We start from the raw sequence: 72089 nt of genomic DNA on the forward strand, positions 1-72089 counted from the left end.
CTTTGTGACCTCAGGGTTTTGACCTTGTTCTCCACTTGGTTTTTGACTGGCGGGAACCTCATACGATGGAGAGAATGGAACAGTAGTTTTAAGGGTTTCTGAATTAGGAAGAGACTAGGAAACTAAGTGAGGTGTGACTGTAGCAGTAGGAGTAATAGTGGGTGAGGAAGGCTCCATAGATTGATCAGTAGTAGTTACGATTGAGGCAGGGAGATCGGAAGTTATCCCAACCATTGAAAGAAGTGGTATGATGATCCTTTTTTGGGAAATTATAGTGTAAGACTTATGGTTAGGAAGAGCAAAAAAGAGGGTTTTTAAGAGGAGAGGATAATTATGAAGAGAGAGGAATAGGCACCGGTTCTGAATTGGCGGTTGGGCATGGTGCATTGCAATGTTTCAGAGGGAGATGGAACAATTTGAAGTGAAGAGACGTGACAGGAGGATCTAAAAAGTTGATGACATGGCAGTTGTGTTTTGTACCCTTTTTAAGATGTGTATTAAAGGATGCACAGAACTACTAACCTTTGGTACAAGAACCAAGTTCTTAACCTTTTTATTTGAAAGAATCAATCCTCTTTTATCATTCATGCACTGCATCTACAGCTTCTATACTCATCATGCGTGTTTACCTGCAATGGTATTGAAGTGAGTTAGACATGGCCAGAAAATACTTTTAGCCAGTTATTTCTTGAAGGTAAAAGCCAGATAAAGAGTAAATAGGTTCTCAATTTGGATTTAAAAGCCCCAGATTTACTCTATTTCTTTCATACTATTCCTTACTTAGCGCCTTGGTGAAAATGTCTGCAATTTGATCTTCTGTGCTGCAGAACTTCATACATATCAGCCCTTTCTCCACATTGTCCTTCAAAAAATGATGCCTCACATCAATATGTTTTGTCCTTTTTTGTTGAACTGGATTCTTGGCTATGTTGAGTGCACTGGTGTTGTCACATAGAAGGGGAACACTCTCAGTGAGTATCCCAAAGTCCTCCAGTTGCTGCTTGGTCCATAAGAGCTGAGCATAGCAGGACGTTGCAGCTACATATTCAGCTTCAGCTGTTGAAAGAGCCACTGAATTTTGCTTCGTTGTGCCTTAAGAGATAATACATGAACCTAATAAGTGATCCATTCCATAAGTGCTTTTCCGATCAACAAGATAACCTGCATAATCTGCATCATCATACCCAATCAGATTAAAACTGTCACCTGACTTATAATATAACACCAGGTCCTATTATCCTTTGAGATATCTTAGTATTGTTTTGGCAACCTTCAAGTGATATTACTTGGGATTTGATTGAAACCTTGCACACAGCCCCACACTAAAAATAATATCAGGTCTGCTAGCAGTGAGATAGATGAGAGAACCAATAATGCCTCTATACATGGTTTGATTCACAGGTCTATCACCTTAGATGCTTCCATGTCAAACCTCTTCAAGAGCTCCCTGATGTATTTTTGATGACAAATGGATATACCCTTTGGGGACTGTTTTACTTGAAGACCCGACAACAAGTTCAGTTCCCCCATCATGCTCATTTCAAATTAACTTCCCATGAATTTTGCAAATTCTTTACACAGAGAATCAACTGTTGCTCCAAAAATGATATCATCAACATAGACCTGAATAATAAGCAGGTTCCTTCCTCATTTCTTTAATAAAAGAGTGTTGTCAATTTTCCTTCTTATAAAGCCATTTTCCAAGAGGAACTTTGACAACCTTTCATACCAAGCTCGAGGAGCCTGCTTTCGACCGTATAGAGCTTTGTCCAGTTTAAACACATATTCAGGGTGATCATGACATTCAAACCCTGGGGGTTGCTTCACATAGACTTATTCCTTAAGGACTCCATTCAAAAATGCACTCTTGACATCCATTTGGAGCAAGGTGAATAATTCCATATTCATCGAGCTTGTTTCTGAATACCCACCTAGTTCCTATAATGGTTCGATCTGGGGGTCTAAGTACCAGGTGCCACAGATTGTTTCTCTCAAACTGATGTAGCTCGTCTTGCATGGCTGTAATCCAATCTGCATCTTTCAAGGTGTCGCGCCCCCTTTTTCTCGCGAAATCGGGGTTATGACATTTGGGAGGACAACTCATTACCTTTTGGGAATTTGGGTTTGTATTTGAAGAGTCGTCACCTAATGATTAAGGTGCATTAGGACAACAAGAAGGTTTGATTTGAGTAACCAGAGATTGGGTAAGGGCTTGAAATTATTCCAAGGGGAAGGTGTTAGGCACCCCTAAGAATCCACTAGTGTGGTTCCTGGCCAGACTATTGTTGTGAATTTAGGTGCAAATAACATTTAGGCAAATAAAACTTCAAATAAGAGGGGATTTACACATAATGGCTTCAAACAAAATTGGAAAGAATTAAAAGGAAGCCGATTTTCTTAAAAGAAATAGTTTGAAATCTTTAGAAGAAACAGAGAAACAAAAGGGAAAAGGGGGGTCCTAGGTTTATTAATAATATGGATCACCCGACACAACATCTGGTAATCACTCCTCAGTGAGGGGCTACACGCGACGTTATCGTGTGGTCATCATATCTATATCTACCCTTTCCCACCCCGTTGAGGTATTAAAGCGCTAAATGGTCTCGATTACTTATTACATGCTATTACCCGTCCCAATCCTATCAGTCCGGAAGCATTTAGGACTACTAATTCTAAGGGGGGGATATTAGGCTTATTTGTAGTTTTAAAGGTAAAATTCTAAGGCGACATACAAAAACATGTATAGTAAGTTGGGGAAAGCACATAACAAGTAAAAGGTTCAGATATACCCCCTTGAACAAAGAAAGCACATAATTATCATGACTTTCACATACTGTTTATGGTGTGAGAAAGAACTTAAAGGTTGAGGTAGACTAATTTATTACATAATTCAGATAAGAAGCTCGAGTCAGGCCTGCCTGCTAGTTGTAGTTAATAACATAGATTCAGTTTATAACTTTTATCTTAAGGCTTGCTTAAGTGTCGGACAAGGATCCTATAGGCATGGTATCTATTGAATTCGGGAAAGCCATGAAATAATAAGGTCTAAAAATAAACTGAGTGCATGCTGGAAAAAAGGGGAAGTCAGAGAAAGCGCACTTTAACGAAAGTTATAGGCTCTGAAACTGATGATACTCATTATTACTAACTATATATCTAACATTAAGTGAGGCAAATCAGATTCAATTAGAAACTCCTATATACATGCTTTCTAGGCGTTACTGATTTTAAAACCTTGAAGACATTGTATAAAATATAGAAGACTCGTTCTAAACCTATGAACATGATATCTAGATGTTGAATTCTATTTAACACATGATGCCCAAGTTCAATTGAATGTTTAAGTCCTATGAGCATGGTATCTAGGTGCAAAAATTTGTTTAAGACCTATGAACATGATTTCTATATGAGAAAATGGATATACAGGATTCAGAAAGACCTATAGGCATATTTTCTATATACATATGCAGAATGTAGATTAACTTATAGGCATGATTTCTAGACGAGAGTAGCAGACCTATGATCATGATTTCTATATGAAAAATGGACATTCAGAATTCCCTATAGACATGATTTCTATATGCATTTGAATGTGTAGAATTCGAAAACATATAGACGTGGTATCTATGTGAGAATACGAAATTCAGAAATACCTATAGGCATGACATCTACGTGAGAGTGCATAATTCAGAAATACCTATAGGCATGACATCTACCCTTTGCATACATAGCTACCCGCTCTTTGACTAACCAGCCCCAAATGTTTATTACAAAATTATTACAGCCCAGAATAAAGTAAAATACATCAGAAAAAATAAAAGTACAACCAAAGGAGAGCCTGATTCAGACTTCATGTCTGAAATATGAGGTAAACCAACTCTATAAGATCAGGATCCAAAGCCTTTCTCCCATTCGAGTGTGTCAAAGTTCCCTAAGAGCCTCAAAAGGACTCCGGGTAATGCTCACACCCAAATGTATTATTAGATTATGACAAATGCAGTGTGGAAGGGCCAGCTCTCAAGTGTCCAAGTTCAAAGGGAACTCAAGGTCCCAAGGCAAGGCTCACAAGAGGGAGGCAAAACTTAAAGACTAAGAGGGAGTGCAAGTGCAGAAAAGAATTCTGAGAGAGGGAAAGGGGAAGTGAAACAATTACAAATAAATACATATAAGGGTATAGGGGAACGGGGAGGTGTAAAGAGCCAAGGGCATGCTGTGGGCATACCCAGCAATGGTGAATGCTAGCACACTCATAAGCCTATTAGAATACACTATTAGAGGTTAGGATCCCAAGGGATCAAGCTTAATTTATGGACAATAATTTTCATATTGCCATGCCTTAAGCCACAACTCAAACACATATGGGGCAGGGGTTTGGGATTCATAATAGAAATAGCCATAAAGAAACCAGCATGCTAATTTAAGTGTTGAGCTATACAGAAACAGTAAGTAGGCATGGATACAAAAGTAGTAAATAAACACATTGTCGTGGTGCTAAAGCTTAAATAAAAACATACCAGTTTCAAAGAAACAAATAAAGAAAAGCAGTAGGTCTTGTAAACAGGCCACGATACAAGCAAATAAGAGAGAATACTATTTGTGTGTAAGTGTAGTTTTAGAAGAAAACTATGAGTGAGGGATGGATTCCTTGTGCTAATGAAAGAGTAGTGTATTTATAGTGTGAAAAATAGGCAGAAATAGGGTAAGAAAACAATTAAGGGACTGGGGTATCAATTAAAAAAATCAATCAATACAAGATTTCCCTTAATTAAGGAACTCATATTCAAACGGGAAAACTATTTAAGGGAAGAAATCAAATAAACATCTTGTGCAAAGCATGCAATTAGGGGTAAATACATAAGAAGTTACTTAAGGGCAGAATTTTGAAATACACGGTTACATAAATAAGGTAAGAAAAATCAATTAGTATCCAGTAAATCAAGGATCAGAGATTTTGTAATCACTGGTCCATGAATGAACTAAGTCAAAAAAGCTGAGAAAAGTTTTAACTTAAGTTGAGTCACAGGGAAATCAACAAATAAGGAAAGAAATCAATCAAACCTATACAGAGGGAAGTCTGAACTAATCACAAATTTGAAAGCCATTTTAGAGGGAAGTTCAGCACATATAAAGAGCATACAAACATGCTAAGCTGAAAGAAAAAGACGTGTCATTGCAAAATCAGCAGATAGTAGACTACAGGAGCATGATAGTCACATAGGTTAGCAATGTAGAATAGAAGTAGCATCAAATAGCATACAAAAGGTTCACTGTAAAAGACCTTAGAAGAGTTTAGTGGAAAATCAGAATTGCTTAAAGAGACAGAGGTTGAAATAAAGATTTCGAGACATAGTTGAGAAACAAATTCAGAAACTCGAAATAGTTAGGGTTTCTGAAATTAGACGGTTTTAAAGATGAAGAACAAATATATTAAATAGCCAATGTTCTCAAACTCGGATGAACCCCAAATTCTAGGGTTTTACCATCAATCGAGTGTCGAGATGAGAGGATAAGTAATGAAGAAGAAGATACTAGTCGAAAACAAGTGCAAAGATCTCAGAAGGGAACTGGGGCCTTCGGCATGCTTTTTCAGTAACGGAAACTCATGAGAAACATAGTAAAAGAGTAACATGTGAATCACAGTAGAAGAGCTCAAAGAAACATAGTAGAAAAAGCTAATAAGAAACATAGCAGAAGAAGACTAATCAGAACATAGTAGGAGAAACATATAAAGAACATGGTAGAAGAAACTAATTAAGAACACAGTGGAAGCAACTTAATAAGAAACTGACATAGAACACAATAGAAGAAACGTAGTAAAAAACATACAAAAGAAAAAGAAAATCAGAGAAGCCTCTAAACAACTCAAAAACCCTAGGTCGGAAAAAAATAAGGGGTTTTAAAAACATAGCTTTGAAACAAATATCAAGAAATCATTTAAAAACATAGGGAAAACATGGATCTGGAACAGATCTAAAGAGATCAGAAAAACCTCAAAAGCTAGGGTTTTAGAGGAACCCAAACGGTAAGAAAGGCCTGGATCAAAGAAGGAGGAATCAAAGCCAGGCTCGAAACAGATAAAGCTTGTCGGAGCAAGGCCGGAGATGGCCATAAAACTTGAATCAACGAGGAATGGACGAAGCTTCTTCGTGGTCAAGCCATGAAACCTCAGCAAACGAGCGTGTATGCACCATGGAAGGTTGGTAGGTGGTGAGACCACCATAGATTCAGTCTAGGAGATGGCCGGAGAAGATGGATGAGACTCATCGAAGAGGAGGGGGAAGGGGAAGGTTCTAGAGAGAATCAGATATAGAGAGATAGAGAGAGAAAGTCGGTTGAGTGAGGGAAATGAGAGGGGTTTGGGGGGGTCATTTGGTTTAATTTAGGAAGGGTAAATGGTGGTCGTTAATCATTTTGATCAACGACCTGGATTAAATGGGGATCCGGGCGGGTTATTCAAACGGGTTGTGGGTCGGGTAGAATTAGGATTTGGACTGGGTAATTGGGCTTGAGATTGGATTTAAATAGGGGTTCAAATCTGGCCAAAATTGAAATACAAATGGACTATCATTTAAATAACTATTTTTCCCTTATTTATTTTTAAAAAAATAGTAAAATGATTTATAGAAATAAATTAAAAGCAATAAAATGATTAATAATACATAATTATCCAATTAAAAATACTGAAGCTATTTTTATAAATATAAACACCAATAAATCTTAAAAAATGCTAATATCGTAATTACGTGCAATTTAGCTTTAAAAATACTAAATAAATTTATAAAAAATATGCAAAAATTATGTTAGCTAGATTTAATCCAAATATGAGAATCCAATAGATGAATCACCAAAATGATAATTTTGGGAACAATTATTGGGTTTTTCTTGCTAAAATAAGGCAATAAATTGATTTAAAAATCCTTAAAATTAAGAGAAAAAAATATTAAAATCTTGGTACATACTTATATATGCGTATTCATGCTATTTTGAAAGTATTTTGCATATTAAAAATATACAGGGAAAAATTGGGTATCAACAGCTGCCCCTCTTTATCCGGGAAGGATGAAAGAGTTGTCAGGTAAGATATGATGGCCAATTTTGACCGAACGAAAGGGTTTGAGGAGACTTAGGCCATACTCTGATTTTTGATCTGCCTGCATATCCCTGATTTTACAGGAATCATGGCATATATAGTTCAGGATTCGTCGGCGGAGTAGGCCTGATGGAGACTTTCAAGAACAGACGCAATATTCAGGTTGGGGTGGATGGCTGAAATCTGATAGGGATGTGGGAACTGGAGTGGGATCGCTCCTGCTGAGATGGTCGTTGCTCGCTGATTTACATGCAAATAAACAATACAAGCATATATTGTGCGTAAAATTAAACATGATACAAATTCCTGTCGGACCATGAATGTTTGTCCTCGAACGGTTAGGATGACGTCCTCAGACAATGGTGTCATGGGCCATGAAGCGTATAATAAAGGATTCGTAGGCCATGAAATGATGCTCTCAGGCTATTAGAATGATTCCTTCGAACCATGATGCCTTTAAATAATGATATGCAAGAGATTAAAAAGGAAAATGAGGGGGGAGGGGGGTTCCTCAATCCATGGCGTGGTTTTCTCGGGCTATGAAAATTGTACCTCCGAACAATGACGCCTTTGGAAAATTTGGCGATCTTTCAGCCCATGAAATGAAACAGGTGGCGATCTTTCAGCCCATGAGATGCAAATGTAGAGGTGGCGATCTTTCAGCAATGCAAATGTAGAGGTGACGATCTTTCAGCCATGCAAACATAAATAAGATGGCGATCTTTCAGCAAATGCAAATGTAAATAAGGTGGCGATCTTTCAGCCAATGCAAACATAAATAAGGTGGAAATATTTCAGCCAACGAAAATGTAAATAAGGTGGAGATCTTTCAGCCATGCAAATGTAGAGGTGGCAATCTTTCAGCCAATACAAATGTAAATAAGGTGGCGATCTTTCAGCCATGCAAATGTAGAGGTGGCGATCTTTCAGCCAATGCAAATGTAAATAAGGTGGCGATCTTTCAGCCAGTGCAAATGTAAATAAGGTGGCGATCTTTCAGCCAATGTAAATGTAAATAAGGTGGAGATATTTCAGCCATGTAAATGTGGAGGTGGCGATCTTTCGGCCATGCAGATGGAGGTAGAGATTAACCTCAGAAGGCAGAATAGTATGCAATACAGAAATGTAGATCGAGGTAGAGCTTAACCTTAGAAGGTAGAATAGTAGCCTTATGTAATGCAGAAATGCAGATGGAGGTAGAGCTCAACCTCGGAAAGCAGAATGGTAACCTTAGGCAATGCATAAATGCAGATAGAGACAGGGCTTAGTCTCGGAAGGCAGAATGGTAGCCTTATTCAATGGAGAAATGCAGATGGAGACAGAGCTTAGTCTCGGAAGGCACAATGGTAGCCTTATGCAGGAAGTAAAGGCAAATAATAATAGAATTTTCTTAGCTGATAGCGGATTGCGATATTACGACTGCTGGGGATACTATATCTGCTGGGGACACTGCGTGCAGATAGTAGTTGTGAGTAAGTGCAACAGTTTTGAGAGTCATATTTCTAAGCAATGTGAGTCTCGTGAGTGTATAGTATATTTGATGATTTTGCAACTCAAGTGCCTGCATCCAACGAAAAATCGTGAGTTTTGTAAAAGGGGGAGGTTAGTTCGTATCCTCGTTGGCTCTGGTTGACTTGCTCGGCTTGGATTTAGTGATACTGTACATATCATTGGGGTAGCGTTTCTAAACAAAGAGATTTTAGAAATAAACATGCATGATTTTGTAAAAAATATGACATAAGTGTATAATCAAGAACAACTTTTAGATGAACCGACGACTGTGACGTGGTCCAAGACATTGCAACCTTCCTTATTACAGAATTTTGAGGGTCCTCCTCAAAATTCTGCCCTAGTTTATGGGTTGCTGCTTCTGACTGCTACTAGTGATGATTGGCTGAAATTAACTTCGGAATTTTGAGGGTCCTCCTCAAAATTCTACCCCAGTTTCCAATTGAGGGGGGAAATGAAAGTTTTGATAAATTGTGACCGAACCTACACGGCTGCCTACGTATCCCCTCTTAAACAGGAATTAGGTCAGGCGTAGTTCAAATTACATCACAAAGGAAAGCATAAAGATTACATATAGTAGCACTTTACTGCATCAAAATTGATCGGCTTTGTCCAGAATTTTCCGTCCATTTCCGCAAGTATGAGGGCTCCTCCTGTTAGAACCCGGTGAACCATGTATGGACCCTGCTAGTTGGGATAGAATTTTCTTTTGGCTTCATCTTGATGCGGGAAAATTTTCTTTAACACCAACTGCCCCGGTGTGAATTGTCTTGGCTTGACTCTTTTGTTGAAGGCTCTGGACATCCTGTTCTGATAAAACTGACCATGGCAAACTGCATTCATTCTCTTTCCATCTATAAGAGCTAGCTGCTCATAACGATTCTTTACCCATTCTGCATCGTCTAGCTTTGCTTCATGTATGATTCTTAATGAGGGAATTTCCATCTCGGCGGGAATGACGGCTTTTGTACCATAAACCAGTATATAGGGGGTTGCCCCGGTTGATGTGCGGACTGTGGTGCGGTATCCCAATAAAGCAAATGATAGCTTCTCGTGCCACTGCTTATGCTTCTCTATCATTTTCCTTAGTATATTCTTGATATTCTTATTGGCGGCTTCTACTGCTCTGTTCATCTGAGGTCTGTAGGCTGTAAAATTCTTGTGTTTGATCTTGAAGGTTTCACACATGGCTTTCATCAGGTCACTGTTGAGATTAGAACCATTATCAGTGATGATTGATTCCAAAATCCCGAACTGACAAATGATACGTTTGCGGATGAAGTCTGCCACGACTTTCTTAGTCACTACTTTGTAAGATGCTGCTTCGACCCATTTGGTGAAATAGTCAATTGCTACTAGGATAAACCTTTTCCCGTTGGAGGAGGCATGCTCGATTGGTCAAATTACATCCATTCCCCAGGCAGTGAACGACCACGGTGAGCTTGTTGTAGTAAGCTGGCTTAGAGGTAGCTTTATCATGTCTGCATGTATCTGACAGTGGTGGCATTTCCAGACATACTGGATGCAGTCCATCTCCATAGTCATCCAAAAGTAACCAGCACTAAGTATCTTCTTTGCTAAGAAAAATCCGTTCATATGTGGTTTGCAGGTCCCCGCATGGATTTCTTCTAGTAGTTTAAATGCTTTCTTCGCGTCGACACACCTTAGTAATCCCAAATCATGAGTCCACCTATATAGGATTCCTCTGCTGTGAAAGAAATTGTTGGACAACCTTCGAAGTGTGCACTTTTGAGTAGCGTTCGCAAGTTCTGGGTATTCTCATTTTTGCCAAATATTCCTTGATATCATGAAACCAAGGCTTTCAATCTACTTCTTCTTCGACATGAGCACAATAAGCTGGATGATCATAGATCTTTACCAGAATGGGATCAATGAAGTTCTTGTCTGGATGTTGTATCATGGATGAAGGGTGGCCAACGCATCGATTCCTGTGAACCTCTTTCTCAATTCTTGTACATGATGCAGATAAGGGAGTATCTTGGAGTTCTTGGTCGCCCATTCTTCTTGGAACTGATGTATAAGCAAGTCTGAATACCCCATTACTAGCAACTCTTGAATGTTCATGTCGATGGCCATTTTCAGGCCTAAGATGCAGTCTTCATACTCAGTCATATTGTTGGTGCACGGGAATCTGAGTTTGGCAGACACCGGATAATGCTGACCGGTTTTCGATACGAGGACTGCTACTATGCCAACTCCTTTGAAGTTTGCTGCTCCATCAAAAAACATTCTCCAACCGACATAGGATTCTGCAATATCTTCTCCTATGAATGATACCTCTTCGTCAGGAAAATACATTTTTAGGGGTTCATATTCTTCATCCACGGGGTTTTCAGCAAGGTGATATGCTAGTGGCTGTCCCTTGATTGCCTTCTGAGTTACGTAGACAATGTCAAATTCACTCAACAAGATTTTCCACTTGGCTAGCTTTCCAGTGGGCATGGGCTTCTGGAAGATGTACTTCAAAGGATCCATCCTTGATATGAGATATGTAGTATAGGCATAGAAGTAGTACCTCAACTTCTGAGTTACCCAAGTTAAAGCACAACAGGTGTGCTTTAACAGAGAATACCGGGCCTCGTACGGGGTGAACTTCTTACTGAACACAACTGAACACAACTGAATGCTCCATCCAATACTACGAGGTAGAGTAATAGAGGTCTACCTGGCTCGGGCGGGACCAAGACTGGTGGTGTTGACAGGTACTCCTTGATTCTGTCGAAGACTTTTGGCAGTCATCAGTCCATTTGGTAGCGGCCTCCTTCTTCAACATCTTAAATATTGGCTCACAGATAACTATAGATTGTGCTATGAACCGGCTGATATAGTTAAGTCTCCCCAAGAAACTCATCATGTCCTTCTTGTTCTTTGGCGGTGGAAACTCTTGAATAGCTTTGACCTTTGATGGATCCAGTTCTATTCCTTTGCAACTTACAATGAACACAAGTATTTTTCCGGCAAGAACACCAAATGCACATTTTGCGGGATTTAGTTTTAGGTTGTATCTTCTTAGTCTATTGAGGAACTTCCTCAAATCTTCCATGTGATCAGTGACTTTCTTTGACTTGATGATAACATCGTCTACATATACTTCGATCTCCTTGTGTATCATATCGTGGAAAATGGTGGCCATGGCCCTCATATAGGTGGTCCCAGCATTTTTAATCCAAACGGAATCATCTTGTAACAGTACATCTCCTATGGTATAATGAAAGCCCTTTTCTCAGCATCTTATTCATCCATCCATAAGTGATGATACCCCGCAAAACAATCTACAAATGACTGCAACTCATGCCTGGCGTAATTGTCGATCATGATGTGTATGTTTGGCAAGGGGAAGTTGTCTTTTGGACTGGCCCGGTTAAGATCCCGGTAGTCGACACAAACTCTGACCTTCCCGTCCTTCTTTGGTACCGGCACGATGTTGGCTAACCACGTCGGATATTCTACTACCCTGAGAACCTTGGCTTTGAGCTGCTTAGTGACTTCTTCTTTAATTTTCAAGCTCATATCAGGCTTGAAATTTCTGAGTTTTTGCTTTACTAGCGGACATGTTGGATCACTTGGCAGTTTGTGTGCCACAATAGATGTACTCAGACCAGTCATTTCATCATACGACCAAGCGAATATGTCTTCATATTCCCTTAGAAATTTTGTGTATTCCTTCTTTTCTGATGGCGATAAGTGGACACTGATTCTCATTTCTTTGACGTTCTCTTCATCTCCCAGGTTAACAATCTCGGTCTCGTCCAGGTTGGACATAGGTCTGTTCTAAAAATTCTCAACTTCCTTGACAATATCTTTGGGTATTTCATATTCCTTTGAATCTGTGTCCGTTTGTTGCGTTGTCTCGTTGCATGTCACAGTCATTGGTTCATCAAGATAAGTGATAGTAATGCTGTATAAGCAAAGTAATGAGAGAGAATAATAAGAGTAAGATTTATAGGGAAAATCGAAATGCTTTGAAAAATTCCATAACTGTTTTGAACATTGAAGATTTTATTGTGAAATTTTGAAATGCGAAAAGAAAGTCAACTAGTAAAAATTAAAGATAGTGCATGATGCTTGTTTAGCCTTGCTACCACGAGTCTTTCCAGGCTCTAGTGGTTCTGATGGTCTAGTTATTGAGGCATTCTCCTCTGCTCAATGCCTGTATGGAAGGGCCTTCCTTCCCCTCCGCCTCGAAAACAATACAACAATCCATATCATTGTCTTCCAGGTACAAATTCCTTACTGTTGCAAGTGCTTCCTCTTCTTCTGACCCATAGATAACATCGGGTAGCTGGGAAGTCTGCTCCAAATGTGGTATTGGTTGCTCCAGCGGATAGTTAGGACCGCGCCATGGTGGCGACCAGTTGTTGAATTCCTCCCAAGTGTACTCATATCCCATACCGAAGGTGGTGCCATGATTCTTTAGTTTGATAGGCTTAGAGATTCCTTGGAGGTTTTTGCCAAGTCCCTTGACAGGTTCGTATCCGCTCTAGTTCAATGCTTTCAATTTTATTGTCCCACCATTTGTCCTTATCGACGGCGTTGGCTCGCTTGATGTGGTGATAGGTCTCCCTGCCTATCTTTCTTCTGCCTTCGATTGCTGGGATGGTCTGGAAACTGTATATGGGATTGCTACCGTCACCGTAAATGATCACTTCTTGGTGGTTCCACTCAAATTTCACCGCCTGATGTAGTGTTGACGCTACGGCCCCAGCGGCATAAATCCACGATTGTCCCAACAATAAATTTTAATATGTCGGAACGTCTATTACTTGAAAATCAACATTGAACCAAGTAGGACCCATTTGCAAACAAAGGCTGATTTCGCCAATGGTGGACCTTTAGGAACCGTCGAAAGCTTTGACGTTGATGGACCCGTCCTTGATCTCATGCAGCCTCTTTCCCAATGTCCTGAGAGTTACCAATGGACAAATGTTAAGGGTGGACCCTCCATCAATCGGGATTCTGGTGATAAAATAATCTTCGCATTGCACGGTGATGTGCAACGCCTTGTTATGACTCAACCCTTGTGGTGGCAACTCATCTTCATGAAACGTGATCTTGTGACTTTCCAATACCTACCTTACTATGTTTTCCATCTCTCCTCCGGTGATGTTGCTTGGTATATATGCCTCACTTAGAATAGAGCATCCTTGTGTGCCTTAGAATTTTGTAGCAAAGCAAGTATGGAGATTTGCGCCGGTGTTTTGTTTAGCTGGTCGATGACCGAGTATCCTTGGCTTGTATCTTTCTCCAAAGATCGTCTGGACCCGTCTCAATAATGGGCGAGCGAATGGAGGCCTACTTGCTTGACTCAGCTAGGTGTTCCGGAGTATAGACCCTAATAGTTCTTGTCATACCCTGTGCGGCAATAGTTTCCTCGAACCTAACCTTGTCATTCCTCTTTGCCTCAGCTGTATAGTCCCATGGTATAGCCTTTGTGTGGTATGGCGTCACGACTGACATTTCTACTGGGATCGGCGTGGCTATCTTCACCCCGAACAGAGCATGTTCCTTGAGTGGTAAAATTGCAACTTCGAATGGTGTAGCTGCATTTGTTGGTGAAATAAATTCGACCTTAATAGGTGTTGGCGTCTTTGCAGAGGATGGTGCTTCAAACTCAAGTGGCATGGACATATTTACCTCGGTGTCCCCATAAGGCTGAATCTGGACTACAATCGGATTAAGGGTGACTATTGGCTCCTTTGGATTGTTGCCTTCTATGATCAAACCGATCGATCCCTTGGGATGCCAATCATAGTCTATTTCAATCATGTGAATGTCTCTACCCTCATGGTTTGGAACATGGTTAATGCGGACATTTGGAGCAGGTTCCTTTGCCACAATAATTTTGTTGTCAATTAGAGCCTGGATCTTGTCTTTCAGGGAGCGACATTCGTCGATGGTGTGTCCTTTCATGCTGGAATGGTATGCACAAGATTTGGTTGGATTAACCCACTGAGAAGGATTCTTGGGGGTTATAGCAGGGATAAGGGTGACATAACCAACAGCTTTGAGCCTCTCGTACAACTAGTCAATGGGTTCGACAATTACTGTATAGTGTTTAGGAAGTCTGCGGTCAAAATTTTGTCGAGATCTAGGGAAGTTTTGGCGTGTAGGAGGTGATTGATGGTGGGATGGTTGAGCATTGTAAGTTTGATAAACATGTGCGGGTTGGGAATATCTGGGTGAAGTAGGTTGATATGTGAGAGGTGGAGGTGATTAATAAGTGGGCGGTGAAGTTTGGTAAGAGGGCGAGTGTGCCTGGTAGTTCGGAGTAGGCTGATATGTGAGTGGAGGCATTGGATAGGTTTGGTATTTGATAGGGGATTTGGTTCTCTGTGCCACCATTATGGAACCTACGTCCCTTTTCTTGAACGTACCACCAGACTGTAAAGCCTTATTGGTAGCTTGCAAGGCTTTAAAGTTTGTAACCAAACCACTTTTGATGCCTTCTTCGATCGTTTCTCCCAGCTTGATAATGTCGGAAAATTTGTGGCTCTCAATCATCATCAGCCTTTCATAATACTGCGGGTCCTGATCCCAAACAAAGAATTTGTTCAGCTGTTCCTCTTCTAAGGCAGGTCTGACCTTAGCAGCTTCGGACCTCTAGCGAGTAGCATACTCGCGAAACGTTTTTGTAGGCTTCTTCTTTAGATTCTGAATGTAGAACACATCCGGCGCATTCTCCGTGTTTAACCTGAACCTGTCCATAAAGTAGGACGCCATGCTTACCTAGTTTGACCATTTCTTTAGATCCTAGCTGATGTACCAAGACAAAGCATCTCCTTTCAAGCTTCTCATGAATAACTTCATGTGGATTCTCTCGTCTTTCCCTACTCCAACCAGCTTGTCACAGTACGTTTTTTGATGGACCCTTGGATCTCCTGCACCATCAAACATTTCGAACTTCAGAGGTTTGTACCCCTCGGGCAATTCAACACCGGGCTGTATGCAGAGATCTTCATAGTTCAACCCTTCAATCCCCTTACTTCTTTCGACGCCCTGGATCCTGCTAGTCAATTTCTAAGTTCGTCAACCAGATTCCTGATGAGTGAGTCTTTATCATCAGACTCGGGTGTGCTTGATATGGGTTAGGTGGAGTCTGGCACGGTATCCACGTAGATGGAGGTGTTATGATGGGTGTGAAAGTGGTCATTTGTGGAGTTCAAATGTTCTGGGATGAGTAGTGGAGTATTGTTGGAGGTGTGGCAAGTGTTGCAGTGGTGGTGAGAAGCGGGATGGTTTCGTGGCTTTGGGATATTTTGTGGAGGTGTAGGGTTCTGTGCATTTGGGAAATTAATGTCGGGAGTGGTGAGGAAAATGATAGATTTGCCAGATTCCAAACCTGATCAAGTTCTTCTTGGAATTTCAGCAACTTTACCTGGGATGCACTTTCCTTGGAAACTTGAGTACCATAAGTGACCTCGACCCGTTCAGTTGAGTTCTCCTTTCTGGTGTTGTTGAAATCTTCCATCTTCCCTTTGTCCTTGTTTCTGATAGGACTAAGAGGAGGAGTGGGTGGAGGGTCCCTAGATCTCGTTAAATAAGATGATGTTTCCAGAGTGCACGAACTAACCTTTGGGGAGGGGAATAAATAAACAAAAAGTAAAAACAAAAAGGTAACAAGTCAGTGAGGATTATAAGAAAATGTTGTGATATTTAAACACATAGTGTAAGAATGTAAATCGTGTCCTATTTGGGAGCCTCTTTGTGCCCGAGGTAAGCCTAGCGACAAGTTGATTTGGAGAACTTAGAATGCTAAATGCCTCATTTTATTGATAAAAAGTAGACGAATCCCAAATCTACCCTAAATAGAAGGAAAAAAAATATCACTAGTGGTTGTTGGCCTTATTACATTTCTTAAAGCAAAAGAAAAACTCCTATCTATTTGGTCCCGGATGGACCTTCCCCAGACTCGGCATCTTTGACTCTGTCGAACAGCTTTCCCAGCTCGCGAAGTCCTAGCAATAGGTAGGATCTTGCTAGATGCCCGCCCTCATTTCCCTTAGTATTTGGGCAATCCTCGATCCTTTTGAGGAACTTCCTTTCTAGTTCCACTATGCCTCGCTCCAAGTATCCCAGACGCTTGTTGGCACTGACAGCCATGTCTTTCCACTCCTTGATAAGCTTTGGTTGGCTTCTTGTATCTCACGGTGCTCGCTTTCACATTCCCGTATCCTCTTACGCAGTTGATTGTATCTGAACTGTGCCTCGGCCCTCTTATCTATGATCCTGTGGCCCCCAGCAAGTCCTAGCTTACCTAGACCATCGGGATTAGATTCCAACCAGCCTTAATAGTATGGATTACAACCAGCATGGTATCTGTCTGGTTTGATAGTATCTCTTCCCATGATGATCTTGCAATGCCACATATGCTGAGCTTGGCACTTATAAGGACTGTCTTCAGCTTGGAAGTCAGCCTGGAAGTGACTCATCTTGTCTACCCTTGGTATAACCTGCTTCCTACCAGCCTGTCTCATAACTCGAAGAGGGACATAAGGGTAGGTTCCTCTCAAACCGATTAATATCAGAAACAGCGCATCCCTAGATCAAACAATGAACTCCTCAGTAGGGAGCCACTCGAACATCTATTGTACTTGATCCTGAATTAGATTTTCAAACAGCTCTAACCATCCCTTGGCATCTTCTGGCTGGGCGAACATGTTGGGCATGTAGTTCATTCGTTTCGGATGATGGAAAGCGATATGATCATCCCAGTCTCTTTGCTGAATTTCCTGTCAGTATTCATCCCATTAGAGATGCTCCATGAGCCAAAGCTGAAGTAGCAAATTGCATCCCTCGAAGCGTTCGGATCCTTGTTGACACTTACTAAAAGGCTCGGTATATCTCCGCAATAATCATGAGAACAATGCTAAATGGTTGCCCACCAATTCCCTCCATTAGAGTTTTGGTTACCATAGCTAGCCTAGTGTGGATTCTGGCTTTCTAATTTGGAAACACTATCATCCCCAGGAAACAAAACATGAAGACAAAGACCCTTCAGTGAATATGCCACAATGATGTGAGGGCAAACTCGTCAGGATAAGTACGGTAAGATTTGTTGTAACCGTACCTCTCGTACAAATAATAAAAGGGAATATATGACTCTTTCAAGCATGTCAAGTCGGGATTCTTCTTTAGACCCATTATTTTGAGGAAACCTCTACCCTTGCGATTTTCTAGCATTAACAAACCCGGAGTTTCCCATGGTATACCAGCTAATCCTCATATTTATTCCAGCAAGGGCGTCATCTCAATATCCCTGAAGCGGAACACACACCTATCACAATCCCAGAACAGAGTAGCAGCTTCTATGATCTTGTTGTTAGGTCGGACTTCCAGAAGAGAAAGTAGATTGCCTAGGTATTTTCGGACAAGAGTCTGATCATTGGAATGAATATCCTCCCACCAGCTTAACAATTTTGGGTGGATGTTGGTGACCATGTCGAATCTGGGGACTTCATGCCTCATATTTCTGCAAGACAAAAGGGTTAGGACCTTCCCCCCCACCAGACCCGACTATTAAATATCACTAATTGGCATAAAAGCATTTAGTTCTCCAAATAAATGCACAGAACGTGGTGGTGTCAGTGAGCACGTGATTTTTGCCCTACATGAAATACTACCATAAATTCAAAGCAAAGTAATTTCGTTTCATTATTTGCAATTTTGTGGATGTTGTAGCATTTGCTGTTAATTATTCGCATTTTTGTCTGTGCATTTCGTTTGTTAATTAATGAAAAGTACAAAATATGCTGCATTTGCATTTTGGATTTAATTTTTTGCATGTTTGAAATAATTAGTAACTTAGTGTCTTATAAAAATGGAAAAAAAATGGTTAGTTTTTGCATTTTAATTTTAACTTCTCGAATTTTGATTAGCTTTCTTTAAATTGGTATTTAATTAGTTATGGTAATTACTTTTAGAGTTTAATTAGTTTAATTTGATAGGATAGTATTAGTTTTAACAATTAATTTAGGATTTATTTCTAATTTTGAAAAGAAAAGAAATTTGGAAATTGAAAAAGAGAAAAGAAAAAAAAAACAAAGGGAAATTCGGATTTGGGCCACTTAATTAAACCCCCTTCAGCCCAATTGTCCCAAGATCTGTACAAGCCAGCCCAAACCCGCCTCTACCCGGTCCGGATTCCCCTTCAGGCGAAACGTCGCCGTTTCGACTAGTGTCAATCTGAGTCGTTGATCCCCGCTTGATCGAACAGAACTAAAGTCTGGGGAGTATATATATGTCCGAACACACACACACCCCTCAGTTCATCGTCCCAACACCCCACCTTCAGAACCGTGACCCCCAAACCCTAGTAGTTGCCCCAGAATTCCTCACTATCCGGTGGCGACGCCAGCGTCCAATCGCCACCGAATTAACACCATGAACTCCTTTCTACCTCCCTATCCCAAATCTCCAAATAGTTCCTCTCAAATCCCCTTCCATCGCCTCTAATTTCAGATCTGAGGTTAGCACCGGAAATCCTAAACTTCCTAGATCCACCCAAAATCACACCATGCAACCCCTCATCTCCTTCCTGCCTCAAATATGTGTTTGTTTCGTTTCAAAATGGTCCGTCAGTGGTAAAGCAGAAGGCCGGATAGCCAAGTTTCTCCTTCGGTTCCTTTCTGGCTTAGCAAGGTCAAGTGAACCCGATACCGTCATTAATCATTTGTCTTTTGTTAAGGACAACCGATTAATGACCGTCAAAGGTTCACTGTCTCCTCCAAGGTTGTTCGAGTTCATGCAATTCTTGCCGAAGCAGGTTTGGGATAATTTCCTTTGCATCGATTGGTTTCCTTTTGACCTCTTCTATTTGTTTTCTTGGTTATTTGTTTTTCCAATTTTCATCCTTTAGAATTTTGTTCTTGCTTAAATGCATTATGTTCTGGTTGTAAGTTCGTTAGTTAGCCTGTTTGCTTAATTGTTAATGACAAATGGCTTCGTAGGGTTTGAGTTTAATTTGGTTTCAATTCAGGAGATTTTCTCCTTTCCGCTGGGTTTCATTTCATATTTGTGAATTAATTTTGGGAACTGAGTCAAGTATAGTTCATCGTTCGCATTAATTCTTGTTTCAAGAACACTTTCTGAATTCATGTTTATGTGTGAAGGGTATTCAATCTAGCTTCTCATAATTTCAATAGTTGTTTTGAATTTCAATTTGTTTGAAAGTGTCAGCCCGTTTGTTTACTGTTATTGTGATTGTGAGCATTCAGAATTTAAGGGGGGGTAAGTGAATAATGGGGAGCTTTATGGGGTAATTTTGGAGATTGTTTCAACTTAAAGAATCTTTAATAACTGATGGGAAACTTCATAAATGGACAGCTGCCCAAAATGGTTATGGAAAACATGTTGTAAATTGAAAATATCTGAAGAAAATGGACAACTGTCCAAAAATCAGTTTTGAAAGATGCCCTATGAGGGTATTTTGGAAAAAAAATCTGCCTGTCTTGCCTTGGAAGGCACACAGTAGATCCTCAGCCTTTAAAAGAAAGCTTTCTTCTCATTCAAGATAGTTTTTTTTACACCTTAGAGAGACCAAAAAGGCTGAAATATAAGAGAAATCAGAACAACTGAAAAAGAAAACAAAATCATTGTTCCATTGAAAGTTTTTCTGTAATTCTTGAGGCTATCACTTCTGAAATGATCTCTAAATAATCGAGGGCTAAAATGGTTTGAGCTTGGTTAGTTCCCAAAAGTTTGGTTCAAATTTTGGCTGTTCTTGTTTTTGATTGCTGGGTGTCAGTGGTTATTTCTGCTGGTTTAAAGTTGGGTCTAAGGCTGGTTTCATTGATCATTTTTGAGCTTACTACTGCTGCTTAGTTTGGGATTTTGTTCTGTTGCTGCTGCCTACTGATCTTTACTCCTTCTTGCTTTCCCATTATTCCTAGGTACATGATCTCTGAGCTCTGTCTAATGTGAGGCTTGATTCAAAGATGAAATGAAAATCTGGAAATTTGAGCATAATGTCACCATTGTTTGCTCATAGATCTAGCTTTATTTTGTTTTAATTGCTTCATTTTGGAATCATATAGTGCATGGTATTCTGCTGGTTGCTGATAGTATCCCTCTGAGAGCAAAATTTGTTTGTAATTGGTGGGTGACTCCATTTTCTATCAAATGTCTCGTAACTAAATGTTGGTTTTGGGCATGTTGAATTCCTATCCTTGAATCTGATCCTGTACCATCATAGAAGCTTGATAAACAATTTGTTTAGTCGGAACAGTAGTTGTGCTTTATCATCAATCATGCAAATCGAGTAATGTATGCTGTATGAAAGCTTCTTTTGTTGTGTAATTTATTTGAACTGTCATGGCAGGCTTGATGTACTTATATATCAAGAAGAATGTTTCGTATTCAGTTTTAGGAAATGTATATAGAACTACCTTGATTATCGGTAAACATGTTCAATATGAGTCAATTATTCAAGTTCAGATTCACTTACCTAGCAGTCTCATGAGGTGTACTTTGTTATCGAAAACGTTTAATCAGGTGTAAGGTCTCGCGTAATTGCTTTTTTTGAATTAGCTGAAGGGCTGGCTTGTTTGAATGTGATGGTCTGATCTCGGGTCTTGATTGACCTTGCGTTAGTTTGTTGTAAAATAAAATTTTGATTTGCCTTGTGGTTCGAATTTCGAACCCCTGTTGAGACAAAAGGGGAATGGCTTGTATTCACAGTTTTTGTGGGCTCATGATTAGAGCCCATTTGCCCCTCTTTAATCCTTAACGAACGTGCCACTTAAGTAACTGGGCCTGTCTTATTTGGGCTCTCTTATTGACTGAATGTGTGTCATTTTGGTGACAGCCTTGTAGTCGAACGAGCTCGGATTAAGTTACTCATGTGATAGTAAGGGTTTGAATTCCATTAGTGCTTAATTAACTGGATTCAGACAAATAGATTTGAGACAAGCCATAGTTAGACATTTAGTAACAAATGGCTCATGTGTTGATTTCACAATGTAGATGTAAAATAACAAATATTTGTGGAGAAAACCTTAGGGCCGTTTAAAATACAATTGTGATTGTGTACACGTTCGCTTGACATGATTACAATTCTAAAAACCTATTCGGAGTATGCGTTCACGCAACTTCGAACAAACATTCTTAATAATAAAAACGGATTTTCGTAGGGTATTAATTAAATTAGCTCATATAGTCCGAGGTGCGTCGTCTACCATTTATCATACAAAAATGACAAATGTTTGCAGTTTGCTTTAGACGGGCGTAACTTTAGCCAAACCATTTTCTTTATAATAAAGTGTTATTAATTGTGGACACGTTCGCGTGACATGATTTTTTACACACCAAAAAAATGGGTACACGTGCACGTGACCCGTTTCGAGATAATTTTCTTAATTAAAAAGCGGTAAAGGATAAATGCACATAGGTTCTTAAATCAGTAATTAAACAATTTAGTCAAGCCAAGTATGATCAAAGCGACCGTGCTAGAACCACGAAACTCGGGAGTGCCTAACACCTTCTCCCAGGTTTACAGAATTCCTTACACGGATTTCTGGTTCGCGGACTGTAATACAGAGTCAATCTTTTTCTCGACTCAGGATTTAAACCGGTGACTTGGGACACCATAAATTTCTTAAGTGGCGAATTTGATTTTTAATAAACAAACTATCCCGTTTCGATTGTCCTTTAATTGGAAAAAGGAGGTGTGACAGCTCTGGCGACTCTGCTGGGGATCAAACCCAGAATCTCTGGTTCAGGGTTCAAGAATTCGAGCTTGTTTCATGATTTTTACTTGGCTTTATTTATTGTTCATAATACTGTATTTTGTGAACCTTTATGCTAATTGCTATCTGTTTACTGCTTTGATATTGTTGGAATTGTATATAACTGTCTTCTTACGCCACCCATCTGAGTCTTCTAAAAATGGTGCATACGTTCGCGTAGCCCACTTTTACTATAGAAATTATACCAAATAGAACGAGGCTGGGCAAGCGACAAGACTGGGTAGACTTCAGTGCTCCCGGCACGTCGCCCCCTCCTCGACCCCAGTTGTCCGCTCGGGTACCCCAAGTCTAGACCAAAACCACAGGATTTAAACCTAGAAAAATACAGCCCCATGCCGGATCCCTAGTAGGAACATTTGTTTGCATCATGTGCCCGAAATAGGGGTTGGGTCCATCTAGGACAGGTGTGCCCGAAATAACAGACCATCCTGATGCATCCTATGTGCTATCTGAACATTTATTTGTTTTGGCTTGCATGCTGACCGGCTAGGGAAAATAAAGCCAAAAAAAAGGAAAACCAAGAGTGATATAGGGAAGGAAATTAAACATGGTTCTAAAACATCCCGATATTTGAAAAACGTCCTGAAACTCTGCCCAAAAATTTTTCAAAAAAAGGGTTTTTTTTTTAAAAAAAGTCAAACACTATGATCTTTCAAATGTGTCAAAACTGACCAAACTGCGAAGGTCTGATTCTCACCGGATGTGGGATACGTAGGCAACCTACATCAGGTTCGGCCTTATTTTTGAATATAAGAGAAAAAGAAAAACAAGAAAAGAGAGTCGGTGGTCGAATGAATGCAATCTTGATTTTGGTCAAAATAAGTCGATCCAGCTTCGGCAATGTCTTGAACCATTCTTGCCAAGGTAGCCTCATAGTATTTTTCAGTTGTCGAAAGGCTATTTTCATAAAAGAATGGGCAAGTTTGTGAGGGGTCATAAAATAATTCCCCCGACCTCAAAATTTGCGTGAAATTGGGAAGGGGCCGCATTTGCAAAAACAGCCATTTGGCCAAAGCTGGCATACAGGGGAAGAGATTATGGTTCTTTTCTTCTTTTATTTGTTCTTTTTCTTTTCTTCTTCGAAAAACTATTTACAAAAGGGTCAACTCAAGTCAAACCTTAACCTTAATTCTCCACAGGAACAATGAGTACCATCCAAGAAGCGCCAGAAGTGGTCAGGGAACAGGCTTGGCTACACTTGCGTATTTGGTGGAATTATCTAGACAAATATGATCAGAAATGGGTGAAAAAGTACTTGGGTGCTCTTATAGACATCTTTGAAATCAAACCACGGGAAGATCTGGTCAAAGCTTTGGTAACGTTCTGGGATCCTGTCCACAATGTCTTTCATTTCTCAAATTTCGAGATCACCCCTACTTTGGAGGAAATAGCCGGGTACATTGAATTCGGACGGGACTTGAGGAAGCAACAACTCATATTTCCAAGGGCTCCATCGGTGTACAAGTTCTTTGACCTCTTGAATATTAGTAAACAGACAAATAAGGAACGTGTGAGCAATGGGTGTTGTACTTTCCATTTCTTATACTTCAGGTTCGGGCATTCTGCTGGTTTTGAAACGCATGAAAAGGGTCTGAGCAACAAACAAAACAAGGGCCTTTGGCAAATTCATCGTCGGTTCGGTGGATATTCGTATGGCTAGAATTGCACAAATCATCATTACCAAGGAAGATCATACACTTGCCCCGTTGGTGTTAGCAGATATCTATCGCGCATTAACTTTATGCAAAGTAGGCGCTCAATTTTTTGAGGGTTGTAGCATCATTCTGCAAATGTGGTTGATCGAGCATCTTTGCCATAATCCCATATTCATGAGTTACAATTCGAGCCCAAATAACATCATCATTAGTTATGAGGAGAGGGTAAACAATTACAACGCACTAGAAGGATTCGAACCATGGGTTTGTCATTTGAAAGCTCTTGACGCATGTCAGGTTGAGTGGACTGTAGGATGGCTCCCGAGGACAGAAGCCATCTATATGACTACTACCAAAGGATACCTCAGGATAATGGGCGTAAGGACTATTCAGCCATATGCACCGCAGAGGGTCTTAAGGCAATTGGGAAGGTATCAGGTCGTGCCTGAAGATGAAGATCTAAGCACCCAGGTCATAGAGTTGCATCCAGAAGCTGCATTGCCCGAGGCTGTAGTTCAGCAGGATTGGAATAGATGCCAGTATCTAAAAAATAGTACCCAGGTACCGGACATCGCCAAGGGTGAAGTAGATCCAAATTATGCTGCTTGGTTTGAGAAAATGTCTTATGTAAACAACGAACCAGAGCTCGAAAGGCCCGCCAAAAGGCCTCATGTTCAAGCCTTTGATGATAAAATTCTAGAGAGGTTAGCTTGGGGGGAAAAGGAAAAGGAATAAAAGGCCATCATCTATGGTCTACGAGAAGAACTGAGAAATATCACCTTCAACAATGATTTGCAGGCACAAGAGACCGAAGGTGAAAGGAGAAGATTGGTACGATAAAATGAAGCCCTCAGAGCGCAGGTTCGACAGCTGAAAATTAAAGCCGAGAACCCAAGTCGAAGCACGAAAGATGAAAAGCTCATTTACAACCTCACTCAAAAGGTACGTGACTATGAAGATGACCTGCAGAAAGCTGAGTCTGATCTAGCAAAAGCACGAGCGAGGTTGGCTAAAAGTGTCGAAGGGCATGCAACTTTCATTCAATAGATGAAAGAAAGATATGAAAAAGGGGTCACAATTTGGGAAAAGGCAATTGGCAACCTCGAAGGTGAAATGGCTAAACAAGCCAAAAATTTTAAGGCCGAAAGAGAACATTGTTACGCCTTAATGGCACGACTAGAAAGGGACTTGCAACACCTCCAAGAGCAGAACCAGGTAGCCGAACGAACTTTGGAAGCCAGAACCGAACAAATTGGGTGTTTGTTGCAAGAGAAGGGCATCATAAGAGAGCGAGTCAAAAGGGTTGCCAACTACATCGTGATGAAGTGCGATAGCTGTGAGGATATGACTAGATCAATGTTCTTCATTACTGTGATAATTTTTGTTCGCCGGTTAATGGAAGATCTCTATAACCTCCAAGGGGATTTAGCAAGTCGGCCTGCAGCGAGGCCGAATGATGCCTCGCGGGTCCCGGGGGCAATTGAGGCATTGATGTACTCGTGATTTTTCGTTTGAGTCTGTATTTCCTTTTCTGTCGGAGTCTGTAAGTCATGTTGGGTTTGTATTCTCTTTCTGTTTGCGAGTCTGTATTTCTTTGGAGTACGATAGCTTATTTCCGGAGTCTGTATTTTGTCTTTGCATGAGAGTCTGTTAGTCTTTTGGAATTTGTTAGTATTGAGTCTTTGTAATCGAAGCATCTGTTTTTATAAAAACTAAAAATCCCAAAAAATATTTTATTTACTTTCTCTCTTATCTCCCAGAACTACGCTCGGTCTGATTCATGCGGGGTCATGATACGTAGGCAATCTCCATAGGACTCGACCATAAGTGAAATAAGAGGAAAGGAACAATAACGATGAGAGGATAAAGAAAGGAAAAGAACAAAGAAAAGCAAAGAAAGAGAAAAATAAAGAAAGTTGTAAATGATCAAGCCGGGATGATGCACGCGGTCGAATAAATTCATGATAGAAAGGTTAACTGCTTAGGTGCATTCATCCCCAAATGTGCGATTACCAAATTTGTTAAAGCCTAACCGCTAACAATGTTGTTGTTGATGAATTGAGATCAGGCAGGTGGTTAGCCGGTCGGCATTCTGGCAACTCACTAATATACCCGATCGAAAGACAGGTTGAATATGGCCAATCGGGAACTAGAAACGAGTATTGTCGACCTGTCGAAAGAAGTGGAAGAAATGGACGTTAATGCAATGAGGGAGGAAATGTATAAGCTAAAGCAACAAATGGCTGAAATGTACTAAGCCTGGGCGAAGGGGCATCCACCGCCAGGCTATCCCGCTAACCCCACTTATATCCCACCATCGGCTCAGCCTCAGGAACCCCCCACTTTGAACTCATCTCCAGCCTTTCCCCTCTACCAACAGTTCCAAGGCACCACTTCCCATACATCACAAGCTCCTCTACCCAAACAAGTCCCATATCCTCCTCCATCAGTCACTCCTGTTTTTGTGGCACCCCCACCTTCTACCTTATACCGATCCTCCAGTGAACCTCTGTTCTAGACTCATGACAACCAATACTATCCCCCTGAACCTACCTTCAATGTTCCAGAACCCTATTCTTACACCCCTCATCTTGACCTTACGGCAGAAACCGAGAAGTCGCCCAAAAATCTTGAGCATGAGGAGATGATCAGAAATGTCAAAATCTTAGAGCAATCATTCCGAGACATGACGGGATTAGGAGGACAAATAAGTGTGGCCTATAAAGATTTATGTCTATTCCCAGATGTTCAGCTACCAGCCGGGTTCAAGATGCCCAAGTTTGATCTGTACGACGGGCATGGCGACCCAGTAGCACATTTAAGGGGATCCTGTAGCACGATGAGAGGAGTAGGCTGCAGAGATGAATTGTTGATGGCGTATTTCAGCCAAAGTTTGAGTGGATCGTCATTAGAATGGTACACTAGACAAGACCACAACAGGTGGTACACATGGGACGATTTGGCCCAAGTCTTCGCTTGTCATTTTCAGTATAATCTCAAAATCATCCCAGACCGTCTGTCATTGACAAAGAACGAGAAGAAGCCCGGTGAGAGTTTTCGAGAATATGGGTTCCGTTGGAGAGAGCAAGCAGTGAGGGTTGACCCTCCGATAAAAGAGAGTGAGATGGTTGATTATTTCTTGCAGGCTTTGGAGCCCACTTATTTTGGTCATTTGGTGTCAGCGGTGGGCAAATCCTTTAATGAAGTCGTTAAAATGGGAGGCATGGTTGAAGAGGGACTCAAGTCCAACAAGATCATGAGTTATTCAACGATCAAAGCAACCACCCAGGCCATTCAAAATGGCACTGGAGGTGTACTTGGGAAGAATAAGAAAGAGGATGTTGCGACGATCGAGTCAGCAGCTTGGGGTGGATCCAGGAACCTTCCACATTACTACAACCAGCCTCGGTCCTATCCCCAAACCTACCCCCACACTCCGTATAGCCCACCACAACATTATTACCCACCGCCTGATCCCCATTTTTCTGTCCATCACGCACAAACCTATACCCAACCTCCCGCTCACGCACAATGGTATGCGCCATCTCCACAAAATCCATACCAAGCTCCACAAAATGCCTATCCACCCCCATGAGCCTACTGAAAACCCCCTAGATCAGGTTTCCGGCCCAATCAAGCATTTAAGAATGAGAGGTTTCTAAAAAAAGAAAAGGCTTTCACCCCTATTGGAGGATCATATGCCAGTTTGTTCCAAAACTTGAAGCAATTGGACATGTTGAAGTCGATTCATATAAAAATGTCAAACCCTCGGTCAAAGAAGTTTGATTTTTTTCAAAGTTGTGCATATTGCTCATATGCCCCGGGGCATGACATAGAGAAGTGTTGGAATCTGAAGAATACGATTCAAAAGCTTATTGATGCAGGCGACATTGTCGTACAAAATCTAGATGCAGCAGACACTAGCCAAAGTCTATCGCCTGTGCATAATGAGACACATATGGTGGGTATGGTTTATTTTGAAAAGGAATGTGAGAATTCTTCTGGGAGCCTTACACGTGCTACTAAGCTTTTAGTGCTATCAGAGGTTGATCTTAAGAACGAGCCAGTAAAGGGAACCCAAAAGCAATTTGTTAAGAACAATGTGATGGAAATTTCTGTAGGTCCTAGTAATATTGATGCTGAATTCAGTGGCTAAGATGTCGAGCTTGGCAATTGGAAAGATGCTCCTTTCTTGGTAGGGAGGAGTTTTGGTTGTTTATTTTGTTGTCATTTCTGTTGTCCGGGTTATTTCAGGGTTGTAAGCCAGACATTATCTTGTGGCTCAAACCCTTCTATCCTTTTATTTTGCCAAGTTTGTTTAGTCATAGTAGCCCGTCTAGCATCGTCTAGGTTTGTTCTAGGTTTGTGTCCCCAGTTTAGTTTGTTTGTTTTTGTTGTTCAATCCCTTTCACCATCTGTCTAATGCAATTTTTTGTTTTCTGTAATTTCTAGTCATTTTCATTTAGTTCTTTTTCTTTTTATAGTTCTTTTCTTGATTGACTCTAGTGACATGACATGTATGCGTAATTCTCGGCCTGGTCTTAAAAAGTTAGTTTAGTCATGAAGCAATGAATGAAACAATTTTGAAGATGATAGGGGCACTTGATGGAAATAAGAACAGATTTGGACACTTTGCGATCATTTGAAGCCTGAACCATGTGAAACTGGGGCAGATAGAACAAAAAGAAATACTATTGAAACGCATCCTGCCGCATCAGGTCGAAGCTAAAAGCAAGTTTGCCCCAAATTGGCAGGGGTCGTTCGTGATAGTGAGAGTGTTGTCCAATGGTGCTTTGTATGTAACAGATGTAGAAGGCGAATGTGTGAATATGGTCATCAAGTCTGGCGCAATCAAAAGATGTTACGAATGATTTCCTTGGTTTGTTCAATTGTGTTGTTGGTACTTGGCATGTTTTGGAGATTGGAATGATGAAGGCATTTTGTTCTGCTATCTAAACACCTTATCCTTCGTTACTTCTTTGAGCTTTGTTTATTTTCTTTCATACCCCTTTTTCGGAATCAGCAACAAAGATCAGAAACACAAGCGTGAAAGATAAGTAAAGGAAAAGGAGAAAAGAATAGAACGAAAAGGGAAAAAGGAAGAAAGAAAAGAAAAAGAGAAAAGAAAAATCACAACAACAGAGTAATTTCTATGACATGAACTACGTTCGACCTGATTCCTTTTAAGGATACGTAGGCAGCCTCACGGTTCGGTCTCATTGAAATAAAAATCCAAAGTCTCCAAGCAAGAAACCGGGGCAAAAGTTGTGGTTGTTGTAAGAAATCTGATTCCGAAAGTTGTAATTTTAACCCATTTGAATTGTTTTGAGCCTTTGATATCCTTTCTTTTTAACCCTATCCAAAAGCCCACGTTACGGTCCAAAGAAAGACCTTCCGATCAGTCTTCAAGAGATGCCAAGTCAAGCAAGAAGAGGTAATTCATATCAGGGGCAACACTCTGGTCCAAGCAGAAAAATAATAAAAATGAGAGAGTCTTATCGGTGAAAACCTTCACGGGCACCGTAAGGCGACGGGAGCTGAGAGAAATAAAAAATGAAAGAGTCTTATTGGTGAAAACCCTCGCGGGCACCGTAAGGCGACGATGAGTTAAGAGAAAGAACAAAATGAGAGAGGCTTGATGGTGAAAACCCTTCGGGCACTACAAGTCGAATAAGGATGGTGAATCAGATTGGATAATTGGAGCATTGAAGCCCAGTTTCACGGTTTAGGGGTTTAACAGGAGTTGAACATCAGGCTTGCTCAACAGAATAGGCCGCAGGTGCATGTCATGGTCATTAGAGTTGGTATCCACATCTGATAGGTTTCTACTTGGTAGTTTTCTTGTTAGGAATCATCTTTTTCCTTTGTCCTTTACTCTGTTCCTTTTGTCTTGTGTACTTCCTCTTCCTGAGTCTGTTTGGTCAAAATAAGTGAGAAATGACTTCAAAATCTGCCACAAGCTTTCTAATTGTACAAAACGGGATCTGGCCAGCACATCAAAGTGGAATAATTTAGGAAAGAACAACAAGTGCACTGAGTTGGTAGCAATCAAACATGCTTTGGGATCCTTGTGAAATACAAAGGTTGGTACATATCAACTTGTGAACAAGGCAACAGATAGAGGTTATTGGGTCTGAACGGATCAAAGTAATTTTCTATGACAAGATTGACAAAAAGGGTGGTAAACCAGTGACAAGTAGGGTCTTTGAGTGGATATCAAAGCTATCACGGCAAGTGAAGGAACAAAAGACCTCAAGGCCAAGGCCAATGGTTTAAGTCCAAAAAGAACAACAGTCGCACTAAGTGGATGGCAATTAACGTGCTTTGGAATTCATGAGAAACACAAAGGTGCAGTACACATCAACACAAGAGCACGATGCAACAGAATGAGGGTGTTAGGTGGACGGATCAAAGGTATTTTCAGTAAAACACAAAGGTTGGTAAATGTCAGTTCATGAGCAATGCAACAGATAGAGGTAATTGGGTCTGAACGGAGAAGGGGTAGTTTCTCTAATAAGGATGACAGAGAAAGTGGTTAGTCCATAAGCAATCAAGGTCCTCGAGTGGAAATTAGTTATCATGAGAAGTGAAGGAGCAATCTCCCTCAAAGTAAAGGCCACAAACCAACCACCACATTTTAAACTGACAAGATTTTTCTTTGATTGAAACAGGGGCAGGAAATTTCAGTTGTTTCGGAGAAACCCTCCGTAGAGAAAGGTAGTCACCAAACAGGTTTGATTCTTTTTGATTTTCAGGACCCTCCTGGAAAATGTGGCTTAGTTAAAATTCAAAACAATCATGAGTAGCATAAGTTAGCATAAATGTACCCCAAAGGAATATAAGTTGGTTTCAATGTTTGCATGTTTAAGATAGGATTCAATTAGGAGTTTCAGGACCTTCTGGATAATAGGAAGTAGTTTAAGACCATTTTAGATAACATGACTTAGCGGAAGTAATACCTTCAGAAGATACATTGTCATTTAATCAAGAGTTGTCAGGACCTCTCTGAATAATAGGACTTATCCTTCAGATTCTTAATAATAGTTGGTAGAATGATTCAGTTTAACACTCACCTATGTGCCCAGCTACCAAACTGAGGCAGAAAATTTCCTTTGTTTTGTCTATGTTGAAGTCAGGAGCCCGCCTGGAGAGCAAGGAATATATTTCAAGTTGAATTCAGGAGCCCGCCTGGAGAGCAGGGAATACTTTCAAATGCAGCAGTTAGGAGCCCGCCTGGAGAGCAGGGAATACTTTCAAGCGAAGCAGTCAGGAGCCCGCTTGGAGAACAAGGGAGTACAATTTAAGTTTTAGCTTTCAAATTCTTCGTTTTGTCTATGTTGAAGTCAGGAGCCCGCCTGGAGAGCAGGGAATACATTTCACGTTGAAGTCAGGAGCCCGCCTGAAGGGTAGGGAATACTTTCAAATGCAACAGTCAGAAGCCCGCCTAGAGAGCAGGGAATACTTTCAAGCGCAACAGTCAGGAGCCCGCCTGGAGAACAAGGGAGTACAATTTAAGTTTTAGCTTTCAAATTCTTTGTTTTATTTATTTTGAAGTCATGAGACCGCTTGGAGAGCAGGGAATACATTTCAAGTTGAGGTCAGGAGCCCGCCTGGTGAGTAGGGAATACATTTCAAGTCAGCAGTCAGGATCCCGCCTAGAGAGCAGGGAATACATTTCACGTCAATAGTCAGGAGCCCGCCTGGAGAGCACGGAATACATTCAAGCGTAGCAGTTAGGAGCCCGCCTGGAGAACAAGGGAGTACAATTCAAGTTTTAGCTTTCAAATTCTTTGCTTTGTTTATTTTAAAGTCAGGAGCCTGCCTGGAGAGCAGGGAATACATTTCAAGTTAGCAGTCAGGAGCCCGCCTGGAGAGCAGGGAATACATTTCAAATTGAAGTCAGGAGCCCATCTGGAGAGCAGGGAATACATTCAAGTCAGCAGTCAGGAGCCCGCCTGGAGAACAAGGGAGTACAATTTAAGTTTTAGCTTTCAAATTCTTTGTTTTGTTTATTTTGAAGTCAGGAGCCCTCCTGAAGAGCAAGGAATACATTTCAAGTTGAAGTCAGGAGCCCGCCTGTAAAGCAGGGAATACTTTCAAATCAGCAGTCAGGAGCCCGCCTGGAGAGCAGGGAATACATATCAAGTTCAGCAATCAGGCACCCACCTGAAGAAGGGGAAAACATCTCAGTTTACAATTCAAGATGGCAACAAACGGATGTCTCCGAAAGAATGGAGAACAACAAGGCAACAAGAAGCACAAAATCAAGTTTGAAGATATAGATAGGACTTTTGTAATCCATAGATCATAGTCTAGTATAGCTTTTTGTTTTATTTTGACATGGTGTAATAAGGAGGTTCAGTAAGCAGCAGCAGCAGCAGCAACAGTGAAATCACAGCTTCATGGTAGTCCCAACTACCAAAACTTCTTGAACTACACGGACCTGATTCCTTTTTAGCCAAGGATATGTAGGCAACCTCAGAAGCAGGGTGCGGTCAACTCTTTCAAAAATGCTTCCCACCGAGTATTCAAACGGGCAAAAATTTCTTGTATCCGCTCACTTTATCTTTGCACGAAAACTCTTCGTGTTTCCGAACAAAAAGAGGCAGCTTTGAGCACGTGATTTTTGCACTACATAAAATACTCCTATTAATTCAAAGCAACGTAATTTTGTTTCATTATTTGCAATTTTGTGGATCTTGTGGCATTTGCTGTTAATTATTCGCATTTTTGTCTGTGCATTTCGTTTGTTAATTAATGAAAAGTACAAAATATGCTGCATTTGCATTTAGGATTTAATTTTTTGCATGTTTGAAATAATTAGAAACTTAGTGTCTTATAAAAATGGAAAAATCAAAAAAAAAATGGTTCATTTTTGCATTTTAATTTTAATTTCTCGAATTTTGATTAGCTTTCTTTAAATTGGTATTTAATTAGTTATGGTAATTATTTTTAGAGTTTAATTAGTTTAATTTGATAGGATAGTATTAGTTTTAATAATTAATTTAGGATTTATTTCTAATTTTGAAAAGAAAAGAAATTTGGAAATTGAAAAAGAGAAAAGAAAAAAAAAACAAAAAGGAAATTCGGATTTGGGCCACTTAATTAAACCCCCTTCAGCCCAATTGCCCCCAGATCTATACAAGTCAAGCCCAAACCCACCTCTACCCGGTCTGGATTCCCCTTCAGGCGAAACGACGCCGTTTTGAATAGTGTCAATCTGAGCCGTTGATCCCCGCTTGATCGAACGGCTCGGAACTAAAGTCTGGGGAGTATATATATGTCCGAACACACCCCCCTCAGTTCATCGTCCCAACACCCCAACTTCAGAACCCTGCCCCCCAAACCCTAGTAGCTCCCCAGAATTCCCCATCGTCCGGTGGCGGCGCCGGCGTCCAATCGCCACCGAATTAACACCATGAACTCCTTTCCACCTCCCCATCACAAATCTCCAAACAGTTCCTCTCACATCCCCTTCCATCGCCTCGAATCTTAGATCTGAGGTTAGCACCGGAAACCCTAAAATTCCCAGATCCACCCAAAATCACACCATGCAACCCCTCATCTCCTTCCTTCCTCAAATACGTGTTTGTTTTGTTTCAAAATGGTCCGTCAGTGGTAAAGCAGAAAGCCGGATAGCCAAGTTTTACCTTGGGTTCCTTTCTGGCTTAGCGAGGTCAAGTGAACCCTATACCATCATTAATCGTTTGTCTTTTGTTAAGGACAACCGATTAATGACCGTCAAAGGTTCACTGTCTCCTCCAAGGTTGTTCGAGTTCATCCAGTTCTTGCCGAAGCAGGTTTGGGATAATTTCCTTTGCATCGATTGGTTTCCTTGATCTCTTCTGTTTGTTTGCTTGGTTGTTTGTTTTTCCAGTTTTCATCCTTCAGAATTTTGTTCTTGCTTAAATGCATTATGTTCTGGTTGTAAGTTCGTCAGTTAGCTTGTTTACTTAATTGTCAATGACAAACGGCTTCGTAGGGTTTGAGTTTAATTTGGTTTCAATTCAGGAGATTTTCTCCTTTCCGCTGGGTTTCATTTCACATTTGTGAATTAATTTTGGGAACTGAGTCAAGTATAGTTCATCGTTCGCATTAATTCTTGTTTCAAGAACACTTTCTGAATTCATGTTTATGTGTGAAGGGTATTCAAGCTAGCTTCTTATAATTTCAATAGTTGTTTTGAATTTCAATTTGTTTGAAAGTGTCAGCCCGTTTGTTTACTGTTATTGTGATTGTGAGCATTTAGAATTTAAGGGGGGTAAGTGAATAATGGGGAGCTTTAGGGGGTAATTTTAGAGATCGTTTCAACTTAAAGAATCTTTAATAACTGATGGGAAGCTTCCTAAATGGTCAGCTGCCCAAAATGGTTAGAGAAAACAGGCTGTAAATTGAAAATATCTGAAGAAAATGGACAGCTGTCCAAAAATCAGTTTTGAAAGATGCCCTATGAGGGTATTTTGGAAAAAATATCTGACTGCCTTGCCTTGAAAGGCACACAACAGACCCTCAGCCTTTATAATAAAGCTTTCTTCTCATTCAAGACAGTTTTTTACACCTTAGAGAGACTAAAAAGGCTGAAAAATAGAAGAAATCAGAACAACTGAAAAAGAAAACAAAATCACTGTTCCATTGAAAGTTTTTCTGTAATTATTGAGGCTCTGACTTCTGAAATGATCTCTAAACAATTGAGGGCTAAAATGGTTTGAGCTTGGTTAGTTTGCAAAAGTTTGGTTCAAATTTTGGTTGTTCTTTTTTTTGATTGCTGGGTGTCAGTGGTTATTTCTGCTGGTTTAAAGTTGGGTCTAAGGCTGGATTCATTGATCATTTTTGAGCTTACTACTGCTGTTGAGTTTGGGATTTTGTTCTGTTGCTGCTGCCTACTGATCTTTACTCCTTCTTGCTTTCCCCTAATTACCAGGTACATGATCTCTGAGCTTTGTCTAATGTGAGTCCTGATTCAAAGATGAAATGAAAATCTGGAAATTTGAGCATAATGTCACCATTGTTTGCTCATAGATCTAGCTTTATTTTGTTTTAATTGCTTCATTTTGGAATCATAGAGTGCATGGTATTCTGCTGGTTGCTGATAGTATCCCTCTAAGAGCAGAATTTGTTTGTAATTGGTGGGTGAATCCATTTTCTATCAAATGTCTCGTAGCTAAATGTTGGTTTTGGGCATGTTGAATTCCTATCCTTGAATGTTATCCTAGACCATCATAGAAGCTTGATAAACAATTTGTTTAGCCGAAACAGTAGTTGTGCTTTATCATCAATCATGCAAATCGAGTAATGTATGCTGTATGAAAGCTTCTTTTGCTGTGTAATTTATTTGAACTGTCATGGCAGGCTTGATGTACTTAGACATCAAGAAGAATGTTTCGTATTCAGTTTTAGGAAATATATATAGAACTACCTTGATTATCAGTAAACATGTTCAATATGAGTCAATTATTCAAGTTCAGATTCACTCACTTAGCAGTCTCATGAGGTGTACTTTGTTATCGAAAAGGTTTAATCAGGTGTAAGGTCTCGCGTAATTGCTTTTTGTTGAATTAGCTGAAGGGTTGGCTTGTTTGAATGTGATGGCCTGATCTCGGGTCTTGATTGGCCTTGCGTCAGTTTGTTGTAAAATAAAATTCTGCTTTGCCTTGTGGTTTGGATTTCGAACCCCTGTTGAGACAAAAGGGGAATGGCTTGTATTCACAGTTTTTGTGGGCTCATAATTAGAGCCCATTTGACCCTCTTTAATCCTAAACGGACACGCCACTTAAGTAACTGGGCATGTCTTATTTGGGCTCTCTTATTGATTGAATGAGTGTCATTTTGGTGACAGCCTTGTAGTCGAACAACCTCAGATTAATTTACTCATGCGACAGTAAGGGTTCGAATTCCATTAGTGCTTAATTTACTGGATTCCGCCAAATAGATTTGAGACAAGCCATAGTTAGACATTTAGTAACAAATGGCTCAAGTGTTGATTTCACAATGTAGATGTAAAATAATAAATATTCGTGGAGAAACCCTTAGGGCCGTTTAAAATATAATTGTGATTGTGTACACGTTCGTGTGACATGATTACAATTCTAAAAACCAATTTGGAGTATGCGTTCACGCAACTTCGAACAAACATTCTTAATAATAAAAACAGGTTTTCGTGGGTTATTAATTAAATTAGCTCATATAGTCTGATGTGCGTCATCTACCATTTAATCATACAAAAATGACAAATGTTTGCAGTTTGCTTTATACGCACGCAACTTTAGCCAAACCTTTTTCTTTATAATAAAGTGTTATTAATTGTGGACATGTTCGCGTGACATGATTTTTGACACGCCAAACAAATGGGTACACGTGCGCGTGACCCGTTTCGTGATAATTTTCTCAATTGAAAAGCGGTAAAGGATAAATGCACATAGGTTCTAAAATCAGTAATTAGACAATTTAGTCAAGCCAAGTATGATCAAAGCGACCGTGCTAGAACCACGGAACTCGGGAGTGCCTAACACCTTCTCCCGAGTTAACAGAATTCCTTACTCAGATTTCTGGTTCGCGGTCTGTAATACAGAATCAATCTTTTCCTCGACTCAGGATTTAAACAGGTGACTTGGGACACCATTAATCTCCCAAGTGGCGACTCTGGTTTTTAATAAACAAACGATCTCGTTTCGTTTGTCCTTTAATTGGAAAAACTCCCTTGTATTTATACCTTTTACGGGGTGTAGGTAAAAAGGAGGTGTGACAGTGTCCGTTTGGGTTTTAGAGAAACCTAGTGGACTTTAGACAAGTCTATCTTGAAGTGTCATTATGTGGACAACATAACTGACTCGGCTAGGTTTGACCATGATGTATGTACAGTTAAAGCACATAATTAACATGACTTTCACATACTGTTTATGGTCTGAGAAAGAACTTAAAGGTTGAGGTAGATTGATTTATTACATAATTCAGATAAGAAGTCCGAGTCAGGCCTGCCTGTTGGTTGTAGATAATAACACAGATTCAGTTTATAACTTTTATTCTAAGGTTTTCCTAAGTGTCGGACAAGGATCCTATAGGCATGGTATCTATTGAATTCAGGAAAGCAATGAAATAATAAGGTCTAAAAAATAAACTGAGTACATGCTGGTAAAAAGGGCAAGTTAGAGAAAGCGCACTTTAACGAAAGTTATAGGATCTAAAACTGATGATACTCGTTATTACTGATTTTATATCTAACATTAAGTGAGGCGAATCAGACTCAATTAGAAACTCTTATAGGCATGCTTTCTAGGCGTTACTGATTTTAAAACCTTGAAGACGTAGTATAAAAATGCAGAAGACTCGTTTTAAACCTATAAACATGATATCTAGATGTTGAATTCTGCTTAAGACATGATGCCCAAGTGCAATTGAATGTTTAAGTCCTATGAGCATGGTATCTAGGTGCAGAAATTTGTTTAAGACCTATGAACATGACTTCTATATGAGAAAATGGATATACATGATTCAGAAAGACATATAGGCATATTTTCTATATGCATATGCAGAATTCAGATTAACTTATAGGCATGATTTCTAGACGAGAGTAGCAGACCTATGATCATGATTTCTATATGAAAAATGGACATTCAGAACTCCCTATAGACATGCTTTCTATATGCATTTGAATGTGCAGAATCCGAAAACCTATAGACGTGGTATCTATGTGAGAATACAGAATTCAGAAATACCTATAGCCATGGCATCTATGTGAGAGTGCAAAATTCAGAAATACCTATAGGTATGGAATCTACCCTTTACATACATAGTTACCCGCCCTTTCACTAACCAGCCCTAAATGTTTATTACAAAATTATTATAGCCCAGAATAAAGTAAAATACATTAGAAAAACAATAAAAGTACAACCAAAGGAGAGCCTGATTCAGACTTCATGTTTGAAATATGAGGTAAACCAACTCCATAAGATCAAGATCCAAAACCTTTCTCCCATTCGAGTATGTCAAAGTTCCCTAAGAGCCTCAAAAGGACTCCGGGCAATCCTCACACCCAAAAGTATTATCAGATTAGGACAAGTGCAGTATGGAAGGGTCTGCCCTCAAGTGTCCAAGTTCAGAGGGAACTCAAGGTCCCAAGGCAAGGCTCATAAGAGGGGGTAGAACTTAAAGACTAATAGGGAGTGAAAATGCAGAAAAGAATTCTAAGAGAGGGAAAGGGGAAGGGAAACAACTACAAATAAGTACACATAGGGTTACAGGGGAACGAGGAGGTTGTAAAGAGCCAAGGGCAGGCTGTGGGCATACCCAGCAATGGTAAACGCTAGCACACCCATAAGCCTGTTAAAACACACTATTAGAGGCTAGGATCCCACGGGATCAATCTTAATTCATGGACAATAATTTGCATATTGCCATGCCTTAAGCTCAAACACATAGGGGGTAGGGTTTGGGATTCATAATAGAAACAGGCAGAAAGAAATCAGCATGCTAAATTAAGTGTTCAACTATACAGAAACAGTAAGTAGGCATGGACACAAAAGTAGTAAATAAACACATTGTTGTGGTGCTAAAGCTTAAATCAGAACATACCAGTTTCAAAGAAACAAATAGAGAAAAGCAGTAGGTCTTGTAAACAGGCCACGATGCAAGCAAATAAGAGAGAATACTATTGTGTATAAGTGTAGTTTCAGAAGAAAACTATGAGTGAGTGATGGATTCCTTGTGCTAATGAAAGAGTAGTGTATTTATAGTGCGAAAAATAGGCAGAAATAAGGTAAGGAAACAATTAAGGGACTGGGGTATCAATTAAAAATCAATCAATACAAGATTTCCTTTAATTAAGGAACTCAGATTCAAACGGAAAAACTATTTAAGGGAAAAAATCAAATAAACATCTTGTGCAAAGCATGCAATTAGGGGTAAATACATAAGAAGTTACTTAAGGGCAGAATTTTGAAATACACGGTTACATAAATAAGGTAAGAAAAAACAATTAGTAGCCAGTAAATTAAGGATCAAAGATTTTGTAATCACTGGTCCATGAATGAACCAAGTCAAAAAAGCTGAGAAAAGTTTTAACTTAAGTCGAGTCACAGGGAAATTAGCAAACAAAAAAAGAAATCAATCAAACTTATAAAGAAGGAAGTCTGGACTAATCACAAATTTGAAAGCCATTTTAGAGGGAAGTTCAGCACATATAAAGAGCATACAAACATGCTAAGCTGGAAGAAAATGACGTGTCATTGCAAAATCAGTAGATAGTAGACTACAGGAGCATGGTAGTCACATAGGTTAGCAATGTAGAAGCGAAGTAGCATCAAATAGCATACAAAAGGTCCATTGTAAAAGACCATAGAAGAGTTTAGTGAAAAATCAGAATTGCTTAAAGAGACAGAGGTTGAAACAAAGATTTCGAGACTCAGTTTGAGAAACAAATTCAAAATCTCGAAATAGTTAGGTTTTTCTGAAATTAGACGGTTTTAAAGATGAAGAACAAACATATCACATAGCCAATGTTCTCAAACTCGGATGAACACCAAATTCTAGGGTTTTACCATCAATCGAGTGTCGAGATGAGAGGACAAGTAATCAAGAAGAAAATACTAGTCGAAAATAAGATCAAAGATCTCAGAACGGAATTGAGGCCTTCGACATGCTTTTCAGTAACGGAAACTCATGATAAACATAGTAAAAGAGTAACATGTGAATCATAGTATAAGAGCTCAAAGAAACATAGTAGAAGAAGCTAATAAGAAACATAGCAGAAGAAGACTAATCAGAACACAGTATGAGAAACATATAAAGAAACATGGTAGAAGAAACTAATTAAGAACACAGTGGAAAAAACTTAATAACAAACTCACAGAGAACACAATAGAAGAAATGTAGTAAAAAACATACAAAAGAAAAAGAAAATCAGAGAAGCCTCTAAATAACTCAGAAACCCTAGGTCGGAAAAAAATAAAGGGTTTTGAAAACATAGCTTTGAAAGAAATATCAAGAAATTGTTTAAAACTTAGGGAAAACATGGATCTGGAACAAATCTAAAGAGATAAGAAAAACCTCAAACCTGGGGTTTCAGAGGAATCCAAACGGTGAGAAAGGCTTGGATCAAAGAAGGAGGAATCGAAGCTAGGCTCGAAACAGACATAGCTTGCCGGAGCAAGGCCGAAGATGGCCATAAACCTTGAATCAACGAGACCTGGACAAAGCTTCTTCATGGTCAGGCCATGAAACCTCAGCAAACGAGCGTGTATGCACCATGGAAAGCTGGTAGGTGGTGAGACCACCATAGATTCAGGCCAGGAGATGGCCGGAGAAGATGGATGAGACTCATCGGAGAGGAGCGGGAAGGGGAAGGTTCTAGAGAGAACCAGAGATAGAGAGATAGTCAGAGAGTCGGTTGAGTGAGGGAAATCAGAGGGGTTTGGGGGGGAGAGAGTCGTTTGGTTTAATTTAGGAAGGGTGAATGGTGGCTGTTGATCATTTTGATCAATGGCCTGGATTAGATGGGGATCCGGGCGGATTATTCAAATGGGTTGTGGGTCGGGTAGATTTAGGATTTGGGATAGGTAATTGGGTTTAATTAGGGGTTCAAATCTGGCCAAAATTGAAATACAAATGGGTTATCATTTAAATAACCATTTTTCCTTTATTTATTTTATAAAAAATAGTAAAATAATTTCCAGAAATAAATTAAAATCACTAAAATGAGTAATAATACATAATTATCAAATTTAAAATACTGAGGTTAATTTTATAAATATAAACACCATTAAATCTTAAAAAGGCTAATATCGCAATTACATGCAATTTAGTTTTAAGAATACTAAATAAATTTATAAAAAATATGCAAAAATTATGTTAGCTATATTTAATGCAAATATTATAATCCAATAGATGAATCACTAAAATGATAATTTTGGGAACAATTATTGTGTTTTTCTTGCTAAAATAAGGCAATAAATTGATTTAAAAATCCTTAAAATTAAGAGAAAAAATATTAAAATCTTGGGGCATACTTATATTTGCATATTCATGCTATTTTGAAAGTATTTTGCATATTAAAAATATACAGGAAAAAATTAAGTATCAACAGCTGCCTCTCTTTACCCGAGAAGGATGAAAGAGTTGTCGGGTAAAGATATGATGGCCAATTTTGACCGAACGAAAGGGTTCGAGAAGACTTAGGCCGTACTCTGGTTTTTGAGCTTCCTACATATCCCTGATTTTACAGGAATCAGGCTATATGTAGCTCAGGATCTGTCGGCGAGTAGGCGTGATGAAGACTTTCAAGAACGGATACAATATTCAGGTTGGGGTGGATGGCTGAAATCTGATAGGGATGCGGGAACTGGAGCGGGGTATCTCCTTCTGAGATGGTCGTTGCTCACCGGTTTACCTGCAAATAAACAATACAAGCATATATTGTGCGTAAAATTAAACATGATGCAAATTCCCGTCGGACCATGAATGTTTGTCCTCGGACGGTCATGATGACATCCTCAGACCATGGTGTCCTGGGCCATGAAGCGTATAATAAAGGATTCGCAGGCCATGAAATAATGCTCTCGGGCTATGAGAATGAAGCCTCCGGACCATGATGCCTTTGAATAATGATATGTAAGAGATTAAAGGGAAAATGGGGGGGGGGGGGTTCCTCAGGCCATGGCATGGTGTTCTCGGGCTATGAAAATGGTGCCTCCGAACAATGACGTCTTTGGATAATTTGACGATCTTTCAGCCCATGAAATGCAACAAGTGGCGATCTTTCAGCCCATGATATGCAAATGTAGAGGTGGCGATCTTTCAGCCATGCAAATGTAAATAAGGTGGCGATCTTTCAGCCAATGCAAATGTAAATAAGGTGGCGATCTTTCAGCCAATGCAAACATAAATAAGGTGGCGATCTTTCAGCCAATGCAAATGTAAATAAGGTGGCGATCTTTCAGTCATGCAAATGTAGATAAGGTGGCGATCCTTCAGCCCATGCAAATTTAAATAAGGTGGTGATCTTTCAGCCATACAAATGTAGAGGTGGCGATCTTTCAGCCAATGCAAATGTAAATAAGATGGCAATTTTTCAGCCAATGCAAATGTAAATAAGGTGGTGATCTTTCAGCCATGCAAATGTAGAGGTGGCGATCTTTCAGCCATGCAAACGTAAATAAGATGACAATCTTTCATCCAATGCAAATGTAAATAAGGTGGCGATCTTTCAGCCAATGCAAACATAAATAAGGTGGCGATCTTTCAGCCAATGCAATTGTAAATAAGGTGGCGATCTGTCAGTCATGCAAATGTAGATAATGTGGCGATCCTTCAGCCAATGCAAATGTTAATAAGGTGGTGATCTTTCAGCCATACAAATGTAGAGGTGGCGATCTTTCAGCCAATGCAAATGTAAATAAGATGGCGATCTTTCAGCCAATGCAAAATGGAAATAAGGTGGTGATCTTTCAGCCAATGCAAATATAAATAAGGTGGTGAACTTTCAGCCAATGCAAATGTAAATAAGGTGGCTATCTTTCATCCAATACAAATGTAAATAATGTGGCAATCTTTTAGCCATGCATATGGAGGTAGAGCTTAACCTCAGAAAGCATAATGGTAGCCTTATGCAATGCAGAAATGCAGATGGAGGTAGAGCTTAACCTCGGAAGGCAGAATAGTAGCCTTATGCAATGCAGAAATGTAGATGGAGGTAGAGCTTAACCTCGGAAGGCAGAATGGTAGCCTTAGGCAATGCAAAAATGCAGATAGAGATAGAGCTTAGTCTCAGAAGACAAAATGGTAGCCTTATGCAATGTAGAAATGCATATGGAGACAGAGTTTAGTTTCAGAAGGCAGAATGGTAGCCTTATGCAGGAAGTAAAGGCAAATAATAATAGAATTTTCTTAGCTGATAGCGGATCGAGATATTGCGACTGTTGGGGATACTATATCTACCGGGGACACTGCGTGCGGATAGCAGCTATGAGTAAGTGCAATGGTTTTGAAAGTCGTATTTTTGAGAAATGTGAGTCTCGTGAGTGTATAGTATATTTGATGATTTTGCAACTCAAGAGCCTGGAGCCTGGAGCAATGTGAGTCTCGTGAGTCGTATCTCATGAGTTTTGTAAAGGGGGGAGGTTATTTCGTATCCCTGTTGGCTCTGGTTGACCTGTTCGGCTTGGATCTGGTGATACTATACGTATCATTGGGGTAGCGTTGCTAAACAAAGCGATTTCAGAAATAAACATGCATGATTTTGTAAAAAATAGGACATAAGTGTATAATCAAGAACAACTTTTAGATGAACTGGCGACTGTGACATGGTCCAAGACATTTCAACCTTCCTTGTTACGGAATTTTGAGGGTCCTCCTCAAAATTCTGCCCCAGTTTACTGGGTTGCTGCTTCTGACTGCTGCTAGTGATGATTGGCTGAAATTAACTTCAGAATTTTGAGGGTCCTCCTCAAAATTCTGCCCCAGTTTCCAATTGTGGGGGAAATAAAAGTTTTGTTGAATTGTGACCGAATCCATAGAGATGCCTACGTATCCCCTCTTAAACTGGAATCAGGTCAAGCATAGTTCAAATTACATCACAAAGGAAAGCATAAAGATTGCACATAGTAGCGCTTGACTACATCTGAATTGATCGGTTTTGGCCAGACTTTTTCGTCCATTTTCGCAAGTATGAGGGCTCCTCCTGTTAGTTACCGGTGAACCATGTACGAACCCTGCCAGTTGGGAGAGAATTTTCCTTTGGCTTCATCTTGATGTCGGAAAATTTTCTTTAACACCAGCTGCCCCGGTGTGAACTGTCTTGGCTTGACTCTTTTGTTGAAGGCTTTGGAATCCTGTTCTAATAAAGCTGACCGTGGCAAACTACATTCATTCTCTTTCCGTCAATAAGAGCTAGCTGCTTGTAACGATTCCTTCCCATTCTGCATCGTCTAGCTTTGCTTTCTGTATGATTCTTAATGCGGGAATTTCCACCTTAGCGAGAATGACGGCTTTTGTACCATAAACCAGCATATATGGGGTTGCCCCGTTTGATGTGCGAACTGTAGTGCGGTATCCCAATAAATCAAATGATAGCTTCTCGTGCCACTACTTATGCTTTTCTATCATTTTATTTAGTATCTTCTTGATATTCTTATTGGCGGCTTCTACTGCTTCGTTCATCTGAGGTCTGTAGGTTGTAGAATTCTTGTTTGATCTTGAAGGTTTCACACATGGAATTCATCAGGTCACTGTTGAGATTGGAACCATTATAGTGATGATTGATTCCGGAATCCCGAACTGACAAACAATACGGTCGCGGACAAAGTCTGCCACGACTTTTTTAGTCACTGCTTTGTAAGATGCTACTTTGACCCATTTGGTGAAATAGTCGATTTCTACTAGGATAAACATGTGCCCGTTGGAGGCGGCAGACTTGATTGGTCCAATAACATCTATTCCCCAGGCAGTGAACGACCACGGTAAGCTTGTTGCAGTAAGCTCGCTTGGAGGTACCTTTATCATGTCTGCAAGTATCTGACAGCGGTGGCATTTTCGGACATACTGGATGCAGTCCGTCTCCATAGTCATCAAAAAGTAACCAGCATGGAGTATCTTCTTTGCTAAGACAAAATCGTTCATTTGTGGGTCGTAGGTCCCAACATGGATTTCTTCTAGTAGTTTAGATTCTTCCTTCGCGTCAACACACCTTAGTAATCCCAAATTAGGAGTCCTCCTATATAGGATTCCTCCGCTTTGAAAGAAATTGTTGGATAACCTTCGAAGTGTGCGCTTCTGAGTAGTGTTCGCAAGTTCTGGGTATTCTCTTTTTGCCAAATATTCCTTGATATCATGAAACCAAGGCTTTCCATCTGCTTCTTCTTCGACATGAGCATAGTAAGCTGGTTGATCATAGATCTTTACCGGAATGGGATCAATGAAGTTCTTGTCTTGATGTTGTATCATGGATGATAGGGTGGCCAATGCGTCTGTGAAATCATTCTAGATTCTGGGAACATGTTGGAATTCCATCTTTGTGAACCTCTTTCTTAATTCCTGTACATGATGCAGATAAGGGAGTATCTTGGAGTTCTTGGTCGCCCATTACTAGCAACTCTTGAATGTTCATGTCGATGGCCATTTTGAGCCCTAACATGCAGGATTCATACTCAGCCATATTGTTGGTGCACGAGAATCTGAGTTTGGCGGACACCGGATAATACTAACCAGTTTCCGATACGAGGACTACTCCTATGCCAACTCCCTTGAAGTTTGCTGCTCCGTCAAAAAACATTCTCCAACCAGTATGGGATTCTGCAATATCTTCTCCTATGAATGATACATCTTCGTCAAGAAAATACATTTTTAGGGGTTCGTATTCTCCATCCACGGGGTTTTCAGCAAGGTGATCTGCTAGTGCCTATCCTTTGATTGCCTTCTGAGTTATGTAGACAATGTCAAATTCACTCAACAAGATTTTCCACTTGGCTAGATTTCCAGTGGGCATGAGCTTCTAGAAGATGTACTTCAAAGGATCCATCCTTGATATGAGATATGTAGTATAGGCACAGAAGTAGTGCCTCAGCTTCTGAGCTACCCAAGTTAAAGCACAACAGGTGCGCTCCAACAGAGAATACTGGGCCTCGTACGGGGTGAACTTCTTATTGAGGTAATAGATGGCCTGTTCCTTCCTCCCCGTTTCATCATGTTGCCCCAGGACACAACCGAATACTCCATCCAATACTGCGAGGTAGAGTAATAGAGGTCTACCTGGCTCAGGTGGGACCAAGACTTGTGGTGTTGATAGGTACTCATTGATTCTATTGATGGCCATTTGGTAGTCATCAGTCCATTTGGTAGCGGCATCCTTCTTCAACATCTTAAAGATTGGCTCATAGATAACTGTAGATTGTGCTGTGAACTTGCTGATATAGTTAAGTCTCCCCAAGAAACTCATTACATCATTCTTGTTCTTTGGCGATGGCAACTCTTAAATAGCTTTGACCTTTGAATGATCCAGTTCTATTCCTCGGCGACTTACAATGAACCCAAGTAGTTTTCCTGCAGGAACCCCAAATGCACACTTCGCGGGATTCGGTTTTAGGTTGTACCTTCTCAGTGTATTGGAGAAATTCCTCAAATCTTCCATGTGATCAGTTGCTTTCATGGACTTGATGATAATATCATCTACATATACTTAGATCTCCTTGTGTATCATATCGTTGAAAATGGTGGTCATATCCCTCATGTAGGTGGCCCCAGCATTCTTTAATCCAAACGACATCATCTTGTAATAGTACATCCCCCACGGTGTAATGAAAGCTGTTTTCTCATCATCATCTTCATCCATCCAGATCTGATGATACCCCAAAAAATAATCTACAAATGACTGCAACTCATGTTTGGCGCAATTGTCGATCAGGATGTGTATGTTCGGCAAGGAGAAGTCATCTTCTGGACTAGCCCGGTTGAGATCCCGATAGTCGACACAGACTTTGACCTTCCCGTTCTTCTTTGGTATAGGCACGATGTTGGCTAACAACGTCGGATATTCTACTACCCTGAGAACCTTGGCTTTGACCTGCTTAGTGACTTCTTCTTTGATTTTCAAGCTCATATCAGGCTTGAACTTTCTAAGTTTTTGCTTTACCGGTGGACATGTCGGATCAGTTGGCCGTTTGTGTGCCACAATAGATGTACTCAGACTAGTCATGTCATCAAACGGCCAAGCGAATATGTCTTCATATTCCCTTAGAAATTCTGTGTATTCCTTCTTTTCTGATGGTGATAAGTGGAAACTGATTCTCATTTCTTTGACATTCTCTGCATCTCCTAGGTTAACAATCTCGGTCTCGTCCAGGTTGGACTTAGGTCTGTTCTCAAAATTCTCATCTTTCTTGACAATCTCTTCCGGTATTTCATCTTCCTATGAATCTGTGTTCGTTTGTTGCGTTGTCTCGTTGCATGTCACAGTCATTGGTTCATGAAGGTAAATAATAGCAATGCTGTATAAGAAAAGTAATAAGAGAGAATAATAAGAGTAAGATTTATAGGGAAAATGAAAATGCTTTGAAAAATTGCATAACTGTTTTAAACATTGAAGATCTTATTGCGAAATTTTAAAATGCGAAAGGAAAGTCAACTAGTAAAAATGAAAGATAGTGCATGATGCTTGTTTAGCCTTGCTACCCCGAGGCTTTCCGGGCTGTGGTGGTTCTGATGGTCCAGTTATTGAGGCATGCTCCTCTGCTCACTGCCTGTATGGAAGGGCCTTCCTCCCCCTTCTCCTCGAAAACAACACAACAATCCATATCATTGTCTTCCAGGAACAAATTCCTTACTGCTGCAAGTGGTTCCTCTTCTTCTGACCCATATATAACATCGACTGGCTGGAAAGTATGCTTCAAATGTGGTATTGGCTGCTCCAGTGGATAGTAAGGACCGCGCCAAGGTGGCGACCAGTTGTTGAATTCCTCCCAAGTGTACTCATATCCCAGACCGAAGGTGGTGCCATGTTTCTTTAGTTTGATAGACTTAGCAATTCCTTGGAGGTTCTTGCCAAGTCCCTTGCCAGGTTTGTATCCGCTTCAGTTCAATATGCTTTCAATTTTATTGTCCCACCATTGGTCCTTGTCGACGGTGTTGACTCGCTCGATGTGGTGATAGGTTTCCCCGCCTATCTTTCTTCTGCCTTTGATTGCTAGGATGGTCTGGCGACTGTATATAGGATTGCTACCGTCGCCATGAATGATCACCTCTTGGTGGTTCCACTTAAATTTCACCGCCTGATATAGTGTTGATGCTATGGCCCCAGCGGCATGAATCCACGGTCGTCCCAACTACAAATTGTAACATGCTGGCACGTCTATTAATTGAAAATCAACATTGAACCAAGCAGGCCCCATTTGCAAACGCAGGCTGATTTCGCCAATGGTGGACCTTTAGGAACCGTCGAAAGCTTTAACGTTGATGGCCCCATCCTTAATCTCATGCAGCCCCTTTCCCAATGTCTTGAGAGTTACCAATGGACAAATGTTAAGGCTGGACCCTCTATCAATCAGGACTCTGGTGATAAAATAATCTTCGCATTGCACTGTGATGTGCAACGCCTTGTTGTGACTCAACCCTTCTGGTGGCAGCTCATCTTCAGGAAAAGTGATCTTGTGACTTTCCAATACCTGCCCTACCATGTTTTCCATCTCTCCTCTGGTGATGTTGCTTGGTACATATGCCTCACTCAGCACCTTTAACAAGACATTCTTATGTGCATCGAAATTTTGTAGCAAAGCTAGGATAGAAATTTGTGCTGTTGTTTTGTTCAGCTGATCAATGAACGAGTATTCCTTGGCTTGTATCTTTCTCCACGGATCATCGGGCCCGGTTTCAGTGATGGTTGGCCGACTAGAGGCCTGTTTGCTTGACTTAGCCAAATGTTCTGGGGTATAAACCCTACTGGTTCTTGTCATACCTTGTGCCGCAACGGCTTCCCCGAACATGACTTTCCCTTTTCTTCTTGCCCTTGCTGTGTAGTACCAAGGTATGGCATTTGTATGGAATGGTATTACGGTAGACATTGCCACCAGAATTGGCGTGGCTATCTTTACTCCGAATGGAGCCTGCACCTTAGGCGGTAAAACTGCAATTTTGAAAGGTGTAGGTGCATTTGTTGGTGACATAAATTCGACCTCAATTGGCGTTGGCATCTTTGCAGAGGATGGTGCTTCAAACTCAAGTGGCATGGACATATCTACCTCGGCGTTCCCAGAAGGCTGAATCTGGACTACAATCGGATTAAAGGTGTTTGTTGGCTCCTTTGGATCGTCGCCTTCTATGATCAAATCGATCGATCCGTTGGGGTCCCAATCATCCTCTATTTCAATCATGTGAAAGCCTCCACTCTTATGGTATGTCAGAGGGTTATTGCAGACATTGGAGTAGGTTCCTTTGCCACAATAATTTTTTTGTCAATCAGAGCCTGGATCTTGTGTTTCAGGGAGCGACATTCATCGATGGTGTGTCCTTTCATGCTGGAATGGTATGCACAGGATTTGTTTGGATTAACCCACTGAGAAGGGTTATCGAGGATTATAGCAGGGATAGGGGTGAAATAACCAGTAGCTTTGAGCCTCTCATACAACTGGTCAATGGGTTCGACAATGGTTGTATATTGTTTAGGAGGTATGTGGTCAAAATTTGGTCGAGATCTAGGGAAGTTTTGGCGTGTAGGAGGTGATTGATGGTGGGATGGTTGAGCATTGTAGGCTTGGTAAACATGTGCGGGTTGGGAATATCTGGGTGAAGTAGGTTGATATGTGGGAGGTGGAGATGATTGATAAGTGGGTGGTGGAGTTTAGTAAGAGGGTGAGGGTGCTTGGTAGTTTGGGGTAGGCTGATATGTGAGTGGAGGCATTGGATAGGTTTGGTATTTGATAGGGGATTTGGTTCTCTGTGCCACCATTACGACACCTACGTCCCTTTTGAAAATAAATACGTGACAACCTACTTTAATTGTTGCATAATCATGCTCAACATCATATTCCACTCGTGCCAAACTGAATACCATAGCAACGCTTATAATGAGTGGTTGTGCTCTTCCGATATGATCACCCCTTTAAATCTAGAAAAGACATATTTGCGGTAAAATCAGTCAATCAACGGTGTAGTCGACGGTTCCGTGTCTTTCCCCCTTGAGTTGTCCGCTCAAGGGTACCAGTCTATAGATCAACGGTGTACTCTATTTAATTGTGCATGCATCATGGTCAAACCTAGCCGAGTCAGTTATGTGGTCCACATAATGACTCTTTAAGATAGCCTTCTCCATAGTCCACTACGTTTCCCTAAAACTTAAACGGACACCATCACATTCTATCTATTTATTTGGAGAACTAAGTGGTTTTATGCCAATTATTGATATTTAATAGTCGAGTCTCGTGGGGGTGAGGGCCTAACCCTTTTGTCTTGCAGAAATATGAGGCACGAAGTCCCCAAATTCGGCATGGTCACCAACATCCACCCAAAATTGCTAAGCTGGTGGGAGGATCTTCATTCCAGTGATCAAACTCTTGTTCGAAAATACCTAGGAAATATACCTTCTCTTCTGGAAGTCCAACCTAACAACAAGATCATAGAAGCTGCTACTATATTCTGGGATTGTGATAGGTATGTGTTTCTCTTCGGGGACATTGAGATGACGCCCCTGCTGGAAGGAATAAGAGGATTAGCTGGTATACCATGGAAACTCCGGGTTTGTTAATGCCGGAAAATCGCAAGGGTATAGGTTTCCTCAAAATGATGGGTCTAAAGAAGAATCCAGACTTGACATACTTGAAAGAGTCGTATATTCCCTTTGATTATTTGTACGAGTGGTACAGTCACAACAAATCTTATCGTACTTATCCTGACAAGTTCGCCCTCACATCATTGGGGCATATTCACCGAAGGGTCTTTGTTTTCATGTTTTGCTTCCTGGGGATAATAGTGTTTCCAATGAAGAAAGTCAGAATCCACACCAGGCTAGCTATGGTAACCAAAACTATAATGGAGGGAATTGGTGTGCAACCATTCAGCATTGTGCCCATGATTATTGCGGAGATATACCGAGCCTTGGAGAAGTGTCAACGAGGAGCCGAACACTTCGAGGGCTGCAATTTGCTACATTAGCTTTGGCTCATAGAGCATCTCTAAAGGGGTGAATACCAACAGGAAATTCAGCGAAGAGACTGGGACGATCATATCGCTTTCCATAATCCGAAGCGAATGAACTACATGCCCAACATGTTCGCCCAGCCAGAAGACTCCAAGGGATGGTTAAAGCTGTTTGAAAATCTAACTGAGGATCAAGTACAATGGATGTTCGAGTGGTTCCCTACTGAGGAGTTCATCGTCCGATCCAAGGATGCTCCGTTTCTGATATTAATCGGTTTGAGAGGAACCTACCCTTATGTCCTTCTCCGAGTTATGAGACAGGCTGGTAGGAAGCAGGTTATACCAAGGGTAGACAAGATGAGTCACTTCCGGGCTGACTTCCAAGCTAATGATAGTCCTTATAAGTGCCAAGCTCAGCATATGTGGCATTGCAAGATCATCATGGGAAGAGATACTATCGAACCAGACAGATACCATGCTGGCTGTACTCCATACTATTCAGGATGGTTGGAATCTAATCACGATGGTCTGGGTCATCCAGGACTTGCTAGGGTCCACAAGATCATATATGAGAGGGCCGAGGCACAGGTCAAATACAATCAACTGCACAAGAGGATCTAGGAATGTGAAAGCGAGCACTGTGAGATACAAGAAGCCAACTAAAAACTGATCGAGAAGTGGGAAGACATGCCTGTCAATGCCAACAAGCGATTGGGATACTTGGAGTAAGGCATAGTGGAGCTAGAAAGGAAGTTCCTCAAAAGGATCGAGGATTGCCAAAATGCTGAGGGAAATGAGGGAGGACATCTAGCCAGAGCCTACATATTGCTGGGACTTTGCAAGCTGGGAAAGCTATTCGATGGAGCCAAAGATGCCGAGTCTGGGGAAGGTCCTTCCAGGACCAAATAGATAGGAGTTTTTCTTTTGCTTTAAGAAATGTAATAAGGCCAACAGCCACTAATGATATTTTTATTTCCTGCTATTTAGGGTCGATTTGGGATTCATCTACTTTTTATCAATAAAATGAGGCATTTAGTATTCTAAGTTCTCCAAATCAACTTGTCGCTAGGCCTACCTCAGGCACAAAGAGGCTCCCAAATAGGACACGATTTACATTCTTGCACTATGTGTTTAAATATCGCAACATTTTCTTATAATCCTCACTGACTTGTTACCTTTTTGTTTTTACTTTTTGTTTATTTATTCCCCTCCCCAAAGGTTAGTTCCTGCACTCTAGCAACATCATCTTATTCACGAGATCCAGGGGCCCTACACCCACTCCTCCTCTTAGTCCTATAAGAAACAAGGACAAAGGGAAGATGGAAGATTTGAACAACTCCAGAAAGGAGAACTCAACTGAACGGGTCGAGGTCACTCATAGTACTCAGGTTTCAAAGGAAAGTGCATCCCAGCTTGAACAAAAGCTACTGAAATTCCAAGAAGAACTTGATCAGGTTCGGAATCTGGCGAATCTGCCATTTTCCCTCACCACTCCTGACATTAATTTCCCAAATGCTCAGAACCCCACACCTCCACAAAATATCTCAAAGCCACGAAACCATCCCGCTCCTCACCACCACTGCAAGACTTGCCACACCTCCAACAATACTCTACTGCTCATCCCAGAACCTTTGAACTCCACAAATGACAACTTTTAGACCCATCATAACACCCCAATCTATGTGGAGACCATGCCACACTCCATCCAACCCATCTCAAGCACACCTGAGTCTGATGATAAAGACTCACTCATCAGGAATCTGGCTGAAGAACTTAAGAAATTGACCAGCAAGATCCAGGGTGTCGAAGGAAGTAAGGGGCTTGAAGGGTTGAACTATGAAGATCTCTGCATACAGCCCGATGTTGAACTGCCCGAGGGGTACAAACCTCCAAAATTCGAAATGTTTGATGGTACAAGAGATCCAAGGGTCCATATGAGAACGTACTGTGACAAGCTGGTTGGAGTAGGGAAAGACGAGAGAATCCGCATGAAGCTTTTCTTGAGAAGCTTGAAAGGAGATGCTTTTTCTTGGTACATCAGCCCGGATCCAAAGAAATCGTCAAACTGGGTAAGCATGGCATTCGACTTTATGGACAGGTTCAGGTTCAACATGAAGAATGCGCCGGACGTGTTCTACATTCAGAATATATAGAAGAAGCCTACAAAACGTTTTGCGAGTATGCTACTCGCTGGAGGTCCGAAGCTGCTAAGGTCAGACTTGCCTTAGAAGAGGAACAAATGAACAAATTCTTTGTCCGGGCTTAGGACCCGCAGTATTATGAAAGGCTGATGATGATTGAGAGCCACAAATTTTCTGACATTATCAAGCTGGGAGAAAGGATCGAAAAAGGCATCAAAAGTGGCATGGTTACAAACTTTAAAGCCTTGCAAGCTACCAATAAGACTTTACAGTCTGGTGGTACATCCAAGAAAAGGGACGTAGGTGCCGTAATGGTGGCACAGAGAACCAAATCCCCTATCAAATACCAAACCTATCCAATGTCTCCACTCATATATCAGCCTACTCTGAACTACCAGGCACCTTCACCCTCTTACCAAACTCCACCGCCCACTTATCAATCACCTCCACCTCCCACATATCAACCTACTTCACCCAGATATTCCCAACCCGCACATGTTTACCAAGCCTACAATGCTCAACCATCCTACCATCAATCACCTCCTACACATCAAAACTTCCTTAGATCTCGACCAAATTTTGACCGCAGACCTCCTAAACAGTATACAACTATTGCCAAACCCATTGACCAGTTGTACGAGAGGCTCAAAGCTAATGGTTATGTCACCCCTATCCCTACTATAACCCCCAAGAACCCTTCTCAGTGGGTTAATCCAAAAAAATCCTATGCATACCATTTCGGCATGAAACGACACACCATCGATAAATGTTGCTCCCTGAAAGATAAGATCCAGGCTTTAATTGACAACAAAATTATTATGGCAAAGGAACCTACTCCAAATATCCGCAATACCCCTCTGCCATACCATGCGAGTGGAGACGTTCATATAATTGAAATAGAGGATGATTGGGACCCCAAGGGATCGATCGGTTTGATCACAGAAGGCGGCGATCCAAAGGAGCCAATAGTCACCCTTAATCCGATTGTAGCCCAGATTCAGCCTTCTGGGGACGCCGAGGTAGATATGTCCATGCCATTTGAGTTTGAATCACCATCCTCTGCAAAGACGCCAACTCCAATTGAGGTCGAATTTATGTCACCAGCAAATGCACCTACACCCTTCGAAATTGTAGTTTTACTGCCTAAGGTGCAAGCTCCGTTCGGAGTAAAGATAGCCATGCCAATTCCGGTGGCAATGTCTGTCATAACACCATTACATACAAATGCCATACCTTGGGACTACACAGCTGAGGCAAGAAGAAAAGGGAAAGTCAAGTTCATGGAAGTCGTTGCGGCACAAGGTATGACAAGAACCAGTAGGGTTTACACCCCGGAACATTTGGCTGAGTCAAGCAAGCAGGCCTCTAGTCGGCCAACCATCACTAAAACTAGGCCCGATGATCCCTGGAGAAAGATACAAGCCAAGGAATACTTGGTCATTGATTAGCTGAACAACATGCCAGCACAAAGTCTATCCTAGCTTTGCTACAAAATTCCGATGCACACAAGAATGCCTTGTTAAAAGTGTTGAGTGAGGCATATGTACCAAGAAACATCACCGGAGGAGAGATGGCAAACATGGTAGGCAGGTATTGGAAAGTCACAAGATCACTTTTCATGAAGATGAGCTGCCACCAGAAGGGTTGAGTCACAACAAGGCATTGCACATCACCGTGCAATGCGAAGATTATTTTATCACCAGAGTCCTAATTGATGGAAGGTCTTGCCTTAACATTTGTCCATTGGTAACTTTCAGGACATTGGGATAGGGGCTACATGAGATCAAGGACAGGGCCATCAACGTCAATGCTTTTGACGGTTCCCAAAGGTCCACCATTGGCGAAATCAGCCTGTGTTTGCAAATGAGACCTACTTGGTTCAACGTTGATTTTCAGGTAATAGACCTGTCGGCATCTTACAATTCTTTGTTGGGTCAATCGTGGATTCATGCCACTGGGGCCATAGCGTCAACACTACATTAGACGGTGAAATTTGAGTTGAACCACCAAGAGGTGATCATTCACGGCGATGGTAGCAATCTCATATATAGTCGCCGGACCATCCCAGCAATCAGAGGCAGAAGAAAGATAGGCGGGGAGACCTATCACCACATCGAGCGAGTCAACGCCGTTAACAAGGACAAATGGTAGGACAATAAAATTGAAAGCATATTGAACTGGAGCGGATACGAACATTGCAAGGGACTTGGCAAGAACCTCCAAGGAATCACTAAGCCTATCAAACTAAAGAAACATGGCACCAACTTCGGTCTGGGATGTAAGTACACTTGGGAGGAATTCAACAACTGGTCGCCACTATGGCACGATCCTTACTATCTGCTGGAGCAGCCAATACCACATTTGAAGCAGACTTTCAAGCCAACCGATGTTATATATGGGTCAGAAGAAGAGGAAACACTTGCAATAGTTAGGAATTTGTTCCTAGAAGACAATGATATGGATTGTTGTGTTGTTTTCCTAAAGGATGGGGGAGGAAGTCCCTTCCATACAGGCAGTGAGCAGAGGATCATGCCTCAATAACTCGACCATCAGAACCACCAGAGCCCGGAAAGCCTCGAGGTAGCAAGGCTGAACAAGCATCGTGCACTATCTTTCATTTTTAATAGTTGACTTTCCTTTCGCATTTTAAAATTTCACAATAAGATCTTTAATGTTCAAAATAGTTATGGAATTTTTCAAAGCATTTATATTTTCCCTATAAATCTTACTATTATTATTCTCTCTCATTACTTTGCTTATACAACATTACTATTACTTATCTTGATGAACCAATGATTGTGGCATGCAACGAGACAATGCAACAAATGCACACAGATTCAGAGGAAGATGAAATACCGGAAAAGATTGTTAAGGAAGTTGAGAATTTTGAGAATAAACCTATGTCCAACCTAGACGAGACCGAAATTGTTAACCTGGGAGATGTAGAGAACATCAATGAAATGAAAATCAGTGTCCACTTATCGCCATCAGAAAAGAAAGAATACACCGAATTTCTAAGGGAATATGAAGACATATTCGCTTGGTCATATGATGACATGACTAGTCTGAGTACATCTATTGTGGCACACAAACTACCAACTGATCCGACATGTCTTCCGGTAAAGCAAAAACTCAGAAAGTTCAAGCCTGATATGAGCTTGAAAATCAAAGAAGAAATCACTAAGCAAGTCAAAGACAAGGTTCTCAGGGTAGTAGAATATCCGACGTAGTTAGCCAACATTTTGCCGGTACCAAAGAAGGAGGGGAAGTTCAGAGTTTGTGTTGACTACCGGGATCTCAACCGGGCCAGTCCAAAAGACGACTTCCCCTTGCCGAACATACACATCCTGATCGACAATTGTGCCAAGCATGAGTTGCAGTCATTTGTAGATTGTTTTGCGGGGTATCATCAGATTTGGATGAATACAGAAGATGCTAAGAAAATGGTTTTTATTACACCATGGGGGATGTACTGTTACAAGATGATGTCGTTTGGATTAAAGAATGCTGGGGCCACCTACATGAGGGCCATGACCACCATTTTCCACGATATGATACACAAGGAGATCAAAGTATATGTAGAATCCAAGAAAGCCACTAATCACATGGAAGATTTGAGGAAGTTCTTCATTAGACTGAGAAGGTACAACCTAAAACTGAATCCCGTGAAGTGCGCATTTTGGGTTCCTGCCAAAAAACTACTTGGGTTCATTATAAGTCGCTGAGGAATAGAACTGGATCGATCAAAGGTCAAAGTTATTTAAGAGTTGCCACCGCCAAAGAACAAGAAGGATGTAATGAGTTTCTTGGGGAGACTTAACTATATCAGCCGGTTCATAGCAAAATCTACAGTTATCTATGAGCCAAATCTATCAGCCGGTTCATAGCAAAATCTACAGTTATCTATGAGCCAATCTTTAAGATGTTGAAGAAGGATGCTGCTACCAAATGGACTGATGACTACCAAAAGGCCTTCGACAGAATCAAGGAGTACATGTAAACACCACCAGTCTTGGTCCCACCCGAGCCAAGTAGACCTCTATTACTCTACCTCGCAGTTTGGATGGAGCATTCAGTTGTGTTCTGGGGCAATATGATGAAACGGGGAGGAAGGAACATGCCATCTATTACCTCAGTAAGAAGTTCACCCTGTACGAGGATTGGTATTCTCTGTTAGAGCGCACCTGTTGTGCTTTAACTTGGGTAGCTCAGAAGCTGAGGCACTACTTTTGTGCCTATACTACATATCTCATATCAAGGATGGATCATTTGAAGTACATCTTCCAGAAGCCCATGCCCATTGGAAATCTAGCCAAGTGGCAAATCTTGTTGAGTGAATTTGACATTGTCTACATAACTCAGAAGGCAATCAAGGGGCAAGCACTTGAAGATCACCTTGCTGAAAACTCCGTGGATAGAGAGTACGAACCTTTGAATACGTATTTTCCTGACGAATAGGTATCATTCATAGGAGAAGATATTGCAGAATCCCATGTCGGTTGGAGAATGTTTTTCGACGGAGCAACAAACTTCAAGGGAGTTGGCAAAGGAGCAGTCCTCGTATCTGAAATCGGTCAGCAATATCCGGTGTCCGCCAAACTCAGATTCCCATGTACCAACAATATGGCAGAGTATGAAGCCTGCATCTTAGTTCTCAAAATGGCCATCAAAATGAACATTCAAGAGTTGCTAGTAATGGGGGATTTATACTTGCTTATATATCAGGTCCGAGAAGAATGGGAGACCAAGAACTCCAAGATACTACCTTATCTACACCATGTACAGGAATTGAGAAAGAGGTTCACAAAGACGGAATTCCAACATATTCCCAAAATTCAGAATGAGTTCGCCGATGCATTGGCCACCCTATCATCCATGATACAACATCCAGATAAGAACTTCATTGATCCCATTCCGGTAAAGATCTATGATCAGCTAGCTTACTGTGCTCATGTCGAAGAAGAAGCAGATGGAAAGCCTTGGTTTCATGATATCAAGGAATATTAGGCAAAAGGAGAATACTAAGAACTTGCGAACACTACTCAGAAGCACACACTTCAAAGGTTGTCCAACAATTTCTTTCACGGTGGAGGAATCCTATATAGGAGGCCTCCTGATATGGGATTACTAAGGTGTGTCGACGCGAAAGAAGCATCTAAACTACTAGAAGAAATCCATGCTAGGACCTGCGGCCCACATATGAACGGTTTTGTCTTAGCAAAGAAGATACTCCATACTGATTACTTTTGGATGACTATGGAGACGGACTGCATCCAATATGTCCGAAAATGCCACCGCTGTCAGATACATGCAGACATGATAAAGGTACCTGCAAGCGATCTTACTGCAACAAGCTTACCGTGGTCGTTCGATGCCTGGGGAATGGATATTATTGGACAAATCGAGCCTTCCGCCTCCAACGGGCATAGGTTTATCCTAGTAGCAATCGACTATTTCACCAAATGAGTTGAAGTAGCATCTTACAAAGCAGTGACTAAGAAAGTCATGGCAGACTTCGTCCGCGACCGTATTATTTGTCGGTTCGGGATTCCGGAATCAATCATCACTGATAATGGTTCCAATCTCAACAGTGACCTGATGAAAGCCATATGTGAAACCTTCAAGATCAAACACAAGAATTCTACAACCTACAAAACTCAGATGGACGGAGTAGTAGAAGCCGCCAATAAGAATATCAAGAAGATACTAAGGAAAATGATAGAGAAGCATAAGTAGTGGCATGAGAAGCTATCATTTGCTTTATTGGGATACTGCACCACAGTCCGCACATTAACCAGGGAAACCCTCTATATGCTGATTTATGGTACAGAAGTCGTCATTCCCGCCGAGGTGGAAATTCCCTCATTAAGAATCATACAGGAAGCAAAGCTAGACGATGCAGAATGGGCAAAGAATCAATACGGTCAGCTAGCTCTTAAAGATGGAAAGAGAATGAATGCAGTTTTCCACGGTCAGCTTTATCAGAACAGGATGTCCATGGCCTTCAACAAAAGAGTCAAGCCAAGACAGTTCACACCAGGGAAGCTGGTGTTAAAGAAAATTTTCCCGCATCACGAAGAAGCCAAAGGGAAATTCTCTCCCAATTGGCAGGGTCCGTACATGGTTCACCAGGTTCTAACAGGAGGAGCCCTCATACTTGTGGAAATGGACGGAAAAGTCTGGCCAAAGCCGATCAATTCAGATGCAGTCAAGTGCTATTATGTGTAATCTTTATGCTTTCCTTTCTGATTTAATTGGAACTACGCCTGACCTAATTGCCATTTAAGAGGGGATACGTAGGTAGCCCTATGGGTTCGGTCACAATTCTACAAAACTTTCATTTCCCCCCGCAATTGGAAACTGGGCAAAATTTTGAGGAGGACCCTCAAAATTCTGAAGTTAATTTCAGCCAATCACCGCTAGCAACAGTCAGAAGCAGCAACCCAGTAAACTGGGGCAGAATTTTGAGGAGGACCCTCAAAATTCCGTAACAAGGAAGGTTGCAATATCTTGGACCACGTCACAGTCGTCGGTTCATCTAAAAGTTGTTCTTGATTATACACTTATGTCATATTTTTTACAAAATCAAGCATGTTTATTTCTGAAATCGCTTTGTTTAGCAACGCTACCCTAATGATACATACAATATTACCAGATCCAAGCCGAGCAGGTCAAGCAGAGCTAACGAGGATACGAACTAACCTCCCCCCTTTACAAAACTCACAATTTTTCTTTGGATATAGGCACTTGAGTTGCAAAATCATCAAATATACTATACACTCACGAGACTCACATTGCTTAGAAATACGACTCTCAGAACGGTTGCACTTACTCAAAGCTGCTATCCGCACAAAGTGTCCCCGGCAGATACAGTATCCTCAACAGTCGCAATATCACGATCCGCTATCAACTAAGAAAATTTTGTTATTATTTGCCTTTACTTCCTGCATAAGGCTGCCATTCTGCCTTCCGAGACTAAGCTTTGTCTCCATCTGCATTTCTCCATTGCATATGTATACCATTTTGCCTTCCGAAACTAAGCTCTGTCTCCATCTACATTTATGCATAGCCTAAGGCTACCATTCTGTCTTACGAGGTTAAGCTCTACCTCCATCTTCATTTCTACATTGCATAAGGATACTATTCTGCCTTTTGAGGTTAAGCTCTACCTCCATATGCATTTCTGCATTGCATAAGGCTACCATTCTGCCTTCTGAGGTTAAACTCTACCTCCATCTGCATGTCTGAAAGATTGCCACCTTATTTACATTTGTATTGGCTGAAAGATAGCCACCTTATTTACATTTGCATTGGCTGATATATCGCCACCTTATTTACATTTGCATTGGCCACCTTATTTACATTTGCATTGGCTGAAAGATCGCCACCTTATTTACATTTGCATTGGCTGAAAGATTGTCACCTCTACATTTGCATGGCTAAAAGACCGCCACCTTATTTATATTTTCATTGGGTGAAAGATCGCCACCTTATTTACATTTGTATTGGCTGAAAGATCGTCACATCTGCATTTGCATGGCTGAAAGATCGCCACCTTATTTACATTTGCTTTGGCTGAAAGATCGCCACCTTAATTACGTTTGCATTGGCTGAAAGATCGCCACCTTATTTACATTTGCATTGCCTGAAAGATCGCCATCTTATTTACGTTTGAATGGCTGAAAGATTGCCACCTCTACATTTGCATGGCTGAAAGATCGCCACCCCTACATTTGCATCTCATAGGCTGAAAGATTGCCACCTGTTGCATTTCATAGGCTGAAAGATTGCCAAATTATCCAAAGGTGTCATTGTTCGGAGGTACCATTTTCATAGCTCGAGAACACCATGCCATGGCCTGAGGACCCCCCTTTCCTTTTTAATCTCTTGCATATCATTATTCAAAGGCATCATGGTCCGGAGGCATCATAATCATAGCCCGAGAGCATCATTTCATGGCCTGCGAATACTTTATTATACGCTTCATGGCCCAGGACACCATGGTCTGAGGACGTCATCCTGACCGTCCGAGGACAAACATTCATGGTCCGACGGGAATTTGCATCATGTTTAATTTTACACACCATATATTCTTGTATTGTTTATTTGCAGGTAAACCGGTGAGCAACGGCCATCTCAGCAGGAGCGACCCTGCTCCAGTTCCCGCATCCCTATAAGATTTTAGCCATCCACCCCAACCCGAATATTGCGTCTGTTCTTGAAAGTCTCCATCAGGCCTACTCCGCCGACGGATCCTGAACTACATGTGGCCTGATTCCTGTAAAACTCAGGATAATTAGGCATCTCAAAAACTAGAGTACGGTCTAAGTCTCCTCGAACCCTTTCGTTCGGTCAAAATTGGCCATCATATCTTTACCCGACAACTTTTTCATCCTTCCCGGGTAAAGAGGGACAGTTGTTGATACCCAATTTTTTCCTGTATATTTTTAATATGAAAAGTAATTTGAAAATAGAATGAATATGCATATATAAGTATGTCCCAAGGTTTTAATATGTTTTCTCTTAATTTTAAGGATTTTTAAATCAATTTATTACCTTATTTTAGCAAGAAAAACCCAATAATTGTTCCCAAAATTATCATTTTTGGTGATTCATCTATTGGATTCTCATATTTGCATTAAATATAGATCACATAATTTTTGCATATTTTTTATAAATTTATTTAGTATTTTTAAAGCTAAATTGCACGTAATTGCGATATTAGCCTTTTTGAAGATTTAATGGTGTTTATATTTATAAAATTAACTTCAGTATTTTTAATTGGATAATTATGTATTATTAATCATTTTAGTGCTTTTAATTTATTTCTAGAAATCATTTTACTATTTGTTATAAAATAAATAAGGGAAAATGACTATTTAAATGATAGCCCATTTGTATTTCAATTTTGGCCAGATTTGAACCTCTAATTAAACCCAATCTCAAACCCAATTACCCAGCCCAAATCCTAAATCTACCCGACCCACAACCCATTTGAATAACCCGCCCGGATCCCCATCTAATCCAGGCCGTTGATCAAAATGATCAACGACCACCATTCACCCTTCCTAAATTAAACCAAACGACCCCCCCAAACACCTCTCATTTCCCTCACTCAACTGACTCTCTCTCTCTACCTCTCTATCTCTGGTTCTCTCTAGAACCTTCCCCTTCCCCCTCCTCTCCGATGAGTCTTATCCATCTTCTCCGGCCATCTCCTGGCTCGAATCTATGGTGGTCTCACCACCTACCAACTTTCCACGATGCATACACGCTCGTTTGCTGAGGTTTCATGGCCTGACCATGAAGAAGCTTCGTCCAGGCCTAGTTGATTCAAGTTTTATGTCCATCTCCGGCCTTGCTCCGGCAAGCTATGTCTGTTTCGAGCCTGGCTTCGATTTCTCTTTCTTTGATCCGGGACTTTCTCATCGTTTGGGTTCCTCTGAAACCCTAGCTTTTGAGGTTTTTCTGATCTCTTTAGATCTGTTTCAGATCTATATTTTCCCTAAGTTTTTAAATGATTTCTTGCTATTTCTTTCAAAGCTATGTTTTCAAAACCTTTTATTTTTTTTTCTGACCTAGGGTTTCTGAGTTATTTAGAGGCTTCTCTTATTTTCTTTTTCTTTCGTATGTTTTTTACTACGTTTCTTCTACTGTGTTCTCTGTGAGTTTCTTATTAATTTTCTTTCACCGTGTTCTTAATTAGTTTCTTCTACCATGTTTCTTTATATGTTTCTCCTACTGTGTTCTAATTAGTCTTCTTCTTCTATGTTTCTTATTAGCTTCTTCTACTATGTTTCTTTGAGCTCTTTTACTGTGATTCGCATGTTACTCTTTTACTATGTTTCTCATTTCCGTTACTGAAAAAGCATGTCGAAGGCCCTAGTTCCCTTCTGAGATCTTTGAACTTGTTTTCGACTAGTATCTTCTTCTTGATTACTTTTCCTCTGATCTCAGCACTCGATTGATGGTAAAACCTTAGAATTTGGGGTTCATCCGAGTTTGAGAACATTGGCTATGTGATATGTTTATTCTTCATCTTTAAAACTGTCTAATTTCAGAAACCCAAACTATTTCGAGTTTCTGAATTTGTTTATCAAACTGAGTCTCGAAATCTTTGTTTCAACCTCTTTCTCTTTAAGCGATTCTGATTTTCCATTAAACTCTTCTAAGGTCTTTTACATTGGACCTTTTGTATGCTATTTGATGCTACTTCTCTTCTACATTGCTAACCTATGTGACTACCATGCTCCCATAGTCTATTATCTACTGATTTTGCAATGACACGTCATTTTCTTTTAGCTTAGCATGTTTGTATGATATTTATATGTGTTGAACTTCCCTCTAAAATGGATTTCAAATTTGTGATTAGTTCAAACTTCCTTCTGTATAGGTTTGATTGATTTCTCTCTTTGTTTGATGATTTCGCTGTGACTCGACTTAAGTTAAAACTTTTCTCAGCTTTTCTGACTTGGTTCATTCATGGACCAGTGATTACAAAATCTTTGATCCTTGATTTACTGGCTACTAATTGATTTTTCTTACCTTATTTATGTAACCGTGTATTTCAAAATTCTACCCTTAAGTAACTTCTTATGTATTTACCCCTAATTGCATGTTTTGCACAAGTTGTTTATTTGATTTCTTCCCTTAAATAGTTTTCCCGTTTGAATATGAGTTCCTTAATTAAGGGAAATTTTCTATTGATTGATTTTTAATTGATACTATAGTCCCTTAATTGTTTCCTTACCTTATTTCTGCCTATTTTTCACACTATAAATACACTACTCTTTCATTAGCACAAGGAATCCATTCCTCACTCATAGTTTTCTTCTGAAACTACACTTACACACAATAGTATTCTCTCTTATTTGCTTACATCGTGGCCTGTTTACAAGTCCTACTGCTTTTCTCTATTTGTTTCTTTGAAACTGGTATGTTCTGATTTAAGCTTTAGCACCACAACAATGTGTTTATTTACTGCTTTTGTATCCATGCCTACTTATTGTTTCTGTATAGTTCAACACTTAAATTAGTATGTTGATTTCTTTCTGCCTGTTTCTATTATGAATCCCAAACCCCTGCCCCCTATGTGTTTGAGCTATGGCTTAAGGCATGGCAATATGCAAATTATTTTCCATGAATTAAGCTTGAACCCTTGGGATCCTAGCCTCTAATAGTGTGTTGTAACAGGCTTATGGGTGTGCTAGCATTCACTATTGCTGGGTATGCCCACAGCCTGCCCTTTTCTCTTTACAACCTCCCCATTCCCCTGTACCCCTATGTGTGCTTATTTGTAGTTGTTTCCCTTCTCATTTCCCTCTCTCAGAATTCTTTTATGCACTTGCACTCCCTCTTAGTCTTTAAGTTCTTCCCCCCTCTTGTGAGCCTTGCCTTGGGACCTTGAGTTCCCTCTGAACTTGGACACTTGAGGGTTGGCCCTTCCACATTGCATTTTTCCTAATCTAATAATACATTTGGGTGTGAGCATAGTGAGGTTCTTAGGGAACTTTGACACACTCGAATGGGAGAAAGGATTTGGATCTTGATCTTATGGAGTTGGTTTACCTCATATTTCAGACATGATGTTTGAATCAGGCTCTCCTTTGGTTGTACTTTTATTTTTTTCTGATGTATTTTACTTTATTCTGGGTTGTAATAATTTTGTATTAAAAATTTGGGGCTGGTTAGTGAAAGGGGGGATAACTATGTATGCAAAGGGTAGATGCCATACCTATAGGTATTTCTGAATTCTGCACTTTCACATAGATGTCATGCCTAAAGGGATTTGTGAATTCTGCACTCTTACATAGATACCATGTCTATAAGAATTCTGAATTCTGCATAGATACCACGTCTATAGGTTTTCAAATTCTGCACATCCAAATGCATATACAAAGCACGTCTATAGGGAATTCTGAATGTCCATTTTTCATATAGAAATCATGATCATAGATCTACTACTCTTGTCTAGAAATTATGCCTATAAGTTATTCTGAATTCTGCATATGCATATAGAAAATATGCCTATAGGTCTTTCTGAATTCTGTATATCCATTTTCTCATATAGAAATCATGTCCATAGGTCTTAAACAAATTTCTGCACCTAGATACCATGCTCATAGGACTTAAACATTCAATTGCACTTGGGCATCATGTCTTAAACAGAATTCAGCATCTAGATTCATGTTCATAGGTTTAAAATGAGTCTTCTGCATTTTTATACTATGTCTTCAAGGTTTTAAAATCAGTAACGCCTAGAAAGAATACCTACAGGAGTTTCTAATTAAATTTGATTCGCCTCACTTATTGTTAGATATAAAATCAATAATAACGAGTATCATCAGTTTTAGAGCCTATAACTTTCGTTAAAGTGCGCTTTCTCTGACTTCCCCTTTTTACCAGCATGTACTCTGTTTATTTTTAAACCTTATTATTTCATGGCTTTCCTGAATTCAATAGATACCATGCCTATAGGATCCTTGTCCGACACTTAGGCAAGCCTTAGGATAAAAGTTATAAACTGAATCTGTGTTATTAACTATGCCACGCCTCCTTTTTGTGTGCCCGCCCCGAAGGGTAAAAATGCGCGGGGGAGTTTTTCCAATTTAAGTGACAATATTCGAAATGGGATTATTTATTTAATTCAGAGTCGCCACTTGGGAAAGGTTTGGCTTTTGGTGTCCCAAGTCACCGGTTTATCTTGAATCCCAAATCGAGGAAATTTTCGACTTTTCCAAATGAAGTCTGCGAACCAGAAATTCTAAGTAAGGAATTCTGTTGACCCGAGGGAAGGTGTTAGGCACCCTCGAATCCTGTGGTTCTAGCACGGTCGCTTAAATTGTTATAATGGCTAAATATCTGATTTAAATAGATGTTATGACTTATGTGCTTTTATTAAGTTTAAACCGCTTTTATTATTATCATTTATTTTTATAGAATTACAACGTCGTGAAAAATGCATCTCGAACCACGTCACAATCAATGCACCCATAGTTGTTAACACATTTCGACTCCGTTGAGATTTGAATTTGGGTCACATAAATGCGCACCCGAATTTAAGAATGTAATTTAATTAAGTCGCGCTTAAAGAGTCTACGCGTTATTATCTTTGGGGAAGGCAGTGAAATTCACTAAACAATCCATCCCAAATTCTAAATATTTATTATGATCAACTATTGAGGGCCCCGCCGTTTGCATTTTTATTTGGCGAGGCTCGTCTCATTATTTTTTTAAAAGGGCAACCTTAGCACAACTACATTTCTATGTTTTTTGTTTTTCCAAAATAAATAAGAAAAAATCCTAAATCGTTACAAGCTTAAAAGAGGAATACCATATTAAATGCTAGGTTGAGACGCGCATTTATTGAAAGGAACGTTACTAGAGATTATGAACCAAATCGAGGACGGTGAAATAATATATACGAACATGATTAATCATCCTATAGCTAAATTAGCTTCCCGTGATTATGTGAACAAACGAATAATCGTCCGCAACTATTAGTACTGGGATTAACCGTAATTATTAATGCTCATTTGGGAGTTTATTTGATCTAAGCGCCAAATCATCTTACCCAACTCATGCCTATTAAATTAGTTTTCCTCAAAATTGTTGCATTATTTCGTGCTTCAAAAATAGGTAAAAAAAGAACTTGCTAATCTTATTAATAGCCACTTTGTCTAAATGGTGTGCCGATGCCAAATATCAGTTATTATCAAACCTATATCGAAACAAGGGATCCAACAAGAGAACTGGCGTACATGGCTAACTTAAAATCGTTTTCTTGAAATCAAATTGGACCGGATATAACAAGTTTGACAATTCAAAGGCCCGTACAGGGATACATACAGATGCTTGCCATGATTCTATGTTATACTAAATCAAAACTAAATTGTTATGCACGTAGAGATACGCCTGATCTAACAACATGTTATTTTGCAGTTCATCTCAGTTGGGATATGTATCCATTTATACAGAACTAATGTAGTGGAAATGAGCTTAAAAAATACAAGCTCACTATAATTCAAACTAATGTTATGTCTTGAACATGAGTACTGTGAAGCAAATGACGTTCATTATTTATACTTCAAAACCTTCAGGCTTTCAACAACGCATGGTTTTAGAAGTATGTACCTGGAAGTGTTTACAATTTGAAGAAGAAGAGAAGTCAGTAGAGTAGCAATGGCAAACGAAACAGCAGCAGTAACAACTGGTAACAGCAGAACAAATTCCAGTGCAAGATGCAACTATAGCCGATGGAAAAAGTAGCAAAATAACAGCAGCAAGCAGTGTAGTAGAAACAGAACTCCAGACTGACCAAATCCAGGAATAAACTAATGCAACACACAACCAGTAACCTCAGTTAAAGACTGTGAAGAATCAGTATTGATTAAACAGGTTGAAAACAAGTGAAATCCAAACAACAATAGGAAGAACAATTTCTGATTTTTGTCTGTATGTTTTCTATTTCTTGCTCTCTCTCTATCTGTGTTTTTCTCACTCAGTGTATGTCTGTATATGCATGTCTTTGTTGTATCTCCCTCTGTGTATGTGTCTGTCTCTCTTTTTCCTCTCTTTTATAGCCTAGTATCAGGCCCTTTACAATCTGTAAAACCTATTCAAATTCCCTCCCATGTGGCCTCCTCCTTTCCAGTTTCCACTCAACTATTTTAAATAACACCCTTCCCATGATATTCCCCTGGCGGATCTATCTTTTAAGTGGGGTTTATTATTTCTAAACTAAATCAGGGTATAGGCAGAAGGGGTGTGTTCTGACAGCACATGTTGTCCCATTTGCTCTAATTATTAAAGCACTATAGTGCACATGCTATCAATTCAGAACTCTAGCTGAACTGAAACCACAAACTAAACTATAAATGTTTCTGATTCAAATCCACAAACAGCTATACTTAGTTCCCAGTTGGATTCAGACAGGACTTCACACAAAAACCATAATATGAATTAAATTATTATCATTCAAAGCTAAACTAATCAGCGACGTATATCGACTCGACTGTACTAATTGTGACACAGGACAAGCAATCGACCAAACAAAACAACACAAAGCAAAGTATAACACTGTTCTTGACAATTTGCAACGATACAGGAAAACAAACGGGCATTATTGGTTTGACGATACCAACTGAATTAAAATAAGCATACTACCACATGAACTTAACATAACAGAATAAACAAACAACCAAACAAAAGGTCTTGTAGAGATGGGGAGACAAAGTGATAAAAGAAATCCCAGAACCGGACAAACAAACTAAACATGCCAACAAATTAAACTAAAAATGGACAACAAAAGGGACAAATGAGCAAACCTGAAAAGCCTTAAACATAGCTGACCCTAGGCCCGGCTTGATTTTCCCGTTTGAAGTCGAACAAATCGTAACCGAGGTGTTCTTGACCGAGAACACTTCGATTAGGGTTTACTAGACCCCAAACTTTGTCTAAATTCAAACAGACCCCACAAAATCTTTATGTTCTAGGGTTTGATTTTTCCAGATTTGGGTTTTTGGGATTTGTGGGTAGATTCGGACCAAACCAAGCATGGTTTGGTCATGAGGGATGTCAGGGGAGTATCTAGTGTGAATCTGGGGTATATCGGTGTAGATCGAAGTCCTGCTTGAATCTTCAAATGAAGATTCGAGAACCTAGGGACTGATTCAAACCAAGCGGTTAGTGGATTTGGGTTCAGGGTTGTAAGGTGCATCTAGGGTGTTAAGGTGGTGGTCACCGGCGTCCTTGCCGCCAGCTTTACGGGGGAGGTGCACAGGGGCGGCTAGGGTTTGTGTGGTCCGTGTTTGGGATGATGAAGGGGGGTGTTTGGATGGGGCGTGGGGTAAGGTTCCAGACTTATATAGTTAGTGGGTGGATAGATCCTGGCCGTCGGATGAGGCGAGATGAAGGGCCAGGATCTTTCAGCTGGTGGGGAACGGTGTCGTTTCAAGTGCAAGGGGTTGGGTTGGTCCGGGGTTGAACGGGTCGGGTTCATGGGGGTGACCTGATCCCGTTGGATGGGATTGGTTTTAACGATTGAGATTAGACGGCCTTGTACGACGTCGTTTGAGTAAGGGATTGGCCTGATCTGGGCCGTTCCTTTGAATCAATCAACGGCTCCAAGAGATGATGCCTATACAGCGTCGTTTGGGGCGTCTTGCAGAGGGCCTGGTTGGACTGGGTCGTTTTTGGTTTGGGCTTGTTTTAATTCGGACTGGCCCAATCCGAAAATCCTTTCCTTTTTTTTAATCTCTTAATTAAAATGTCAATAATACTATAAAACAACAATTATCACACAATTAACATTTAATTAAAATAACATCACTTAATGACGAAGTAGAATAAAAGATGCATTTTTGTGATTTTTCTTTTAATAACCGGATTATGGTCCAACTATACACGACACATTTTTGTATTTTGTTTGATAAAAATAAAAATGAACAAAATCACAAATAACTAAAAAATGCCACGTAAAATCGAAAACTTGTACAGCAAGACCATTTGCCATTATTTTTATTTCTTTTGGAGTTATTGTCGCGTAAACAAAAATCACGTGCTCACAGCTGCCCCTCTTTGTTCGGAAACACGAAGAGTTTTCGTGCAAAGATAAAGTGAGCGGATATGAGCGACTTTTGCCTAATGGAATACTCCGTGTGAAGCATGATATGAAAGACTTGACCGAATCTTTGCTTTGAAGATTTCCTACATATCCTGGGCTAAACAGGAATCAGGCCAATGTAGTTCGAGAAATTTTGGTAACTGGGACTACCATGGGATTGCAATGCTTGCTGTTAGTGCTGCCGTTGTTGCCACAGTTGCTTTACTGACCGCCTTATTACAACCAAAAGAAAATTGAAACTGAACTAATTGCTTATGCCTGTCAACTGCTAGTTACAAGATTCTTATCTATGATTCTTTTGCAACTTGATCTTGGGTCTTAGTTGATTCTGCTTGTAGGCTTCGATCCAAATCCTGATGCTTGCAAGTTGTAGGCGCCTGTTTATTTCTGCGATATCGAGTGAGAGGGGATAGGTAGAACTCGGGACCTTGATCGAATCTTGGGGCGATCCGTCCTTCATTTTTCCAAGTATCTCGGAACATCTCCTTTTTTTTCTTTTTTTTCTTTTCTTTATTCTGGGTCGAGACTCATCTCGTGGGTCGTCTTGATTCATGCGCCTCGAGGTCATACCTGCGGGGAGAAACAAACGAACGAAATTTTCTGCCCCAGTTTCACTAGGAAAGTTTCGTGAGTTAATTGCCGGGAATTTTATGGAATTGATGAAGGGATTGGAAAATTTCAGTCTACAAAATGCCAACTCCGGTATTGGATCACTAATATTGCCACAAGGTAAGAATGCTCAGTTTAGGGTTGGAGCCCTAATGCTGGCTAAACGGAAAAATGCTCAGTTCAGGGTTGCAGCCCTAATGCTGGCTAAATGGAAAGAGTTCAGTTCAGGCTTGGAGCCCTGATGCTTACTAAATGGAAAAGTTCAGTTCAGGGTTGGAACCCAATGCTGACTAATAGACAATGCTCAGTTCAGGGTCGAAGCCCCAATGCTGGCTAAATGGAAAGAGTTCAGTTCAGGGTTGAAACCCTGATGCTAACTGAATGGAAAAGTTCAGTTCAGGGTTGGAACCCCAATGCTGACTAACAGACAATGCTCAGTTCAGGGTCGAAGCCCTAATGATGGCTAAATGGAAAGAGTTCAGTTTAGGGTTGAAGCCCTGATGCTGACTGAATGGAAAAGTTCAGTTCAGGGTTGGAACCTCAATGCTGACTAACAGACAATGCTCAGTTCAGGGTCGAAGCCCTAATGCTAGCTAAATGGAAAGAGTTCAGTTTAGGGTTGAAGCCCTGATGCTGACTGAATGGAAAAGTTCAGTTCAGGGTTGGAACCCTAATGCTGACTAATAGACAATGCTCAGTTCAGGGTTGGAGCCCTAATGCTGGCGGAATGGAAAAAGTTCAGTTTAGGGTTGGAGCCCTAATGCTGACTAACTGGAAAAAGTTTAGTTCTGGGTTGGAGCCCTAATGCTGACTAAATGGAAAAAGTTCAGTTCAGGGTTGGAGCCCTAATGCTGACTAACTGGAGAAAAGTTCAGTTTAGGGTTGGAGCCGTAATGCTGACCAAATGGAAAAAGTTCAGTTTAGGGTTGGAGTCCTAATGCTGACTAACTGGAAAAGTTCAGTTCAGGGTTGGAGCCCTAATGCTGACTAAATGGAAAAGTTCAGTTTAGGGTTGGAGCCCTAATGCTGACTAACGGGAAAAGTTCAGTTTAGGGTTGGAGCCCTAATGCTGACTAAAGGGAAAAGTTCAGTTTAGGGTTGGAGCCCTAATGCTGACTAACAGACAATGCTCAGTTCAGGGTTGGAGCCCTAATGCTGGCGGAATGGAAAGAGTTCAGTTCAGGGTTGGAGCCCTAATGCTGACTAAATCGAAAAAGTTCAGTTTAGGGTTGGAGCCCTAATGTTGACTAACTGGGGAAAGTTCAGTTTAGGGTTGGAGCCCTAATGCTGACTAAATGGAAAATGCTCTGGGGATACTAACTGAACCGTTTTTTTTTTTGAGTTTTCCTTGTTTTAGTAAAATGTAAAAGAGAATTTTGTGGAAACTTCCCTTTCGAGTGGATACCTTATTGCCAAACTGCTTCTTGCACTAATGTGTTTCTTTTCTTCTTTAGGTGACACCTGCTTCTTGCACGGTTTTCTTGGATCATACTTGTTTCAACTTTTCAAACAAAGAACAATCGTTAGCTCGGAAATGGCGGTTGGTTCGGTGACCTTGATTGTTCCAGTTGCTTTGCTGCATCCTTATTTCTGCTGAGAAACTCTGCCATTGATTGGATTCAAATGGCAAAAACCTTTAGACTGCTCAGGCCTGCGTTTCCAGATTCTGTGATGATTTGCCTTGTAAGGCTTTGGTTTTTCCATCCGGTTTTGCTTGGGGATTTTTCAACGGGGATTTTATTGGGGATACTCTGTGGGGATTTGTAAAAGGGGAAGCTCTGTGAGGATTTGTACAAGGCGGACTTGCTGGGGATTTGTTGCAAAGCGGACTTGCCAGGATTTGTTGGGGCAAGCTCGCTGTGGAATTTTTACAAAGGGAGGCTCTGTGGGGATTTGTACAAAGGGAAGTTCTGTGGGGATTTGTACAAGGCAGACTTGCTGGGGAAATTTCTCTCTTTTTTTTTCACTTTACTTTAAACGCAGTCAAACATCATGATTCATCAGGTTTGGACAAACGTACCAACGAAATGGGGCATTTCCCTTGCGAAACGAAATTCCGTGAAACCAAACCTGCCACCTGTCCTTTCC

This window comes from Nicotiana sylvestris, chromosome 1, assembly GCF_000393655.2.
Source record: "Nicotiana sylvestris chromosome 1, ASM39365v2, whole genome shotgun sequence".
In the NCBI taxonomy this organism is placed as follows: domain Eukaryota; kingdom Viridiplantae; phylum Streptophyta; class Magnoliopsida; order Solanales; family Solanaceae; genus Nicotiana; species Nicotiana sylvestris.